The sequence below is a fragment of the Scyliorhinus canicula genome, chromosome 1 (assembly GCF_902713615.1).
Source record: "Scyliorhinus canicula chromosome 1, sScyCan1.1, whole genome shotgun sequence".
NCBI lineage: Eukaryota > Metazoa > Chordata > Chondrichthyes > Carcharhiniformes > Scyliorhinidae > Scyliorhinus > Scyliorhinus canicula.
The window spans coordinates 80,799,749-80,871,837 of record NC_052146.1 but is presented as its reverse complement, the minus strand read 5'-3'; the positions used below and the strand labels follow the sequence as shown (position 1 = coordinate 80,871,837).

At 50.5% G+C, this 72,089-nt stretch overlaps 1 protein-coding gene and 1 non-coding gene across 2 annotated transcripts; one reads left to right on the top strand and one right to left on the bottom strand.

Moving 5' to 3' along the window:
* Positions 1-30,628: 30,628 nt before the first annotated feature.
* Positions 30,629-30,701, bottom strand: trnar-ccu. Its single transcript has one exon. It is a non-coding gene; the product is annotated as a tRNA-Arg (tRNA).
* A 2,284-nt stretch (positions 30,702-32,985) lies between these two features.
* Positions 32,986-35,121, top strand: LOC119964466 (translation initiation factor IF-2-like). The gene is made up of 2 exons (XM_038794010.1): positions 32,986-34,960; positions 35,072-35,121. Exons 1-2 carry the CDS (start codon positions 33,889-33,891, stop codon positions 35,089-35,091), a joined length of 1,092 nt encoding a protein of 363 aa, XP_038649938.1. The 5' UTR covers positions 32,986-33,888; the 3' UTR covers positions 35,092-35,121.
* Positions 35,122-72,089: the final 36,968 nt, after the last annotated feature.

Below are 72,089 nucleotides of genomic sequence, written 5' to 3'. Positions count from 1 at the left end.
GTTTCCTCCGGGTGCTCCGGTTTCCTCCCACAGTCCAAAGATGTGCAATTTAGGTGGATTGGACATGATAAATTGCCCTTAGTATCCAAAATTGCCCTTAGTGTTGGGTGGGGTTACTGGGTTATGGGGATAGGGTGGAGGTGTTGACCTTGGGTAGGGTGCTCTTTCCAAGAGCCGGTGCAGACTCGATGGGCCGAATGGCCTCCTTCTGCACTGTAAATTCTATGTAAAAAAAAACTGTACCCCACTGTGCCACCACCTTGACTGGGTCTGTCCTGCCGGTGAGACAGGAAAAGCAGGAATGGTGATAATGGTGTCTGGGACATTGTCTGTGAGGTATGATTCTGTGAGTATGACTATGTCAGGCTAATGCTTGACTAGTCAGTGAGTCAGTTCTCCTAACTTTGGCACAAGTCCCCAGATGTTAGTAAGGAGGAATTTGCAGGGTTGGCAGGGCTGTGTTTGGCTTTGTTGTTTCCGGGGCCTGGGTTGCTGCCAGGTGGTTCGTCCTGTTTAATTTTTATTCAGCTCTTTTTGCCGACTTTATACAATGGAGTGAGTGACAGACATGAATCACAACCTTCACACGCAGTGAGCGAGATCACTGCCACACATGCAAGATTATTGAGAGGGGCTGAATACGGATGAGGTGATGTGGGTGGGTGATGGAGAGGTGAGGGGGACTGAGTAGATGAAGGGATGAAAATGATAGGGGTGACTGATGGAGAGGGGAGGGTGAAGGGCTGAGTGATGGAGGGGTGAGGGAATGGGATCAATTTTGGGAGATGGAGGATGGCAGTGGCAGGAGATCCCTTTCCAATTCCAATTCTCTTCCTGTACTAGTTATTCCTGGATCAGGTCGCTAGTGTGTCGCCAGAGGTTTGTAGCCTGAGGGGTGCCTCTCCACATCAAGCATGGTTTACCAGGAGGGTAAACCTGGGTTGTGAGGGGCTGGGTTGTGAGGGGCTGTGTTGTGAGGGGCTGGGTTGTGAGGGGCTGGGTTGTGAGGGGCTGTGTTGTGAGGGGCTGGATTGTGAGGGGCTGGGTCGCACGCTGACCCGACCTGTCAGATAGTGTCTACCTGGATAGCCCCTCGCCTCTCCCGGGCCACCCCCCACTAGTGCCCCCAGCCCTCGCCGAAGCCCCACCTGGCCAGTAGCATGGTTCCAGCCAGACTGTGGCAGCGCTGGACACAGTCCGCAGCCGCCATCCCGGTTTCCCGATCGCTGAGATGACACGTCCCCCCCCCCCCCCCCCCCCCCCCCCCCAGGCCATCGGGAACATGGCCCATCGGGGTCAGAACATCAGGAGAGGGATTTCAGGTAACGTCCTGAGGCTGAACCAATGGCGTGCGGCATGCTCCTCGATGATGCCACTTTGGAGGGGTGGAGCATCCGAAAACAGGCGCCGCCTGATTTGGTCGTAAACAGGGATTCTCCGATTACAAAATCGGCCTCCGGGAACAGAGAATTCAGCCCATGTTCTCTGGTCTCAGTGCTGAGGCTCTCATGGGCTTCGACAAGTCTCCAGGTCAGGTTAAACGGTAGTCGTGGTGATGACGGGGTCAAGGCCAGGATTGGGGGGAATGGGGTGAGGGTGGGAGGGCAGGAGGGGCTTGGAAGGGGTTTTGGAAGTGGGTGGGGTGGTAGTGAGGGTTGGGGGGGGGGGTGTGAGGGCAAGGGGGTTGTAGAAAGGGTAAGGGGTGTGGGACTGCTCTGGGTGCAATTTAGATTTGGCTACTCTGCAATATTCCCAGCCCCCCCCCCCCCCCCCCCCCCCGCCTTCTCCTCAACTCTTTCAGGAATCCTTGGCTATTTTCGGAAACACCATCTGTTACTCTCCTGTTCATCATTTAGGAATGGTTAACAGTTGTTCAATGAGACAACAAATGAAAATATTCAGCAGGATAATAGATTTATTGTGCAGTTTATGAGGCTGGTTTTATATTCATAAAATGTGAGTGTGATTTGAACAGCTTCAGGCCAACAGCCTGCAACATTCACCTCACTAGTCTCCACTTCCATTCCTTCCCATTCCCTCCCATTCCCCATTCTTATTCCATTCCCTTCCCCCATTCCCTCCCATTCCCATTCCCACCCATTTCCCATTCCCTCCTACCCCCCCATTCTCATTCCCTCCCACTCTATTCATTCCCATTCCCCCATTCCCATTCATTTCTATTACCTCCATTCCAATTCCCTTCCATTCCTCTATTCCCATTCTCTCCAATTCCCCCACTTCCATTCCCATTCCTCCCATTCCCCCCATTCTCCCATTCCATCCCAATCCCTTCCCCATTCCCAATCCCCATTCCCACCCATTCCCATTTCCTCCATCTCCTTTCTCCTGCCGAGCAGGTTTCTGGGAGTTGAGTGCCATCCTGTGTGGTTACCCCTCCCACTTGCCATTTACTGGTGCCAGGCTGGGTTGTGCTCTCTGTGTTTCAGTTTGCGTTTTGGGTTGAGATCGTCGGGTGGAGGGCAAGGAGGATTTGTTTGTTTCACTCACTGAAACGTGCGGAGTCAGTGGGTCAGCGCAACATGGGCGGCTCCGAGATTGTGTGATATTGTGCAGCAACTGACCAGAACTCCTTCCACAGCACTTTCCAAACCATTAACTCCATGACCCTGTTCCTCGGGGTGTAAATCTGCCCTGGTCCACCCACGTCGACGCTACCACCAAGAAAGTACAACAGCGTCTATACTTCGTCAGGAAACTAAGGAAATTCGGCATGTCCACATTAACCCTTACCAACTTTTAAAGATGCAACATAGAAAGCATCCTATCTGGCTGCATCACAGCCTGGTATGGCAACTGCTCGGCCCAAGACCGCAAGAAACTTCAGAGAGCCGTGAACACCGCCCAGTCCATCACACAAACCCGCCCCCCATCAATTGACTCCATCTACACCTCCCGCTGCCCAGGGAAAGCGGGCAGCATAATCAAAGATCCCTCCCACCCAGCTTACTCACTCTTCCAACTCCTTCCATCGGGCAGGAGATACAAAAATCTAAGAACACGCACAAACAGACTCAAAAACAGCTTCTTCCCCACTGTTACCAGACTTCTAAACAACCCTCTAAACGACTGACCTGATTAAAACTACACCCCTGTATGCTTCACCCGATGCTGGTGTTTATGTAGTGACATTGTATACCTTGAGTTGCCCTATTATGCATTTTCTTTTCTTTTATTTTCATGAACTTAATGAGTTGTTGAGCTGCTCGCAGAAAAATACTTTTCACTGAACTTCGGTACATGTGACAATAAGCAAATCCAAATCCAAGCCACCTCCAGAACGACCAGTTTCCTGTGACCCCTCATGATTTTGATCTCCTGAACCTTCATTATTCTATTACAGTGGCGTGCAGAGGGGGGGGGGGGGGGGGCGACGGTGCATTGGCCCCAGACATCCATTGGTTGGGGGCATTCAATTAGAGAAGGAAATAATTTTATTTAGTTTTTATTTTTTTTAAAAAAAATTTTTTTTTTTAATTTTGTTTTAAAAAATTTAGATTACCCAATTATTTTTTTCAATTAAGGGGCAATTTAGCGTGGCCAATCCACCTACTCTGCACATTTTTTGAGTTGTGGGGGCGAAACCCACGCAGACACAGGGAGAATGTGCAAACTCCACACGGACAGTGACCCAGAGCCGGGATCGAACCTGGGACCTCAGTTCCATGAGGCGGTTGTGCTAACCACTAGGCCACCGTGCTGCCCCAGAGAAGGAAATAAGATAGTAATTTTAAAATTTCAGCTGTGATAAATCAATTTTTGGAGGCTCACCGCACTGCAGAGGCAGTTGTTAGCCCTTTATTCCTTTAACATGGTGTACCCTTTCTGTCTAGAGAAAATGGTGCTTCTCCCCATCCCCCCCACACACATGCGTATGATATATGTGGCGCAACCATCAAAAGCAACAAGCAGACGTGGCTGTTCGTTCCTGCGTTTCCTCGAGTCATAACTCGTCTTTTCTTCAGCTTTTTGTGCACCTAGATTAGTTCTTTTACCTACTCAGGTCAGTGAATAGCTCTAGAACGGGTGCAACTACGTTTTTTATAGGTTTTTTGGTGATAATTAATGAAATATTTACGTGGGATGTAGTAAGAGTGAAGCCTGGATGATCAGAGGACTGCTATGGCATTTAATCTCGGAATAGGAGACATTTATTCCTTAACATGCTAATATTCGAATACAGATACCACTAATTTGCAAGTCTATGATATAAATTGCACAAAATTATCAGTGGAGAATCAGTGTGAAATAATTTGATACAAAGGAACAAAGAAATGAAATATGGTTTATCCGTCTGCAACTGACCGATTGTTTACCATTTTCTTCCCATTTTCTCATGCGTCATACGGTTTTTGAGATAGAAAATGAAATGTTACGAGTATTTTGTGTACAACCGAGTGGAGCACAGAACAGGAAAAAAAAGAGGGCCAGAGTCGAAGAAGAGTCCCATCAAAGAGGGGCATTAGATGCATGGATAAAAAGAAGTAAAGAAGAAGTAGGAGAACCTGGAGAAGTAAAAGATGATGTGGGTGCAGAGAAGGATTTTTCTGATACGGATTCAGCTCGGTCAGAACATAATACTCTCTCTCCTCAGTCTCGTTGTCAGGATGATGATCCATGTGAAGAAAATAAAGAAGATTTTAGCATATTTTTGCAAAGAAGCGATTTTGGCTGTTTGAAGAAACCGATTCCAGATCATTTGAAGTTGACAATATTACAACATGGCCCTGAAAGATATCAAAATAAAAGTGGTCCATTTGCTGAGAAGGATGGCAGATCATTTTCCAAACAGTGGTTTGATAAAGTTTCCACAAACGGAGAAATTGTAGAGAGAAAATGGTTGTTATACTCTCCATATCGGAAAGCATGCTACTGTTTTGTTTGCTTTTTGTTTTCAAAGGAGCATTTGTCGTCTGTGTCAAACTTTGGAAAGGAAGACGGTTTCTCCACTTGGAGAAAATTAAATCCAAGAATACCTGACCATGAGAAAAGCCCTTCTCATAGAGCTCACATGAGGGAATACCTGAACCTCGTAGTTCGACTCCATCATTCAACTACGATAGATGCTGAACTTCAACAGCAGATGTCTGCTGAAAAGAAAAGATGGAAAGCTATAACTGAACGGATTGTCGAGGTTATATCCTTTCTGGCAAAACAGAATCTGGCCTATCGTGGACATCGAGGAGAAGGAATATCTGGGTTATCAGAGCCAGGGGAGACAGTCAGTGAAAATACAGGAAACTTTCTAGCAACAATCAGACTTTTGGCCAAATATGATGACATCTTAGCAAAACACTTGCAGAGAGGGAAAGAGAAACCAAAAAGTGTCACCTACTTGTCCAACAGAATTCAAAACAAAATAATCAATCTTCTTGGTGAAACTGTCAAGAAAAATATAATTTCCGAAATTAAGGACGCAAAATATTTTAGCATAATGCTGGATTCAACTCCAGATATTGCCCATGAAGATCAGGTTTCTGAAATTCTGCGTTATGTTCATATTGATGAAAACAGAAAAGTAGAAATAAAGGAGACATTTCTGGGATTTTTTCAAGTCAACAAGAAAGATGCAGTCAGCCTGGTAAATAAAATTCAGGAAAAATTGGAAGAAGACAAAATTTCCATGAATGACTGTCGTGGTCAAGCATATGATAACGCAGCAGTTATGGCTGGAGTGAGAGGTGTTCAACAAAAAATTCTTGAAGTTAACCCAAAAGCTGTGTTTGTGAACTGCGAGAACCACAGCCTCAATTTGGCCTGTGTCCATGCAAGTGAGGTGCAACCTGTTGTTGTTACATTTTTTGGCATTCTAGAAAAACTCTTTATTTTTTTTCTTCATCTACTTCTCGTTGGGAAGTGTTAAAATCATTTGTCACTCGGACTGTGAAAAGACAGTGTGACACAAGATGGAGTTCCAGCCATGATGCTGTGAAAGTAATCCACAAAGAGTGTGACAACGTTATTGCAAGCCTTCAACACCTGCTGGAAGGAGAATTTTCAAGGGAAACTAAATCTGATGCAGGATCGCTACTGAACTCTATTCAACAGTTCCCGTTTATAGCTTTATTAAATTTTTGGTACTCAGTTTTATCATCAGTGGAGAAAGTCTCAAAACGTTTGCAGGATCCGAAAATGGGGTTCCATGAAGCTTCTTGTGATCTGAGAGGACTTATTCATATCTTGAATTTGAAGAATGACAAAATTATCCACAATGCAATAGATTTAGCCAATGAATATTGTGAAAATTGGGGAATACCAATTGCACGAACAAGGAGAAGAAGAATAATGCCTGGAGAGTCAGCAAGAGATAGTGGACTGACGGCACAAGAAGAAATGAATAGAGTAATGGTAGAAATTGTGAACAGATTAAAAACTGAAATTGAAGACCGCAGTGTCCGTCTTCAAAGACTCAGTGACCGATTTTCTTTTCTTCTGAACTTGAATTCAGTAGTGATTGAAGATGAACAAGAAAGAGAGAAATTAAAAAGGAATGTTCAGACTTTGCAAATTATTCTGACAATGATGTGGTTGCAATTCAGTTATATGACGAAATTATTGATTTTGTGATGCTCCTTCGAGCTGGAGGGAATAGAGTTCCCCCTGATCCTAAAGATGCTCTGGAGTCTTTACTGCAGTATGTGAGGGATGTCTTTCCGACGCTGTGTGTTTCATACAGATTACTGCTTACAATCGCATTTTCAGTCGCAAGCTGTGAAAGGTCATTTTCAAAACTGAAATTAATAAAAACATATCTGAGGTCTTCTATGTCACAGGAGCGACTGACCAACCTGGCTTTAATAAGCATTGAAAAATAATTTCTCACAGCTGATGTAAAAATGGAAGTAGTTCAGGTGTTTTGTAACAGGAGGTATCATTTGGGGAAAAGAACTTAATAAATTTGATTGATTTATATTAAAATCGAATAAAGCGTTTATTTCATGTTTCATCTGTGTTTATATATTCAAAATGTTTTCCTTTCTGATAATATTTCTCAGTATATTAGGCCTTAAACTTGAGTCTTTGGGGCATACAATCAAGATTTTCCCCGGGCATCACCAGACCTCTGCACGCCACTGATTCTATAATCCCAGTTTCACCACATTCGCTGAAATCCCTCAACTCTGACACCACTTGAGTAAATCTCCTCCAACTTTCCCGAAGGTTTTGCTCCTTAATAATTGAATAGTGAGGCAGTGAAGCAACTTCATTAGCAATGAGGATGGTGAAACAACAAACTTTGGAAACAGCTGGTTCCGAAACTGCAAAGTTCTGGAAAACTGTCTGCGCAGAGAGATTGAGTGATGTTACAGCAGCTTCATTTGTTTCAGGAATATCTGTGACTATGGATAATTTTTGTGAGTCACTCGCTGAAGATCTGCCTCTATCAGTGAATGTTGATTAAACACAGACTGTAACATTCCTCTCTAAGAACTCTCCCAAGTAGTTATTAAGCTTTAGGCTGCCAGTAGATGCTAGGAAGCTTCAGGTTCCTGGGTCAGACCAGATCACTATCTACAACTGCCACAATTACAGAGACCAGTCACAGATCCACTTAGTTTATCCTGAGGCACAGACTCACACGGGGCACAGACATACACTGGGCACTGAGACAAAATGGGCACAAGACTGACACTGGGCACAGACTCACCCTGGGCAGAGACTCACACTGGGCACAGACTCACCCTGGGCAGAGACTCACACTGGGCACAGACTCACACGGGGCACAGACATACACTGGGCACTGAGACAAAATGGGCACAAGACTGACACTGGGCACAGACTCACACTGGGCACAGACTCACACTGGGCACAGACTCACCCTGGGCAGAGACTCACACTGGGCACAGACTCACCCTGGGCAGAGACTCACACTGGGCACAGACTCACACTGAGCACAGACTGACACTGGGCACAGACTCACCCTGGGCAGAGACTCACACTGGGCACAGACTCACCCTGGGCAGAGACTCACACTGGGCACAGACTCACACTGGGCACAGACTCACACGGGGCACAGACTCACACTGGGCACAGACTCACACTGGGCACAGACTCACACTGGGCACAGACTCACACTGGGCACAGACTCACACTGGGCAGAGACTCACACTGGGCACAGACTCACACTGGGCAGAGACTCACACTGGGCACAGATTCACACTGAGCACAGACTCACACTGGGCACAGACTGACACTGGGCACAGACTGACACTGAGCACAGACTCACACTGGGCACAGACTCACACTGGGCACAGACTCACACTGGGCACAGACTGACACTGGGCACAGACTGACACTGAGCACAGACTCACACTGGGCACAGACTGACACTGGGCACAGACTCACACTGGGCACAGACTGACACTGGGCACAGACTGACACTGAGCACAGATTCACACTGGGCACAGACTCACACTGGGCACAGACTGACACTGGGCACAGACTGACACTGAGCACAGATTCACACTGGGCACAGACTGACACTGGGCACAGACTGACACTGGGCACAGACTGACACTGGGCACAGATTCACACTGGGCACAGACTCACACTGGGCACAGACTGACACTGGGCACAGACTCACACTGGGCACAGACTGACACTGGGCACAGACTCACACTGGGCACAGACTCACACTGGGCACAGACTGACACTGGGCACAGACTGACACTGGGCACAGACTGACACTGGGCACAGACTCACACTGGGCACAGACTCACACTGGGCACAGACTGACACTGGGCACAGACTGACACTGGGCACAGACTCACACTGGGCACAGGCTGACACTGGGCACAGACTGACACTGGGCACAGACTCACACTGGGCACAGACTGACACTGGGCACAGACTGACACTGGGCACAGACTGACACTGAGCACAGATTCACACTGGGCACAGACTGACACTGAGCACAGACTCACACTGGGCACAGACTGACACTGAGCACAGACTCACACTGGGCACAGACTGACACTGGGCACAGACTCACACTGGGCACAGACTCACACTGGGCACAGACTCACACTGGGCACAGACTGACACTGGGCACAGACTCACACTGGGCACAGACTGACACTGGGCACAGACTCACACTGGGCACAGACTCACACTGGGCACAGACTGACACTGGGCACAGACTCACACTGGGCACAGACTCACACTGGGCACAGACTGACACTGGGCACAGACTGACACTGGGCACAGACTCACACTGGGCACAGACTCACACTGGGCACAGACTCACACTGGGCACAGACTGACACTGGGCACAGACTCACACTGGGCACAGACTGACACTGGGCACAGACTGACACTGGGCACAGACTCACACTGGGCACAGACTGACACTGGGCACAGACTGACACTGGGCACAGACTCACACTGGGCACAGACTCACACTGGGCACAGACTGACACTGGGCACAGACTCACACTGGGCACAGACTGACACTGGGCACAGACTCACACTGGGCAGAGACTCACACTGGGCACAGACTGACACTGAGCACAGACTCACACTGGGCACAGACTCACACTGGGCACAGACTCACACTGGGCACAGACTGACACTGGGCACAGACTCACACTGGGCAGAGACTCACACTGGGCACAGACTGACACTGAGCACAGACTCACACTGGGCACAGACTCACACTGGGCACAGACTGACACTGAGCACAGACTCACACTGGGCACAGACTCACACTGGGCACAGACTCACACTGGGCACAGACTGACACTGGGCACAGACTCACACTGGGCACAGACTGACACTGGGCACAGACTGACACTGGGCACAGACTCACACTGGGCACAGACTGACACTGGGCACAGACTGACACTGGGCACAGACTGACACTGGGCACAGACTCACACTGGGCACAGACTGACACTGGGCACAGACTGACACTGGGCACAGACTGACACTGGGCACAGACTCACACTGGGCACAGACTGACACTGGGCACAGACTGACACTGGGCACAGACTCACACTGGGCACAGACTGACACTGGGCACAGACACACTGGGCACAGACTCACACTGGGCACAGACTGACACTGGGCACAGACACACTGGGCACAGACTGACACTGGGCACAGACTGACACTGGGCACAGACTCACACTGGGCACAGACTGACACTGGGCACAGACTGACACTGGGCACAGACTCACACTGGGCACAGACTGACACTGGGCACAGACTCACACTGGGCACAGACTCACACTGGGCACAGACTGACACTGGGCACAGACTCACACTGGGCACAGACTGACACTGGGCACAGACTGACACTGGGCACAGACTGACACTGGGCACAGACTGACACTGGGCACAGACTCACACTGGGCACAGACTGACACTGGGCACAGACTGACACTGGGCACAGACTGACACTGAGCACAGACTCACCCTGGGCACAGACTGACACTGGGCACAGACTGACACTGGGCACAGACTGACACTGGGCACAGACTCTCACTGGGCACAGACTGACACTGGGCACAGACTCACACTGGGCACAGACTCACACTGGGCACAGACTCACACTGGGCACAGACTGACACTAGGCACAGACTGACACTGGGCACAGACTCACACTGGGCACAGACTCACACTGGGCACAGACTCACACTGAGCACAGACTGACACTGGGCACAGACTCACACTGGGCACAGACTGACACTGGGCACAGATTCACACTGGGCACAGACTCACACTGGGCACAGACTCACACTGGGCACAGACTCACACTGGGCACAGACTCACACTGGGCACAGACTCACACTGGGCACAGACTCACACTGGGCACAGACTCACCCTGGGCACAGACTGACACTGGGCACAGACTCACACTGGGCACAGACTCACACTGGGCACAGACTCACACTGGGCACAGACTCACACTGGGCACAGACTCACACTGGGCACAGACTCACACTGGGCACAGACTCACACTGGGCACAGACTCACACTGGGCACAGACTGACACTGGGCACAGACTGACACTGAGCACAGACTGACACTGGGCAGAGGCTCACACTGGGCACAGACTCACACTGGGCACAGACTCACACTGGGCACAGACTCACACTGGGCACAGACTCACACTGGGCACAGACTCACACTGGGCACAGACTGACACTGAGCACAGACTGACACTGGGCACAGACTCACACTGGGCACAGACTGACACTGGGCACAGACTGACACTGGGCACAGACTGACACTGAGCACAGACTGACACTGAGCACAGACTGACACTGGGCACAGACTGACACTGGGCACAGACTGACACTGAGCACAGACTGACACTGGGCACAGACTGACACTGGGCACAGACTGACACTGGGCACAGACTGACACTGGGCACAGACTCACACTGGGCACAGACTCACACTGGGCACAGACTCACACTGGGCACAGACTCACACTGGGCACAGACTGACACTGGGCACAGACTGACACTGGGCACAGACTCACACTGGGCACAGACTGACACTGGGCACAGACTGACACTGGGCACAGACTGACACTGAGCACAGACTGAAACTGGGCACAGACTGACACTGGGCACAGACTGACACTGGGCACAGACTCACACTGGGCACAGACTGACACTGGGCACAGACTCACACTGGGCACAGACTGAAACTGGGCACAGACTGACACTGGGCACAGACTGACACTGGGCACAGACTCACACTGGGCACAGACTGACACTGGGCACAGACTGACACTGGGCACAGACTCACACTGGGCACAGACTGACACTGGGCACAGACTCACACTGGGCACAGACTCACACTGGGCACAGACTGACACTGGGCACAGACTCACACTGGGCACAGACTCACACTGGGCACAGACTGACACTGGGCACAGACTCACACTGAGCACAGACTCACACTGGGCACAGACTCACACTGGGCACAGACTCACACTGGGCACAGACTGACACTGGGCACAGACTCACACTGGGCACAGACTGACACTGGGCACAGACTGACACTGGGCACAGACTCACACTGGGCGCAGACTCACACTGGGCACAGACTGACACTGAGCACAGACTGACACTGGGCACAGACTGACACTGGGCACAGACTCACACTGGGCACAGACTCACACTGGGCACAGACTGACACTGGGCACAGACTCACACTGAGCACAGACTCACACTGGGCACAGACTCACACTGGGCACAGACTCACACTGGGCACAGACTGACACTGGGCACAGACTCACACTGGGCACAGACTGACACTGGGCACAGACTGACACTGGGCACAGACTCACACTGGGCGCAGACTCACACTGGGCACAGACTCACACTGGGCACAGACTGACACTGGGCACAGACTCACACTGGGCACAGACTCACACTGGGCACAGACTCACACTGGGCACAGACTCACACTGAGCACAGACTCACACTGGGCACAGACTCACACTGGGCACAGACTGACACTGGGCACAGACTGACACTGGGCACAGACTGACACTGGGCACAGACTCACACTGGGCACAGACTCACACTGGGCACAGACTCACACTGGGCACAGACTGACACTGGGCACAGACTCACACTGGGCACAGATTCACACAGCGTGTACGAAACATGCGTTAAACAGGTGCCGCCCCTGACTTCGGTGTGAAAAGGGATTCTCTGCCCAATCGCCGATTGCCGTCAGGGAACGGAGAAACCCGCCGAAAGTGTTGTTGCGACACAGTATTCGTGGACTCTCACCTTAGCAAATCTGGCGTGGAGCTGGAGCGATTCAGTGACTGGGGAGGTCCTAGTACTGGTGCCATGTGGAACACAATCGATTCCAATGAAAAACAGCACGGGATTCAATGGGCTCATGATTGCAACTCGGGAGCCTGACAAGCTGACACCGCACATACACATTATATTCCCCACACACACTCATCCCAGCCAACAAGTTGGCACTGGTTGTGCTTGAGCACCCCCAAACAGCTGATGGGTCGGCTGGAGTCAGAGGGCACCGAGAGCGGTGACCTGGGGGATATCTATACCAGTCATGGCCCTAAGTTCAGAGTGGGCAGTCAGCGGTGTGCACAGCTGCATGGCTGCCTTTCCGGCTGTGGCAATTGTGTTCAATGTCCGTCCACCCCGACCCGACAGCCCACCTCGTGCCAACCCCCCGCTACTCCCGCCGGCCCTGGCAGAAGCCCTCTCCCAGATGCACAACTGTCAGCAAACTATGGACACCTTCCGCACGCCCCCTCTCCCTCAGCAGCTTCAACACTGGTGTCACGATTTTTAGAAGCACAAGTGAACCGCGTCGTCAGGAACTCGACCCATTGGGGACGGAACATTGAGGAGGCCCCAGAGAATTCCGGCTCAGCCCACTAATGATTTGCAAACAATGTCTACTGTACGTGTGTTCTGGACTGCATTGACACCGCTGTCGAGGTAATCCGTTAGAATAGAGATTTGGTGGCAAATCGCCGCAAGCATCGGAACCTATTCTCGAGCTGGCGGACCGCCGAGAGGAAGAAAAATGGAAAAAGTGAAGTCGTATGGGGTTCAGGGAGTACTAGCTAGATGGATAAAGAACTGGCTGGGCAACAGGAGACAGAGAGTAGTGGTGGAAGGGTGTGTCTCAAAATGGAGAAGGGTGACTAGTGGTGTTCCACAGGGATCCGTTTTCGGACCACTGATGTTTGTGATCTACATAAATGACCTGGAGGAAGGTATAGGTGGTCTGATTAGCAAGTTTGCAGATGATACTAAGATTGGTGGAGTTGCAGATAGTGAGGCGGACTGTCAGAGAATACAGCAAAATATAGATAGATTGGAGAGTTGGGCAGAGAAATGGAGTTCAATCCAGGCAAATGCGAGGTGATGCATTTTGGAAGATCTAACTCAAGAGCAGACTATATGGTCAATGGAAGAGTCCTGGGGTAAATTGATGTACAGAGAGATCTGGGAGTTCAGGTCCATTGTACCCTGAAGGTGGCAACGCAGGTTGATAGAGTGGTCAAGAAGGCATACAGCATGCTTGCCTTCATCGGATAGGGTATTGAGTACAAGAGTCGGCAGGTCATGTTACAGTTGTATAGGACTTTGGTTAGGCCACATTTGGAATACTGCGTGCAGTTCTGGTCACCACATTACCAGAAGGATGTGGATGCCTTGGAGAGGGTGCAGAGGAGGTTCACCAGGATGTTGCCTGGTATGAAGGGTGCTAGCTATGAAGAAAGGTTGAGTAGATTAGGATTGTTTTCATTGGAAAGACGGAGGTTGAGGGGAGACCTGATTGAGGTCTACAAAATTATGAGAGGTATGGACAGGGTGGATAGCAACAAGCTTTTTCCAAAAGTGGGGGTGTCAATTACAAGGGGTCACGATTTCAAGGTGAGAGGGCAAAAGTTTAAGGGAGATGTGCGTGGAAAGTTTTTTACGCAGAGGGTGAGGCTTGGAACGCTTTGCCAGCGGAGGTGGTAGAGGCGGGCACGATAACATCATTTAAGATGCATCTGGACAGATATATGAACGGGTGGGGAACACAGAGAGAAGTAGACCTGGAAAATTGGGCAACAGGTTTAGATAAAGGATCTGGATCGGCGCAGTCTGGGAGTGCCGAAGGGCCTGTTCCTGTGCTGTAATTTTCTTTGTTCATTGACTTTGTTCTGCCCAATTGCATTTCGCCATTCTGGCATCAGCCGTTGGAGAATCCCGCCCAAAATCTTAAAAACTATCTGGGGCAGGATTCTCTGTTTCTGAGAGTGTTTAGTGCCGCGCAGAATTCGTGGAGTTCCACTACAGCAAAACTGGTGCCGCACCTGGACCAATTCTGCTACTATTAAGGGGCTAGCACAGGTGCCACGTGGAACACAGTCAATTCTGATGAGAAACATTGCAGGATTCGCCCGTTTCACGATTGACACTCAGGAGGCTGACAAGCGGCAGCCACATATACACACTGCACTTCCCACACAGACCATCCCAGCCAGCAAGATGGCAGCTAGACACATGGCCCCACGCTTCACGGGTGTCAAGCTGGAGACCCTCCTTGATGCAGTGGAGGAGTGGCGGGTCCCTGCCCTGTCCTGGGAAGGAGGCTGCCAGCCTCCACCATTCACCTTGCCTGGGCGGGTGGTAGAGGCGGTGAGCGTCGTGGGCAACACTGTCCATGTAATGACATCATGGTTGTGTTGTAATTCACCGACTGACCACTAGGAGTCTCATTAGTATACAAGTGAATGTTAGAGTCAGGTGACCTCAGACTGACTAGGGAGTTGGGAGAGAGGTAGTTTGTGCATGTTCATACTGTTATTCATCTGTTGTTTTCCATATATTTGACCCACAGTTAATGTTAATAAATCATTCATAGCTTTAGTTACAAGTGTTCTTATAATATAAATCATGCCATCTGACAAGAACTGGGTGTGTTTATGGAACAGATGGGGCAGTGGATCTGTGGAGGTTCATGCGCCCAGAAGAGAAGAAATTCTTATTCTTCTCACAGGTCCACAGTGTCTACACCCATATTGACTTCATTGTAGTCATGATGTGGAGATGCTGCCGTTGGACTGGGGTGAGCATGGTAAGAAGTCTTACAACACCAGGTTAAAGTCCAACAAGTTTGTTTCAAACACTAGCTTTCGGAGCACTGCTCCTTCCTCAGGTGAATGAAGAGGTATGTTCCAGAAACATATATATAGACAAATTCAAAGATGCCAGACAATGCTTTGAATGCAAGCATTTGCAGGTGATCAAGTCTTTACAGATCCAGACATAGTGGTAACCCCAGGTTGAAGAGGTGTGAATTGTCTCAAACCAAAACAGTTGGTAGGATTTCGCAAGCCCCAGATGGTGGGGGATGAATGTAATGCGATATGAATCCCAGGTCCCGGTTGAGGCCATATACATTTGTGCGGAACTTGGCTATAAGTTTCTGCTCGGCAATTCTGCGTGGTCGCGCGTCCTGAAGGCCGCCTTGGAGAATGCTTACCCGGAGATCAGAGGCTGAATGCCCTTAACTGCTGAAGTGTTCCCCGACTGGAAGGGAACATTCCTGCCTGGTGATTGACGTGTGATGTCCATTCATTTGTTGTCGCGGTGTCTGCATGGTCTCGCCAATGTACCACGCTTCGGGACATCCTTTCCTGCAGCGTATGAGGTAGACAACATTGGCCAAGTCGCACGAGTATGTACCGCGTACCTGGTGGGTGATGTTCTCACGTGTAATGGTGGTACCCATGTCAATGATCTGGCACGTCTTGCAGAGATTCCCATGGCAGGGTTGTGTGGTGTCGTGATCGCTGCTCTGAAGGCTGGGTAATTTGCTGCAAACAATGGTTTGTTTGAGGTTGCGCGGTTGTTTGAAGGCAAGTAGTGGGGGTGTGGGGATGACCTTGGCAAGATGTTCATCTTCATCGATGATGTGTTGAAGGCTGCGAAGAAGATGTCGTAGTTGAGACTTCCGGTGGCGGCCATGTCCGAATAGGTCGCGCACACGGCAGCTCCCGCCGGGATCGGAGGTTCGGGCCTTGAAACGGGGTGGCAACGGCACTTGGACGGTGATTACCGGCATGGGAAAGGACGCTGGAGAGGTTCCCCCCACTGCTGTATGGCGGAAACCAGGAGCGGGGCTGTTAAAAGAGCAATTGCGGGGAAGAGAGCGGTGCAGGTCCGGGAGGACAAGATGGCAGCCGGCGCAGACCAAGCAGCGTGGGCCCAGTGGTTGAGAGAGCAGCAAGACTTTCTGAGGAGCTGCTTTGCAGAGCTGAAGACGGAGATGCTGCCCCTGCGAAGGTCTCCATGGAAAAGATGGTGGAGACTCAGAAGGTACAGGAGAAGGCGATAAAAGAGGTGAAAAGGAAGGTATCTGATAATGAGGATGAGATCCTGGGCCTCGCGGTTAGAGTGGAGGCGCACGAGGCCTTACACAAGAGATAGCAGGAGAGACTGGATGACCTTGAATATATGTCTAGGAGTCACATCCTGCGGATCCTGGGCCTCCCTGAAGGTGTGGAGGGGGCGGACGCGAGCACGTATGTGACCACAATGCTGGGGACGCTGATGGGCGCGGGGGCCTTCCCGCGGCCCTTGGAACTGGACGGGGAGCACAGAGTCCTCGCGAGGAAACCGAGGGTCAACGAACCACCGAAGGTGATGGTGATAAGGTTCCACCGCTTTACAGACAAGGAGCGTATCCTGCTTTGGGCAAAGAAGTAGCGGAGCAGTAAGTGGGAGAACGGCGAGATCCGCATATATCAGGACTTGGGAGCTGAATTGGCTAAGGGGCGAGCCGGATTCAACCGAGCTAAGGCGGTCCTCCACAGCAAAGGGGTGAAGTTCGGGCTCCTGCATCCGGCGAGGCTTTGGGTAACGTATCAGGACAGGCACTATTACTTTGATACACCGGACGAGGCGCGGACATTTATTAAGCACGAAAAGCTGGTCTTCAACTAAGGGGTAGCTGCACGTGGGTGAAATGCGCTGGCGGAGATGCGTAACCGGGTGTTCGCCTGGTGTAAGACTGTTAGTAGAATTTAAGTTGGTTGCTTTTCTTTTCTGTTTTTGTTTCAGGTGTCGGGGTAACACCCGGGTTGTGTTGTCCGTTGCACGAGAAGGATCCGGATGGCACTTGCCCTCTTACCCTGTGGGGGAGGGGGGGTTGGGGGCCGAGGAGGAGACAATAGTAAAGTTGGAGATAGAGGCAGGAGCGGCCGGGGTCAGCATGGGTCAGCTGACTTACGGAAGCGTAATGGGGGGGAAATCAGTGCTAAACGGGTGCTTGGAATGGGGATTTGGGGTTGGGAGGTTGCATGGGAGGATGGGGGTGCTGCTTTGCTGACTGAAGGGGAGCCAACTGTTTGGGACGGATGGAGAGTCGGGATGGGGGGCTTCCGGCTGGAGGGCTGGAGCGAGCGGGGGGCGCGGGTACGTGGCTGGCCGAAAAAGGGAGATGGCTAGTCGGCGGGGGGGGGGGGGGGGTGCTGCTGCCAGGCTGATCACGTGGAATGTGAGGTGCCTGAACGGGCCGGTCAAGAGGGTCCGCGTGTTCGCGCATTTAAAGGGATGAAAGGCGGATGTGGTCATGCTGAGGAGACGCACTTAAAACTCGCTGACCAAACGAGGTTAAGGAGGGGATAGGTGGGCCAGGTGTTCCACTCGGGGGCCCGGGTGGTGTTGGTGAACGTGCATGCCCCGAACTGGGATGATGCAGAATTCATGAGGTGCATGTTTGGTTAAATCCCGGACTTGTCAAGTAACTTGATCATTGGCGGGGGGTGGGGGGACGGGACCGGCGGCGGCCAGGGCCCTGTGGGAGTTAATGGATCAGGTGGGGGGTGTGGACCCATGGAGATTCGTGCGGCCAAGGGCAAAGGAGTTCTCCTTTTTCTCCCACGTCCATGAAGTCTACTCGCGGATTGACTTTTTTGTTGAGCAGAGCGTTAATCCCGAGGGTGGAGGGGGTCGGGTATTCGGCCATTGCGGTCTCGGACAATGCCCCGCACTGGGTGGACTTGCGACTGGGGGCAGAGCGGAGGCAGCGCCCTCTCTGGAGACTGGATGTGGGGCTGCTGGCGGATGAAGGGGTGTGTGGGCGGATAAGGACGAGCGTTCAGAATTATGTGACAACAAATGACACAGGGGAGGTAACAGCAACAACGGTCTGGGAGGCTATGAAGGCCGTTATCAGAGGGGAGTTAATCTCTATCAGGTCCCACAGAGAGAAGAGGGAGAGGCTGGTGGGAGAGGTACTTAGAGTAGACAGGAAATATGCGGAGACTGATGGAACCATCAATTCAGCGAACACGTGTAGTTGGATCTGAACAGAGGCTTTAATACACTTACAATAGAGCCAGCCTATTCATCGTTGAACTTCAGATGAACTGGCAGGCTGGCTCTAAGGTACTGATTTTTATACATCGGTCCCAGGGGGAGGAGTCCTGGGCGGAGCCAAGGGAGGAGCCCAGTACAAACTCTCGCGTACTCCCAGAGCGACTCCCCTGGTGGTCGGATAGTGCAACTGCACTTACAATGGGTAGATAACGAACATATATACGTGGTGTGATATTGGCAACTATATATAGTGTGAATCACATTCACCACAGAGACCCCCGAGGAAGGGCTGCTAAAGGAGCGCCGGAGATTGCAGGCGGAGTTCGATCTGCTGACCACGGGGAAGGCGGAGGCGCAGTTGAGGAAAGTGAAAGGGGTAGTCTACGAGTATGGGGAGAAAGCAAGTAGGATGCTGGCGGACCAACTTCGCAGGAGAGAGGCGGCCAGGGAGATCGGGGAGTGAGGGATATGGAGGGTGATACGGTGTTGAGCCCAGAGAGGATCAATGAAGTCTTCAAGGAGTTTTAGGGGAAGCTGTATGAGTCAGAACCCCCGAGGGGAAGTGAAGAGATGAAGCAATTTATGGATCGATTGAGGGTCCCAAGGGTCGACGAGGTTTGGGTGGAGGGACTGGGGGCCCCGATTGAGTTGGAGGAGATAGTTAAGGGCCAAGCAAGTATGCAGTCGGGCAAGGCCCCGGGTCCGGACGGCTTCCCTGTAGAATTTTATAAGTTCTCGGAGCTACTGAGCCCATTCCTGCTAAGAACCATTAACGAGGCAAAGAGGAGGGAAACCCTCCACCCGACGATGTCGCTGGCATTGATCTCACTCATTTTGAAGACAGAGAAGGATCCGCTTCACTGTGGGTCCTACAGGCCGATATCCCCGTTACTATTTGCCCTGGCATTCGAGCCGTTGGCTGTAGTGCTGAGGACTTCAAGGAACTGAAGGGGGCTGGTCCGTGGGTGGGGGGGTGGGAGGAGCACCGGGCACCGGGTTTCCCTCTACGCGGATGACCTGCTACTGTATATTTCTGGACCCACTAGAGGGGATGGGGGAGGTCATGTGGATCCTAAGGGACTTTGGGAGCTTCTCGGGGTGCAAGTTGAACGTGGGGAAAAGTGAGCTATTTGTAATCCACGCGAGGGGTTATGAGGAGAGACTGGGGGAGCTCCCGCTCAAGATAGTGGAGAGGAGCTTTCGTTACTTAGGTATACAGGCGGCTAGGAACTGGGATGCCCTACACAGGCTTAATCTATCACGGCTTGTAGAGCAGATGGAGGGAGATTTTAAAAGGTGGGACATGCTCCCGTTTTCCCTGGCGGGAAGGGTGCAGACTGTGAAGATGACGGTTCTCTCCAGATTCCTGTTCATTTTTCAGTGCCTTCCCATCATCACCCCAAATCCTTCTTTCAAGCGGGTGAACAGGATTATTACAGGATTTGTGTGGGAAAACAAGACCCCGCGAGTTAAAAGGCTTTTTTTGGAGCGTAGTCCAGGGGGTGGGGGGGGGGGGGGGGGGGGGGGGGGGGGGGGGGGGGGGGGGGGGGGGGGGGGGGGGGGGGGGGGGGGGGGAGGGGGTGGGGGGGGGGGGGGGGGGGGGGGGAGAGGAGAAGGCACAGGAAGGAGGAGGGGGCTTCAGTTTGGACCCCAATATGGAACAAACATAGATTTGCTCCGGGCAGGATAGATGCTGGCATAGGGCAGGCATTAGAAGGATGGGAGACCTGTTTATAGATGGGACTTTCCCTAGCTTGAAGGCGCTGGAGGAGAAGTTCAGCCGACCCCGGGAAATGCCTTCAGATACCTCCAAGTCCGTGACTTTCTCAAAAAACAGGTGGGGACATTTTCGTTGCTACCCCCTCAAAGGATACAGGACAGGGTGTTGTCTGGCATCTGGGTAGGAGAGGGAAAGGTGTTGGACATCTACCAAAAGCTGAAGGAGGCGGAGGAAGCCTCAGTGGAGGAACTGAAGGGCAAGTGGGAGGAGGAGCTAAGTGAGGAGCTAGATGAGGGCCTGTGGGCTGATGCCCTGGGCAGGGTGAATTCTTCCTCATCATGTGCCAGGCTCAGCTTAATTCAGTTTAAGGTGGTACACCGGGCTCACATGACGACGGTGAGAATGAGCAAGTTCTTTGGGGTGGAGGATAGCTGTGCGAGATGTGCGGGGAGTCCGACGAACCATGTCCATATGTTCTGGGCATACCCGGTGCTCAAAGAATTCTGGCAGGGCTTTGCGAGGGCTATGTCCAAGATCTTGGACACGCGGGTGAAGCAGCGATCATTGGGGTGTCAGAGGATCCGGGAGTGCAGGAAGCGAAAGAGGCCGAGGTTCTGGCCTTTGCCTGCCTGGTAGCCCGGAGACGGATCTTGTTAATGTGGAGAGACTCGAAATCCCCGAGAGTGGAGACCTGGATTAGTGACATGGCTGGGTTCCTCAGCATGGAGTGAATAAAGTTTGCCTTGAGAGGGTCCTTGATGGGGTTCTCCAGGTGGTGGCAACCTTTCCTTGACTTTCATGGGGAGCGGTAAAATGTCAGCAGCAGCAGCAAGTCGGGGGGGGGGTGGTCGGGGGTTCAGGTGGGGGAACTGTCTATTTAATGTATATTTTCTTTTTGTACAATGACAACAGCCACCTAGTTTTTACGTTTATTTTTCTGTTATTAGTTATGTAAAAATTCTTTTTGAAAAGGTTTTAATAAAAACATTTTTAAAAAAAACTGTATTGGGCTGATGCAACCAGGTCCTCCCCGTGTCTGCGTGGGTTTCCTCCGGGTGCTCCGGTTTCCTCCCACAGTCCAAAGACGCGCAGATTAGGTGGATTGGCCATGTTAAATTGCCCTTCGTGACCAAAAAGGTTAGGAGGGGTTATTGGGTTTCGGGGATAGGGTGGAGGTGAGGGCTTAAGTGGGTCGGTGCAGACTCGATGGGCCGAATGGCTTCCTTCTGCACTGTATGTTCTAAAAAAAAACCTTTTGACTTTGTACTCTTTTATCTTCCTTGGTTGATTGTTCGTTTTACTGTTACTGTATAAAACGTCAATACAGATACTTTAAAAATAAAATAAATTAAGGGAATTACTAATTCCCCCGTTTTGCTTTAACTGGCAGAATACTGACAGGGCAAATAATAGTGACAGTGATGATGAAGTGCTTCAAGAATGCACAATGCTATACAATTCTTACAGCACAGAAGGAGGATTACATGCTGCTGCTGTTGCTCCATGCTGCTGTATGTGCTCAACAGGAACGTTTTCCCATCTGAATTAACCCTATCAGCTTACCCTTCTGTCCCTTCTTCCATCCATGTACTTATCGAGCTTCCCTTTCAACATATCTGTGCTAATGATCTCAACTACTCCATATTCTGCACTGTCCGGATAAAGAACTATGCCCTGTGTTCCTTAACTGAGAAACTAGGCCAAAGGCCATAATGTAGGACAACAGCAGGGTTGGAAAGTGTAAAAGAGAAAACAAAGTAAACGCTGAGAGATTGTTTCCCCTGGCCGGGGAATGTAAAACACACGGGCCAAGTCTCAGAAAAAGGGGCGGTTTGTTTAAGACTGTGAGAAGGAGAACTTTCTTTGTTTGAAGGGTCGCGAATCTTTGGAATTCTCCACCCCAGAGGGTTGTGGAAGCTCCATTGTTTTTTTAAAAAAATATTTTGATTCAAAGCATTTTCATATATACAAACAGAATCAGAAGAACAACCAAACAATTCAATGAACAACCAACAACCACTCCCCCTTGCTCCCCTGACGCCAACCCCTCCTCGCATCCCGCCTTCCTTGTTTTAACTCCCCCCAACCCCGCTCCCTTGCTGACCCCTCAAACATCCTGTTGCTCGTCGTGCTCTCCTTAATTTGCCCTGTTTTAATTACCTTTGCTCAAGAGTCGCCAGGTATCTTTTCGATACCGCCGCAAGGTTCAAAACCGAATACTGATCAAAGACTCGATACACCAGTTAGTAAATTTGAAATCAATGCACATTTATTTACACACACAGTCAATTATTACTCATGCACAAACTCTACTCACTAAACTACCACCACTACTAAAAGCCTATACTTAGCTTCGGGTGCCCACTCAGTCAGAGGAACAATGGCCGTTGTCCGATCTGAGGCTGCTGGCATTGAACTGGTATGGAATAGTAGCTAGGAGCGCCAATCTCGTAGCGTGCGTTGACTTTAGACTTACTTGGCTGGTGCTTGGCGGGTCTCTCATCGCTGAGAGCCAAGGCCAAGATGAAGGTGAAGAAGAAGAGAGCGATCTGTCTTTGGGGACTCCTCTTTATACCCCAAAGGGGCTTCGTGCTCTTTTGGGCGCTTCCTGAACTTGGCCCCAATTAATTGGACCATGTCCTAATCATTTGTATTTTCTCCAATAAAGGGGTCGTTGCTTGATCACTGGGCAGGTCCTAGGTGACCGTTGGCCTGCCTTTGTTTTAGTCTCCACTGGCGCCGGGGAGTCTGCCCTGGTACCGATTGCTTAAATGTTTCTCTTTTGTCCCCGGAGATAGCTCATTACTATGCTAATGGCTTGTAGTATCGGTTTTGTCTGGGAGCTGCAAACTCCAATCCACAGGCAAACCTTGCACCTGCTTGTTTCCTTAGCACTGTCCAATTTTCCCTGTACTCTTTGCAAGTGTCCATTTTGAAATCGGGACGTGGCCACCCCAGGTGGCTACGATCCTTAAACAAATCAACAAACGCCTTCAATCTACGGGTGAACCCCTCTGCCGACCCCTTCAAAACAATATTGACTTTCTTCAACCTCAGGAATTCTGCTAGGTCACTCACCCACACACCCGCTTTCAGCGGCTCTGACCCCCTCCACCCAAGCAAAATCCGTCTCCGGACTATCAGGGAGGCAAAGGCCAAAGCATCAGCCTCTCTCGCCCCCTGGACTCCCGGGTCTTCCGACACCCCAAATATCGCCACCTCTGGACTCAGGACCACCTCCACACCCAGCACCTCGGACATCATGTCCGAGGACCCCTGCCAGAACCCCTTCAGTCTTGCACACGCCCAGAACATGTGGACATGATTCATGCCCCCCCTCCACCCCGTGCACCACCACACCTACCCACTAGCCCCACAAAGAACCTGCTCATCCTCAACAAAGTCACATGAGCCCTATATACCATCTGAAACTGGATGAGGCTTAACTTCACACACGACAAGGACGCATTCATCCTCCGCAAGGCCTTCGCCCACACCTCAGCCCCCACCTTCCCTCCCAGCTCCTCCTATTTCCTCTTAATATCCCCCACCAGGGCTCCCTCCCACTCCATCAACTCCTTATAAACATCCAACACCCTCCCCTCCCCTATATTGTCCTTCGACAATACCTGATCCTGCAAACCCAGGGGTAGCAGCCCAGGAAAGGGCGGCACCTCTGTCATTACCATGTGCCGAACATGCAGGTACCTAAAGCCCTGGAAATTCATACACTTCCTCCAGGTCCTATAGCCCGAGAATCTCCCCCGTGAACAAGTTGCCAAAGTATTCAATCCCTGCTTGCTTAAATCCCTTCTCAAAACTGCTTCCACCCGCCCATCACCGACCTCTCCCCCATAGCCTATTTCCTTATCATATCAATGTTCGCCCCCCCAATAATAGTTCATCATGTTCGGCTATGCCAACAGCCCTTGCCCCCACTCCAAGAAAACCCGCCGCACCCGCAGGGTCTCCCCTGCCCAAACAAACCTGGAGATCAAACCATTGACATTCCTAAAAAATGACTTGGGAACAAAGATTGGGAGGTTCTGAAATACAAACAGAAATCGAGGCTGCACTGTCATTTTCATTGTCTGCACCCACTCTGCCAGCGACAGCGGCAATCCATCCCATCTCTTAAAGTCCACCCTCATCTGCTCCACCAGCCAAGCCAAGTTCAGTTAATACAACTGCACCCAACTCCGTGCCATCTGGATACCCAAATCATAGAATTTACAATGTAGAAGGATGCCATTCGGCCCATCAAGTCTGCACCAGCCCTTGGAAAGAACACCTTACTTAAGCTTAAGCCCACGCCTCCACCCTATCCCCATAACCCAGTAACCCACCTAACCTTTGGACACTAAGGGACAGTTTATCAAGGTCAATCCACCTAAATTCCACATCTTTGAACTGTGGGAGGAAACCAGAGCACCCAGAGGAAACCCACGCAGACACGGGGAGAAAATGTAAACTCCACGCAGTCACCCGAGGCTGGAATTGAACCCAGGACCCTGGAACTGTCAGGCAGCAGTGTTAACCACTGTGCTATCGTGCTGAATACATGAAACATGCTCCCACCACCCTAAACGGCAACGCCCCTAATCTCCTTTCTGTCCGTCTGGCTTCAATCAGGAACACCTCGCTCTTTCCCATATTCCATTTGTATCCCAAAAACCGGCCAAATTCACCCAGAATCTTCAAGATGCCTCTGATGCTGCCAATCAGGTCCGAACTATACAGTAACAGCTCGTCCACATACAAGGAGTCCCTGTGCTTCACGCCTCCCCACTCAATCCCTCTCCAGCCCTATGCGCCATTGCCAGCGGCCAGCATTGCCAGATGTGTTGCCGCTGTCGCTGGCAGGGCGGGTGCAGTCAGCAAAAAGCAACGGGGAGAGCGGGCACCCTTGCCTGGCCCACAATGCAGCCCAAAGTACCCTAAACTCACTCCGTTCACCCGCACACTCGCAACCAGCTCCTTATATAACAGCTGGGCCCAATCCACAAACCCCTGCCCGATCCTGAACCGCCCCAGCACCTCCAACAAATACGCCCATTCCACCCAACCAAATGCCTTCTCTGCATCCATCGCCACCATTACCTCCACCTCCTGCCCCTCCGAATGCATCATAATTACATTGAGTAGCCTTCTCACATTCGGCGACAACTTCCTCCCCTTCACAAAACCCATCTAATCTTTGCCTATCACCTCTGGCCCACAGTCCTCAATTTGCGATGACTGCACCTTCACCAATAACGTATCATTCACATCCATTAATGATATTTGGTGGTATGACCAACTGTGCTCCGAATCGTTATCCTTCTTTAAAATCAGAGAGATGGAAGTCTGTGATAATATAGGGGAGGAGCCCCCCCACTCTCCCTCGCCTCATTATAGGCCCTCACCAGCAGCGAACTCAGGTTCCCCCAAAACTTTATATAAAACTCCACCGGGAACCCGTCCAGCCCCGGGGCCATCCCTGCCTGCATCGTCACCATATTATCTATCACCCTCCCTCAGCTCAATTGTGGCTCCCTGTGCCTGAACCAGCCCCTTGTGGTGATAACCACTGTTATCAGCCCCTTGTGGTGATAACCACTGTAGATATGCATACTTGCAGTAGGGGGATGTATGGCTGTATCTGTAATACAGGTTCCTCCGGTAAGCCCCTGCCGGCTAGCTCCACCCACAGGGAGCTTGTGTATAAATATGCGTGTGAGTCACTCAGACTCAGTTGCAGCCGGAGGAATAGCATCACACAGCAATAAAGCCTCGATTGAACTTGTCTCTCGTCTTTGACTGTAATTGTTAGCGCCACAATTTATTGCTGTGTGATGCTATTCCTCCGGCTGCAACTGAAGACTAGGGTCTGAGTGACTCACACGCATATTTATACACAAGCTCCCTGTGGGCGAAGCTAGCCGGCAGGGGCTTACCGGAGGAACCTGTATTACAGGTACAGGTATACATCCCCCTACTGCAAGTATGCATATCTACAGTGGTTATCACCACACCCCTCCTCCATTTTGGGGAACTTGAACCCATCCAGATACCGTCGCATCCCCTCCTGCCCGGCTGGGATCTCCGTCTCGTAGTGCCTCCTATAAAATGCCTCGAACACCCCATTCACCCCTTCTGGGTCCATCACCACATTGCTCTTATCATCCCTAACTCTGACGTTCTCTCACGTCACCTCTTGCTTTCTCAACTGATGGGCCAACATCCTTTTTTTTAAATTTCCAACTAAGGGGCAATTTAGCATGGCCAATCCACATACCATACACATTTGTGGGTTGTGGGGGTGAGACGCATGCAGACATTCCTCAGGGTGCTCCGGTTTCCTCCCACAGTCCAAAGATGTGCAGGTTAGGTGGATTGGCCATGCTAAATTGCCCTTAGTGTCCAAAATTGCCCTTAGTGTTGGGGGGGTTACTGGGTTATGGGGATAGGGTGGAGGTGTTGACCTTGGGTAGGGTGCTCTTTCCAAGAGCCGGTGCAGACTCGATGGGCTGAATGGCCTCCTTCTGCACTGTAAATTCTATGAATCTATGACACGGGGAGAATGTGCAAACTCCACATGGAGAGTGACCTGGGGCCGAGATTCTCAGCGCCGTGAGGCAGCAGTGCTAACCAGAGTGCCACCGTGCCACCCCAATGTGGCAGAGCTAACATCCTGCTCACCTTTTCCCCATACTCATACACTGTCTGACCGCAGCTGCCCCACCGCCTTCCCCGCAGAAACTAACCCAAACTCCACCTGGAGCCTCTGCCTCTTCTTCAACAGCCCTGCCTCCAGCACCTCCGAATATCTCCTTTCCTCCGTCAAAATCTCATCCACCAATCTGGCCCTCTTCTCCCTGTGCACCTGGATCAATATGAACTTTCCTCTGACTACACCCTTGAGCGCCTCCCACAGCGTGGAGGCCGTGTCCTCCCCCTGTATTTCCACCTCCACATGGCCCTGAATGGCAGCCCACACCCACTCAAACGCCTCCTTCCCTGCTAGAAACTCCACATCCAGCCTCCACTGCGGGTGCTGGACTGCATCCCCCTCCCCCCCACCCCCCGCCAACCCAGGCCATCCACAAATCCACCCAGTGCAGCACGTGGTTGGAAACCATAATCACCGAATCCTCCGAGTCGGCCACCCCGCCAACGACGTCTTGAATAAAACAATAAAATCAAACCGGAAATACACCCAGGAGTACACATGGGAGAAGTATGAAAACTTCTTCACCCTCATGTGCTCCATAAACCCCGTCAGCTCCATAGCCACCGCCGACAACCTCAACGACTTGGAACTCGACCGGTCCAAACTCGGAACTATGCCCGTCTTAAAATGCCCCCCCCCCCTCAATAATCAACTGATCGAAGTCCAGGTCAGCAATCTTCCCTAACACTCCCCTTATAAAGTCCACATCATTCCAATTTTGGGCATAAACCCACTGGCATCCCCTCCAACTTCCCACTCGCCATCACATATCTCCCCACCCGGATCGGCCACAATACTCCCCACCTCGAAGGCAACCCTTCCTCCCTCCAGTTCCCCTCCCCCTACGACCAAACTAACCATCAACACCTAAAGAATACCAAAAGGCACACACCATCGTTGCTTTACAAAACGCCTCCGAAGTTCAAAGTCCTCACCCCCCCCCCCCCCCCCCCCCTTCACCCCCAGGTCTTGCCCCTCATATATTCCATCGCCTCCTCTGACATTTTGAAATAGAGCCCTCACTTTTGTAAAGGCACCCACAGGCAGGCCGGGTACAATACCCCAAACTTCACCCTCATTTTAAAACCGGTTGCCTTAATGCGATTAAACCCTGTCCTCCTCTTCGCCAATTCCGCACCCAGGTCCTGATACACCCGCAGTTCGCTCCCTTCCCAGGTACATTTTCTGGTCTGCCAAGTCCATCAAAGAATCTTCTCCTTGTCCAGAAAATGGTTCATTTGCACCACCATCCCCACCGTCTCCTTCACTTCCTGGGACTCCAGCCTCTGCTCCACTTGCCCAATCCCAGTTCTCAGCTGTTCCACCACCTTGACTAGGTCTTCCAGAGCCTCTTTCGTCTGTTGCCGAAATTTATTGTTCAGTAACTCTACCAACTGCTCCATTGACCACTGGGCAGGCAGCGCATCCCCTTGTCCGCCGCCATCTTTTTCTGTGGCGCACCACGATGACTCTCCTGCTTCTGCCTCGCTTTCTCTCTTGCACCACTCCTTGTCCGTAAATCATCCACCAGCCACACCAGAGGAGTAATACCTTCCCAGGCACTTCTGTACCATTTGTCCTCAAATACTTTGCCCTTTGGGCGGGGAAAAGAACAAAAAAAATTCGAATTGAGCGAGAGCCACCAAATGTGCTGCCGCTCACTCCATAGTTGCCACCGGAAGCAGATGTCCCATTGTTGAACATATTTCAGGCTGGGGTAGACAGATTTCTGGTTTCTCAGGGGATTAAGAGATATGGGGAGTAGGCAGAAAAACGTTGTTGAAGCCCAAAATCAGCCAGGATCGTTTAGAATGACAGAACAGGCTTGATGGGCCGAGTGGCCTATTCGTGCTCCTATTATGTTCTGAGTTTATAAATGATTGACTCCAACAACATTTTACAATAACAATTTATATTTATAGGGCCTTCAACATAATAAAATGACCCAAGATGATTCCCTGCAGTATCAAAAAGGGAAATATGAGCCATACTATTTGGTGAGATGGCCAAAGGTTTGGTCAAAAAGGTGGATTTTAAGATGTATCTTAAAGGAGTAAAGTTAGGTAGCGAGCTGCAGGGAGGGGTCAATTTAATGCTTGGGGCCTAGGCAACGGAAGGTCCAGCCACCAATAATGGCGTGATTAAAATTAGGGATGCTCAACAGGCCAGAATTAGAGGAGCGCCGATATCTCGGAGAATTGTGGGACCGGAGGAGATTAAAGAGATAGGGAGGGGCAAGGAAATGGAGGGTTTGAAAATGTGGATCAGAATCTTTGCACCCCACTTTTGTCTGAGCCTTCAGCAATCTAAGTGCCATGATCGTGACTAAACATCTCCTCCTCTGACCTCTTTCACCTCCTTTAAGATGCTCCTTGATGCACCATCAATTGGACTCGAGTCGTGAAGAAGTTCCAAATATCAGGCTTTAATGAACTAGTTGTGTGCCCGGCAGTCAACTTACAGGGAAAGGCCGACTGCCGGCTGCTACGGGTTCTTATACCCCGCCTCATAGGAGGGGCTACTGGCCTCTCGGCCAATCGGCGAGCAGTCACATGACTGACCTCAGCCAATTGGTAGAGAGACACATGACCTGCCTGAGCCAATGGGCAGCGAGTCCTCTGCACCAATGGCAGCACTACTCTGAGGTACCGTAAACCTCCTAGTCATACCACCACACTCTTTAACCAGCTCTTTGACCTTGTCTTCAAATATTGCTCCTTTAGTCCTTTTTTGGGGGAGTATTTATCTGGAGAAATATGTTTTATTGCTGCTGGAGTTGGAGTTAGGAAGGCCAGGAGACTTCATCCCTCCAGCACAGAACAAAGCCATTCGGCCTTATGAGTCTTCATCGACCCTCTGAAAGAGCACCCTACCTGGGCCTAATCCGCCTCACAATCGCTGTAACCGCACCTAACCTTTGGGCACTAAGGGGCAACTTTTAGCATGGCCAATCCACCTAACTGGCGCATTTTCTGAAGATTGAGGACCTGGAATTTAGACAAAATTAGAAAGCCGATTACACAATGTATTAGGCTTCAAACATGGTGCGGAGAAAGGCGATTAGAATTCGTTGTCGACAGGAAGACATTGCTTCCTTAGCATTTCCTGTCACTAATCGGCTTTCCACAGATTCCATGGGTTAGTGAATGATGGTGAATTGAGAATTGTGCAAATCTAATATTTTCCATATGGAGCAGCCAGAGACTCAGACATCTTAACTCCAATCAATCATATAACTTGTATTTGTCAATTAATTAAAAACAATAACTAAAATGGATGATTCTTTAGTGAAAGAGCAGTAAAGTTTAAACTGAAAAAGAACAGTTATTTAAAAAAGGAAAATATGTTTCACCCCAGATGGGACTCGAACCCACAATCCCTGGCTTAGGAGGCCAGTGCCTTATCCATTAGGCCACTGGGGCGGCCCGGACTCTGAGGCGGCCGGGAGCTCACTTAACCATTCAATCCAGCAGAGGGCGCAGCGACTGACGAGAAACCCCGGAACTGTAAACAAGGGAACTGAAAATGGGGGAAGAAAGGGGAATAGGAGCGAGGGGTAGAATGGGGGATGGAGAGAGAGGGGGATGGGGAGAGAGGGGATGTGGAGGATAAGGAGGGAGAGTGGGGGATGAGGAGGGAGAGTGGGGGATGAGGGGGGAGAGTGGGGGATGAGGGGGGAGAGTGGGGGTGAGGAGGGAGAGTGGGGATGAGGAGGGAGAGTGGGGGATGAGGAGGGAGAGTGGGGGATGAGGGGGGGAGAGTGGGGGATGAGGGGGGAGAGTGGGGGATGAGGGGGGAGAGTGGGGGATGAGGAGGGAGAGGGAGGGAGAGTGGGGGATGAGGGGAGATGAGGGGGGGATGAGGAGGGAGAGTGGGGGATGAGGGGGAGAGTGGGGGATGAGGAGGGAGAGTGGGGGATGAGGAAAATGGGGATGGGGAGTGGTGGAATGGAGAGGGGTGTGGGGAGGGAGAGTGGGGGGTGGAGGATGAATGGGGGTGGGAGAGTGAGGGTGGGGATGGGGGAGGGTGGGGGAAGGTGGATGTTTAGATAGATAAGAATGGGATCAGATGAGTGTTGTCCCACCCAGCTGGAAGCCAGTGGAGACAGGTTGCAGGAGAATGGTTTAGTTAACTGTGTCAGAGGCTACAGACAGGTCAGGGAGTTACATATAATGTCGTTTGTGACCTTTCTAAGATCTGTTTTGGTACTGTGGCAGGCACACCTGATTGAAGGGACTGAAACATGGAATTATGGGAATGATGTGAATGGATTTAGAAACAACAACACATTCAATGACTTGAGGGGAACGAGAGTTTGAAAATGGGACGGTAGTTAAAGGTGGAATGATAATAGCAGATCTAAAGATGAGGAGAAACCTGAAGGGAAAGAGAATCATTGATAATATCAGCTAACATGAGGACCAGGAGAGGAGAAGGGGTGGTGTGCAGTTTAATGGGAACAGGGTCAAGGGAGAAGGAGGTGAGTGTTCTGGGCAAAATTAGATCACAGAGAATGTGACAGGGAGGGAAGTAAGAAAAATGAAAGAAAGACACATGTTCAGTGCTCGGGCAGGAGGAACTTTAAAGGAGATGTGTCCTGATGGGCACACTGGGATGAAGGGAGGCAGCTGTTTGGATAATCTTGATCTTAATGACAAGTCCATGAGCTACTCGCACTTGCTGGTAGTTAGGGTGGAGGGGAGAGGGGTTTAAGGAGATGGTTGGAATGATCCTGGAATATTGAACTATTTTTAGGACACAAGCGCAGGAACCAATATTATGTGATCCATCTGGATTTGGCAGTTGAGCGCTAAACCATATGCTTTCAAATCTGCATCGCTTGGATTTAAGGGAGCAGAGATCAGGTCTGTACAAGGGGAACAGCCAGGGTGAGAGAGAGCAATGGTTTCACTGGGGAGTAAGATACCAAATGTGATGATGAGGATGTGGTTGAGTAAATCGGTAGCTGGTGCTGAATCAGTGATAAAAAAAGAGACTAGATAGTTGGGATTTTGAAAGTGCCACTGTAAGTGAATTGGGGAATAGTTTTCCCCAGGGATGAACACAAGGAGCTGGGAGCATGCAAAGGGAATGCATGTGGGTGATGAGTAATACACGGAAGTGATCAGAGATGATTTTATCAATCATTGATGCAATTGGACTGGTAAGATCATGTGGGATAGCAAGGCCAAGGGGTGGCTGTGAATATGGGTTGGGGGATTTACATAGAGGAGAGATTTAGGGAGGATAAGAGGGCCGTGAGAGAGGGAGCACGATGAGCTGAGAAAGATTGGAACCACTGCGGGTGAGCAATTATTTGGTGCAGAGGCGGAGGGAGGAAAATAATTTAGATATCTGAGAATTGTTATCATGTGTGGCTGGTAGAGAATGGGGGTTTTAAATGGTGTGGTGGGATGAGACAAGATCAGATGCTCTAAAGATGAGAAAGTACCAGAGAGGTCAGGTCAAAGTGCCATACTGCCACCGGGTTGGTGATGACAAGGCAAGTAGTGGAAGATATCGTTACATGGAGAGGCTCAATTTAGAGGGAAGATGTCATCATCAATCAGCCAGTTTCATCAAGGTCATAAGTTCAAGTCATTAATATATATCAGAGAGAACAGGGCCGAGTAGTTGCTGAATCTATTTTTACCCTCCCATTATGAAGGAGATTGCTGAAGAGATGATAATATTCTTCCCTTTGCTTTCTGTAAGTGTTGTTTTCCTTCTGCCTCCTGTGTGAAGCTGCTGTGATTGTTGGCCTGTTGCTGACCACATCCCTGTGGCCGATGCTATCAGTTCAATGCAATGCTTGTACTGAGTCACTGGGGAAAAGCTGCAACAACCCAGACATCCTGACCTCAAAACATCTTCAAGGTGAAACCCATTGTGGTAAACGGAGCTCTGGGAAGCGAGCAAAGAGCGCGAGCTTCCCTGTGTTGAATCTTCCCATTGTTCCCAGTGGTTTCAATGGGCACAGTGGATTCCGCCCATTTATTAACCACAATACTGTTGACACTGAAATCTGGGATTGTCTGCCAAATTGAGCTAAATTACCCAACGCCAGTTGTCTTGGAGTCCTTCATAAAGGTCTGTCACGATAACTCAATATGGTGTTGGTTGGTCAGGAATAAACACTGACCCTGGTGCTGATTATCGGCAGTTGTGTATCCATCTGTCAAGTTGTCACTTGGGAATTCTCTCTCTAAATCGCACTATGTCCGTCAGGACTCTTCTCATCACCTATTTCTTTCACCCGGGATTTGCTCAGCCTCACTGCCATGAATATCTTCTTTTGCTCATTGACCACCTTTAATTGCACCTCTAAAGCTCCTAATGAGCTTAAAGGCACTGCATCTATCCAGGTTGTTGTGAATATTCTTCAGTCAGGTGGACTGAGGTTCATTGTTGAGCGAGTTATCGTCAGGAAGCATTCCCTGGTCCAACTGAGCTCCATCCGGATGCTGCAATAATATTCTATCCCCTGTCTTACGTAATTTCAACAATGTCAACAAGGTAAAAAGACAACAACTGATATCAGAGGACACAGCTGCAGTATTTTATCCACAAGGCCCAGTCAAGTGATGGCAACAGCTGCATTTTCTTTTCATGTATTATTTCAGGGTTATTCTCTGGACTTTGTTTTTCCCTTTAGTCTTACTGCCCGAGGTCCGAGTGCCCAGGTCCGAGATCCGTGTCCGAGTGCCCAGGTCCGCGACCCGTGTCCGAGTGCCCAGGTCCGAGACCTCGGGTCCGAGTGCCCAGGTCCGAGACCCCGGGTCCGAGTGCCCAGGTCCGAGACCTCGGGTCCGAGTGCCCAGGTCCGAGACCCGGGTCCGAGTGCCCATGTCCGAGACCCCGGGTCCGAGTGCCCAGGTCCGAGGGACCAGGTCCGAGACCCGTTTCCAAGTGCCCAGGTCCGAGGGACCAGGTTCGAGACCCCGTGTCCGAGGGACCAGGTCCGAGACCCCGTGTCCGAGTGCCCAGGTCCGAGACCCGGGTCCGAGTGCCCAGGTCCGAGACCTCGGGTCCAAGTGCCCAGGTCCGAGACCCGGGTCCGAGTGCCCAGGTCCGAGACCCGGGTCCAAAGGACAAGGTCCGAGATTCTGGATCCGAAACTCTGGGTCCGAGGGATCAGATCCAAAACCCAGGTCCGAGTGCCCAGGTTCGAGACCCCGGGTCCGAGTGCCCAGGTTCGAGACCCCGGGTCCGTGGGAACAGGTCCGAGACCCCGGGTTCGAGGGACCAGATCCAAAACCCGGGTCCGAGTGCCCAGGTTCGAGACCCCGGGTCCGAGGGACCAGGTCCGAGACCCGGGTCCGAGGGACCAGGTCCGAGACCCTGGATCCGTGGGAACAGGTCCGAGACCCCGGGTTCGAGGGACCAGGACCGAGTCACCGTGTCCAAGGGACCAGGTCCGAGACCCCGTGTCCGAGGGACCAAGTCCGAGACCCCGGGTACGAGGGGCAAGGTCTGAGACCTAGGGTCCGTGGGACAAGGTCTGAGACCCCGGATCCAAGGGACAAGGTCCGAGTTCCAGGGTCCGAAGGACCTCGTCCGAGACCCAAGATCCGAGGGACAAGGTCTGAGACCCAGGATCCGAGGGACCTCGTCCAAGACCCAGCGTCTGAGGGACCAGGTCCGAGACCCAGGGTCCGAGGGACAAGGTCTGAGACTCCGGGTCCGAGACCCAGGGTCTGAGGGACCAGGTCCGAGAACCCGGGTCCGAGGGACAAGGTCTGTGACGCCGGGTCCGAGAAACAACGTCTGAGACCCAGGTCTGAGACTCCAGGTCCGAGACCCTGGGTCTGAGGGACCAGGTCCGAGAACCCGGGTCCGAGGGACAAGGTCTGTGACGCCGGGTCCGAGAAACAACGTCTGAGACCCAGGTCTGAGACTCCAGGTCCGAGACCCCGGGTCTGAGGGACCAGGTCCGAGACCCCGGGTCTGAGGGACCAGGTCCGAGAACCCGGGTCTGAGGGACAAGGTCTGAGACCCCGGGTCTGAGGGACAAGCTCTGAGACCCCGGGTCCGAGTGCCCCTGTCAGAAGGACCTGGGGTTGATTCCCGGCTTGGGTCATAGAATATAGAATTTACAGTGCAGAAGGAGGCCATTCAGTCCATCGAGTCTGCACCAGCCCTTGGAAACTGCACCCTACTTGAGCCCCACACCTCCACCTTATCCCCGTAACCCAGTCTAACCTTTTGTGGACACTAAGGGCAATTTAGCATGACCAATCCAGCTAACCTGCACATCTTTGGACTGTGGGAGGAAACCGGAGCATCCGGAGGAAACTCACACAGACATGGGGAGAACATGCAGACTCCGCACAGACAGTGACTCAAGCCAGTAATCGAACCTTGGACCCTGGCGCTGTAAAGCAACCGTCCGAGACCCCAGATCCGAAGGAAGCAATCATGCTAACCACTGTGATACATTTTATTTTTTTTAAACTTTGGATTGTCATGAGGCTGTTTATTCCATGAAAAAGGATACTCTACCGTATAAAATGAGTTTGAAGTCACAGAAAGTGAAAGAATTTTTTAAAAACTTTGATTTGTCATGAGGATGTTATTCCATTCAAGAAACTATAATGGATAGAATGCAGTGATCACGCACTAATGAGTATGATTGTCCACTTAAGACATGTTACTGGTCACAGGTTCTGTGGATTCTTGTGTGGCTGATGAGCCCGGTCCTAGAGTTGCATCATCAATCACTCACTTGGCAGGAGTATGTCAAAAATGGGATTGGTCCTTGGATACTATATCTCGGGTATTCCTTTCTCAGGCTTTTTTTCCAGGCCTTCTCTTGTAGTTGGGTATTGTTGAAGAATTGTGCCCCTTTATTCAGGAGGTTCCTCCATGTAGGTCTGTTCTGAGCAAGGGTCTTCCAGGCATTGACGTATACATTCCATTTCTTGAGGTAAACCTTCAAGGTGTTTTTGAAGAACTTCCTTTGTCCTCATCTTGTTCAGAATCCCTCCATGAGCTGGGTAAAGAAGATTTGCGTTGGCAGTCATGACTCTGGCATCCTAAGAATATGGGCGGCCCAGCTGAGTTGGTTTCGGATGATCATGGCCTCGGTGCTGGTGTGATTGGCTCCTTCAAGGACACTAATGTTAATATGCCTGTCCTCCCAGTTGATTGAGAGCTAAAGTACATTTGGATTTTGCAATGTATTTTAAGTTGTGTTGTTTAGAAGTCACCCTGATGTAATGTTCATCCTTACAATCTCAGTGATTACTTCAAATGCTTTAACAAAATGTAATGCCTTAGTTGACGTATGCAAGCCTCCTATAAGCTAATGTGAACTATCTCTCTGTCAGGTATTGCAGAATCCAGTGCAGATTCAAAATCTGTAGTCATGCTTCACCTCCGCTGGGTCATCACACTAATAGCTTGGCTTCTTAAAACCCTTGAATTCTTTTGAGGTGCAGGAATCTTTTGAGAAGAGTCAGGCTACATATCCACCTGGTGAGAAAGTGAATCAATTACCCACCCCTAAGAGAATACAGGCAAAGGACATCCCAAAATGATGTCAGAGGACATGTGAGCCAGTACACTGCTTCAGCAGCTGCTGCTTTCGGACTTTGAACTTGTAAAATTAACAATCGATGTCTGAACCCTCTCTGTCTCCTCATCTTACTCCTGTCCTCTCTCCTCTTTCCCCCTCTCTCCCCTTCCCCCTTCTTCCCCCCCTCTTCCCTCCCCTTCTTCCCTCTCACTCCTTTCCCCTCTTCCCTCCCTACCCTTTGAAAATAGGCAGGACCTTTATGTTTATGTGGAAAAATATATTTTATTCACCATTGTGTTTAAGTGAGAAAATAGATTTATTGCAAGAAATTTGTCAAATTTGTACCATTGGAGGTATGATGCAAAATGTCATTGTTCAGCTGACAAAGTGTTAAGTTACATATTAACTGGTTTCAAAGTTTGGTATTTTTAAAATTCTTTTTTGTTAATAAATGCTTTCCATTAAACTTTACAAACTTCTATAAATGTTTTATTGAAACATCAAAACACAACATTTAATTATGAGATAATTAAAAATGAATAAGAAAGTAAAAAAGCTCGCCTATAGCTCCCAGTCTCTGCTCTTTTAAAAAAATCAAATCCCCATTTATCTTTCTTGGGTCCAAAGTGAATGATTTCACACATTGAACTTCACCTGACACTCTATCCCATCCATTTAATCTATCAATGCCCTTTGTAATGTTTTGCTCTCATCTATTTTACTTCCTAACTTAAGTGTCGTCAGTAACCTTGAATATGCAACTCTCTATTCAATCTGATTTTTAAATGTGGCTCCCACACTCTAACCAATTATCAGTTCATTTTTTAATGACCCGTTGAGTGGAATCATAGCCAATGCCTTCTGGAAGTTAACAGGTCCTGTTCATCGTGTTAGCAAACTTCTCACAATATCAAACAAAATGAATCAGATATGTCCTACCCATCACAGACCCCGACTCTGATCAGCTCATATGTGATTTGGTGCTCAATTGCTCTGTCACTGATGATAAATTCTAGTCCCACACCAAACATTGAACTCATGGGTCTGTAGTTACCTGGGGCTAAACTTTGCTTCTGCAGTCAGGAACCTGATATCAGGGGAACCTCTTGGTGCCGACTGCCGCCACCCCGATCTCCAATCCCCACATACGATTTTCGGTGTCAGGTCAATTAATGGCTAAATGCATTGCTCTCCTTCCAGATAAGACTGCAGAGCGGTGGCGGTGGGGGAAACTCCTGTTGTTGGAGGGCCAAAAGGAGGCCATCCAATCCAGAAGGAGGTACAGCCTCCAGTTCAGGTAAGAAAGGGAGGAAGGCCCCTGACATTAGGCATTGATATACCCTAATTGGCTATCTGCCGATTGAGGGAGGGTAACTCATCTGACCTTGAACCTGCCTCCAGGAACATTGTTCTGGGACAGAATGGCACTGGGTGGCACTGCTGCCTCAACGCCAGGGACCCGGGTTCAATTCCAGCCTTGGGTGACTGTGTAGAGTTTGCACGTTCCCTGTGTCTGCGTGGGTTTCCTCCGGGTGCTCTGGTTTCCTCCCACAGTCCAGACATGTGCAGGTTAGGTGGATTGGCTAGGCTAAATTGTCTCCTCCGATAACAGAATGACATTTGCTCTTTTCCGATCCAAAGGCACACATCCTAAATCTAGAGAGTATTGCAAAAATGTGACTAACACATCTTCAATTTCTTAACCTATTTTGTTTAATACTTTGAGAGGAAACCATCAGGTCCTGGAGATTATTCTTTTCTGAATTACCAATTTAAACTACATTAATCTAATGAATTTGTCTTCTTGATTTATTTTTATGTTCTCTCATATAACTGATATTTTGTTCTCTTCCTCTATTGTGAAATCTAAGTATTGAGTTAACGACTCAATCATTGATTTATTGTCATTATTGTGCCATCTGAATCTGTCCTTAATAGACCCACATTCCCCTTTACCTTTCTCTGATATTCAGAAAAATGTTTTAACATTAACTCTGACTTTATCATGGTCTTTGCAGCACCTGTCATCATGTGTTTTTAATCTCCCACGTTCACGTGACCTGTAAAACTTGCATATATTCTGTGCCCGCCTTTTCTTTTACTTTGATACCCTCTCTTACCTCATTTGATGACCACGGTTGCTTCAATGCACAAGTATAATTTTAACCATTTAGGGGTATGTGTTGCTTTTATATAAATACTTCTCTGAATATTTCCCACTATCTGCAGCTATACACCCAGTTTGTTTCATTCTCATCCTTTCAAACTTTGCATTCCTCATAGACGGCTACCACTTTGCCCCCGACAGATTTCTGAAGTCATCTCATGTGAGATGTCAGTCACCCTCCTGAACCTCCAGCCATTCTGAACTCCCTATCGTTAAAACCTTTCGTCCATTTTCCTTATTTCTCACCTCTGAGGCACCAGCCAATGTTTTGCCACGTTGAAGTCACTATAATGATTCCAAATGCCTATGAAGTCAGATTTGTCAATAATCCTCGATTAACAATGCAATGGTAGCTGACATTGTGGGGGTAATTCTCCAATATGGAGCCCAAATGTTTGCGCCGTCGTGAACGCCGTTGCGTTTCACGACGGCGCGAACCGGCACGACAGATTCTGGCCCCCACAGGGGGCCAGCACAACGCTGGAGCGGTTCATGCCGCTCCAGCCTCCTTGCCTGGCGCCAAATGGGCGCCGTGCCAACCCGCGCATGCGCAGTTGGACTGCGCCAACCTGCGCATGCGCTGGGTCTTTAACGCGCCGGCCCCGACTCAACATGGCATCGGTGTTCAGGGGCCGGCCGCACCAGAAAGTAGGCCCGGGGGGGGGGGGGGGGGGGGGGGTAGAGGCCGGCCTGATGATCGGTGGGCCCCAATCCCCAATTGCGGGCCAGACCCCATCGGAGGCCCCCCCGGTAAAAGGGCCCCCCTCTCCCCACGGCCACCCCCTGACTGTTCGCGCAGAGTTCCCGCCGGCTGTGACTAGGGGTGAACGGCGCCGGCAGGACTCTGTCGGATCCGTGCGGCCGCTCGGCCCATCCGGGCTGGAGAATCGATTCAAGCGGCCCGCGGCCGGCGCCGAGCCACACGCGCCGGTGCAAATGGCACCAATTCTCTGCACCTCAGAGAATCGGGGTGTCATGGCACAGTTGCAGCGATTCTCCGGCCCGCGCGGGGCTCGGAGAATTGCCCCCTGTGTATTATGCATAAGGCAGACAGTGACTACAGCTGTATGATTAACACATTGTGCCCACATAAAGATTTACTCCCCTAAATGACCACTTCAGGTCGGTATCATAGTTTTGTTGTGAATTTAGTGAGGGTGTGCTTTGCCAATACTGCAGGAATTCCACCATGTGCACTTTTGGATGATGAAGAATTAATCAGACAGCCTTTCTGTGTGTAAATCAAAGAATGAGATTGACCCCAGTTCCCGAATTTAAAACAAGGTAAATCATGATTCTCGTTCGTACTTCACACACATTCCCTGAACCCACGCACACACAAGCTAATACAGATGATTGAATACGAGGATAGACTTTATGCAGTTTTTTTTTACAGCTTTGAAGAAATAAACAATGAAAAAAAATGCTTTGTTAACTGTCCTTTGACTGGTCTCGATGCGATGATTCCATGTTGTGGCTGTTTTGTTTAGTGGTCATCCTGGGAGTAACTGTGTCACACCACACTGCTATGTGGTGGAGGGCGCAGGGGTACCAGTTGATGGGATAGATGGGGAGGTAGAAGGAAGCGGTGAGGTGATGGTGGGTGCAAGGCTACCCGAGGGGGCCAGGTCCCTGAGGGAGACTGTGTCCTGCCGCCCGGTCGCGGTGTGTCACAAATGCGGACTGAGGGTTCGCATGGAGGAGGTGAACCCTCTCGACCAAGGGGTCGGCCTCATGGCTCCTCGCGTGTTTCCCGAGGAGTACCGACCCAGGAGTCATGAGCCAGGTAGGAAGCGAGACGTCCTGGGAAAAACAAATTGACGGTCGTGAGGGGTCTCGTTAGTGGCAGTACACAACCGTGACCAGATGGAGTGGAGCGCGTTAGGGAGGACCTCCTGCCAGCGGGCGATTGGGAGACTTCTAGACCGTAGGGCCAGAAGGACGGCCTTCCAGACCGTAGCATTCTCCCTCTCCACCTGCCCGTTTCCCCTGGAGTTGTAGCTCGTAGTCCTGCTCGAGGCGATGCCCTTACTGAGCAGGTACTGACGCAGTTCATCGCTCATGAATGAGGATCCCCGATCGCTGTGAATACAAGTGGGGAAACAGAACAGGGTGAAGATGCTGCACAGCGGTGACAGAGGTCATTGTGGATAACCTGTAACCGGTTAGCCTGTGCGTTGGCGCAAGTGCCACAGGACAGGGCATCTGGGGGCTCATTGAGCTTCCCAGGATGATACAAGATGTCGTAGTTATAGGTGGAGAGCTCGATCTCCACCGCAAAATCTTGTTGTTCTTAATTTTGCCCCGCTGTGTGGTAAGGCAACCGACTGTTGGTCTGTGAGGAGAGTGAACCTCCTGCCGGCCAGATAATGCCACCAGTGCCGCACAGCTTCCACAATGGCTTCGGCCTCCTTTTCAACAGAGGAGAGTCGAATTTCGGAGGCATGGAGTGTACGGGAAAAAAAGGCGACAGGCCTCCCTGCCAGGGCAAGGTCAGACGCACCGCTTTCCATCTGGAACAGGATGGATTCATCCACGGCGTGCATCGTGGCCTTGGCAATGTCGGTTCTGATACGGTTGAAGGCCAGGCGGGCCTCAGCCGTCAAAGGAAAAGTGGTGGACTTAATGAGTGGGCGGTCCTTGTCCGGGTAGTTGGGGACCCACTGGGCATAGTAGGAGAAGAACCCCAAGCACCTTTTCAGGGCCTTGGGGCAGTGGGGAAGGGGGAGCTGCAGGAGGGGACACATGCGTTCGGGGTCAGGCCCTAGGACTCCGTTTTCCACGACATAGCCGAGAATGGCTAGCCGGGTTGTGCCAAAAACGCATTTCTCCTTATATGTCAAATTAAGGAGTCGGGCGGTGCAGAGGCATTTTTGAAGATTGGCGTTGTGGTCCTGCACGTCATTGCCGCAGATGGTGACATTATCCAAGTAAGGGAATGTGGCCCGCAGCCCGTACTGGTTAACCATTTGGTCCATCGTTCGTTGGAAGACCGAAACCAGTTGGTGACGCCGAAGGAGACCCTGAGGAAATGGAAGAGACGGCCATCTGCCTCAAAGGCAGTGTTTGGCAGTCCTCCGGCCGGATAGGGAGCTGGTGGTACACGGACTTCAAGTCTACCGTAGAGAAGCCTTGATACTGCGCAATCTGATTGACCATCTCAGGTATGCGCGGGAGAGGGTACGCATCGAGCTGCGTGTACCGGTTGATCGTCTGACTGTAGTCGACTACCATCTGGTTCTTCTCCCCGGTCCTGACGACCACCACTTATGCTCTCCAGGGGCTGTTACTGGCCTCAATGATCCCTTCCCTCAGGAGTCGCTGGACCTCTGGCCGGATGAAGGCCTTGCCATGAGCACTGTACCGTTTGCTCTGGGTGGGGACGGGCTTCAGTCTGGGGTGAGGTGCGCGAAGAGCGAGGGAGGGGCGACCTTCAGGGTTGCGAGGCTGCAGATGGTGAGAGGGGCAGGGATCCCCCGAACTTCAGGGTTAGACTACGGAGGTTGCACTGAAATGCAAACCCAGTAGGAGAGGGGCGCAGAGATGGGGGAGGACGTAGAGTTTGAAATTGGCATATTTGACGCCCTGTATTGACAGGTTGGCGTGCAGTACCCCCAGATCTGCACAGAGTGTGATCTGGAAGCTAGGGATATGACTTGTGAGATGGGGAGGAGCCAGAGGGAATAGCGCCTTACCATGTCCAGGTGGACGTAGCTATCCATGCTCCTGGATTCGAAGAGGCAGGACGTCTCCTGCCCGTTGAGGCCGATGGCAAGTCCGGGACTGGTCAAGTTAAATGAGCTGAGTTGATGGCGATGAGTGGCGTGCTTGTCGCAAAATGGCGGTGTCGACGAAGTCGGTCAAAATGGCGGCCCAAATGGCGGCCCCCATGGATCGCACGTGGCATTCGGCTTTGATGACGTCAGACAAGATGGCGGCCCCCCTGGATCACACGCGGCGGGCGGAGTCAACGACATCGGCCAAGATAGTGGCCCCCATGGATCGCACGTGGCGAGTGACGCATCAGCAGTGGGCGCTCCGGGCAGGCACAATGCCACTCTGCGGGGTCTGTGAATCTCAGACTAGGCTTGAAAGCTTTTTGGTTTTTGATTTTGATTTTTAGGCTTAGCTAGGCATATTTTAGCGTAGTGCCCCTTCTTGCCACACTGTTTACACGTGGAGTTGCGAGCCGGGCAATGCTGCCGGGGGTGCTGGCCCTGACCGCAGAAGTAACAGCATGGTCCTCCGGAGCTGGACGGCTGCCGCGCGGTGCAGGAATAAGGCACGCCTGGGTCAGGTGATGGCTGCACCTCCGATGTCCCAGAGGATGCCGCGTGGTCGGATGGGAAGGCATTCAGGCTCTGGAAGGCCACTTCCAGCGAGGTAGCCAGCTTCACAGTCTCCTCGAGGTCGAGGGCCCCCTTTTCTTTTTTTTTTTCTTTTTTTTTTAAATTTAGATTACCCAATTATTTTTTCCAATTAAGGGGCAATTTAGCATGGCCAATCCACCTACTCTGCACATTTTTGGGTTGTGGGGGCGAAACCCACGCAGACACGGGGAGAATATGCAAACTCCACACAGACAGTGACCCAGAGCCGGGATCGAACCTGGGACCTCAGCGCCGTGAGGCGGTTGTGCTAACCACTAGGCCACCGTGCTGCCTAGGGCCCCCTTTTCTAGAAGCCGCTGCCGGATGTAGCTGGACCTGCCACATAGGTGTCCCGGACCATCAGCTCCGCATGCTCGACCGCTGTGACAGTCCTGCAGTTACAACTGCGGGCAAGTACTCTCAGCTCACGCAGATATTCAGCCCGTGACTCACCGTGGCGCTGACGCCGAGCGGTCAGGAGGTGTCGAGCAAGTACCTCGTTCACCGGCCTCACGAACTGTCGTTTGAGCAGCTCCACTGCCTCCATGTATGAGGCCGCGTCTATGATGAGCTGGAAAATCCTGTGGCTCACCCGGGCGTTGAGGAGACTCTGTTTAATTTCCGGGGAGACCTCGGCGTCGAAGGAGCTGAGGTAGGACTCAAAGCAATTGAGCCAATGCTCAAATATTGCCGTAGCCTCCGGCGCCTGCAGGTCAAGTTCGAGGCGTTCTGGCTTTAAAATGGCTTCCATTGTAAAAAAAATCTAGCTGATTAAATCAATACCAATCAATCCAGTCGAAACGGTAGTTAACAAGAACTGTGGTTTCACTCAGCTAGAATGTGCCCACCAGTAGCTCCTCCCACACTGAAAGGCTGTCCCGGATCGATGGGTTATATACCTTCTCAGAGGGGCGGAGCCACAGGCGGAGCCAACAACAACATCAACACAACAACAGTAACAGTGAGTAAATACAATAATATATACAACAGCCATACGTGGCTCACCACAGTCTCATATCAGAAACTTTTGAACAGTATAGGTGCAAAGGTCAACAGGAGATGAGACCTTTCACACTCCCAGGAACTGGGGGGAGGTGATGGGGGGGGGGGGGGGGGGGGGGGGGGGACAGAAAAGTTTCAGAGTCTGATCCTTTTCTTCCCAATTGGGAGTGGAATACATATTTGATTGTCTGGCAATCTCTCCATTGCCTTATTTGGATTATAGTCTATTCAGAATTGTTGCTCTCTTTTGTGGCTACAAATATAGCGGTTGATAAGGTCGCCTTTCTTAATCTTAATTATTAATATGCTTTCAGAGTCATCAGGTATCTCTTGATACCGCCACAAGGTTCAACCGAATATCCATCAAAGAGCCAATACACCAGTTAGTTAGCTCAAAGTCAACACTACTTTATTTACACACAGTATGATTTACTCATGCACAATAACACTACAGGCTAAACTATGTCTATCACTAACACCTATACTTAACTTCGGGTGCCCACTTAAGTCAGAGGAACAGTGGCCGTTGTTCGGATCTGAGGCTGTTGGGTTCAAAGAAGTAGCAGCAGTACAGCTAAGGTCATCCGTCTGGTAGCGAGTGTTGAACTTGAACTTACTTGCTTCTGGTGGTGCAGGTGGAAGGGTCTGAGAGCTGATTCCAAGAGAGAGAACACATGGCAAGGGTTCCTTCTTATACTCGGGGGGGCTTCGCGCGCTTTTAGGTGGGCCTTAAACTTGGTCCCAATCAATTGGGCAGCTTCTCGATCACCATCGATCTGAGCCAATAAAGGGGCGGGTGCCTTGATGGCTGGGCGTGTCCTAAGTGGCCGTTGGCCTTGCTTTGTTTGTATCTTCTTGCTGAAATAGTGGCACCAGAATGTCTGGGAAGGTATCGGCTACCTGAGCACCAGTCTTTGTTCATCGGAGATGGGCCATCAATGTGCAAATCGGCCAAGAGTTTCGGTTCTGTCTGCAGTCTGACTTCTAAATACACATTCAGGCTCTGTGCCTGCTTGTTACTTTGCATTGTCCATTTTTCCCTGTATGCTCTGCGAGTGTCCATTTTATATGCTGGAAGTGGCCATCTCAGCTGGCTACACTCCTTCCTTATGATCCTCAACGCCAAGCGTGAAGGATCACATTACTGAATCTTCTTTATTCTCTGCCTAAGTCGAGTATCCGCAATCAAGGACAGGTTCTATCCTACTCTGTCCTATGGATTCGAACCTTCACCTAAATTGTTTTTAATTACATCAGATCATTATGAAATCCTAAGAGGCACTACAACATTCAAGCATGCATTACATTTCTTTTTCTTTAAACACGGGAACCTCTAACCATCTGCCTCTAAACTACATTCAGGCTGTCTAGCCAATAAAAATAATTTACAAACAGTAGCAAACTATACAATAACAGCGTTACATTTCTCTATATCTTGGCAGTCAAGCACAGAAAATTCACATCCTTTTTTTATTAGAACAAAACAAAAAATAATCGATGCACTTTATTTGCTTAGAGAGAGTGGGGGTTTGCTGGAGTCCGAAAATAGGGGGTCTGAGTGTGTATACTGGAGTGCGGGAGGCTTTCCTTCACCATTTCCAAAGTCTCAGTGTCTGGATGCCACAGCAGAGTATTGCTATGACTAACAGGGCTTCTACGATGTATGAAAGGGAACACCGTTTTATGAGGTTGTCGCACCAGGTTGGTGTGTCAGTGGCTGTTTCTGGGTGTGGTGTATGGCAGCGATGGGATACATTCACGGCCCGTGTGGTGGGGGTCAGGGGGGGGTCGCTTCTGCGCGCAACTGTAATGTTCCCACGATGATCCAAATGTAGGTCAATATGTCCGTCTTCATTTTTCTCTTGGTCTTCCTCTGTCTTCTGGTGTTTTGGATTTCCTGTAGGCACGAGCATAATATCGGTTATTACCTTGTTTAATATCTCGTATGTCTGTCTGTCTGTCCTTTTATCATCAATTGCCCATTAGAATTGTCACCATATGTGACTCCCTCATTTAAAAAAATTTTTTTAAACCAAATATTTTTGGGGACAAGACATCCGAAAAAGAAAATACAGTCGCAGTGCGAGCAGTCTCACAGCATGTGTGGTCGATGCACTGAGTGGGCAGACAATTTCTCCGTCCAGCAGCCGATTATTTCACCCAAATGGTTGAGGATGTAAATAGCATGTGGGGGTAGCGACCTAAGGGTCAGCGGTAAGCAAAAAAAAACATGTGGCAAAGAGCATTGTTTAAACCACATCCTAAGGAACAGTAAAAGAGTTTCAAACCAAAGGCGAATGGGGTGCGTATGGGCCACGGCGGGGCAAGAATGGGTGGAATCCCTGGGTAAGGCGGTGACCAGTGCCGTAGGTGCACTACCCGAGCTTAGCTGACCAGATGGGGATCCTCAGGCAGGGTGGGGATCAGTGCCGTACTCCACTGCCTGGGTGACCGGACAAGAACGGAAAGAATTTGTGTTCATCGTGGATAAACTGGCTCTTATGATTGCCGTCGAATCAGAAGAGTAGTTATGATTGTATAAACTGGTGTCTGCCGACAAACTTGTTCCTCTAACTGCCATGTGGCGTCAAAAGAGTAGTTGTGAGTGCATCAAAATTTGGTGTGGGGGCCATGGATAAACTGTATCAAGGGTGGTACACAGTACGAACATTCAATATGCAACATATCAAACTAAAATAACAAACCGGGCACGCTCCATCAGAAAGAAGGACATTGTACATCGCAATCGGTCCCTTTTTTCCATCATCTGGACACCTCACTGTTCTACTGCAAAAAGAGTCTCAAAGGGGCTAGCCTGGTGGGTGTCAGACTCTGAGTCATCATCTTCTCCTGTTTGCCAAACTCGTGACTGGAGTAGGTGTGCCAAAGCGGCCTGGGCCGACGTGGGGTCCATCTCATCGTTACGGATGAGTCTGTAGGATTGTCGCGATGCCAATGCTTAGTGTCTAGGATGGAAGCGGTAGGGGGCAATCCATCGTCATCGGGCGGTGGGTCCGGTTCAGGGGCTTTTACATAAGTGGTCAAGTATGGGTCAAACATATCGTGTTCGGAGTCGCTGGGAGTGGGGCCTGGTGCAGAATTTAAATCGTGTGGCGGTTCCATGAGGTCTAACGTATCAGTGCTGTCGCTGTCAGTGCTGGTCGAATGTAGGGTTGGGGCGGAGTCGTGCGGTTGGGGATGGAGTTGAAGTGGTCTCCGTGGACGGGCTGGACTGGTTGGGGGAGGGTAGGAATAGGTCGTCCATGGGTGGGGCATGTTCGTCTGCTGCTGCCAGTGAGGCTTAGGCTGGTTTATGTGAAACCATTCTGACTTGCCATTAGGATAAGTGATCTTATAAACAGAGGGGCTGACTTTGTCTGAAATTGAGTAGGGTCCTGCGAATTTGGGGAAAGGAAATGAACTGGGGTTGTACAGGGAGAGCATGACTTGCTGTCCTACTGAAAATTCTGTCGGGTGTACCGTCTCATCAAAACATGCTTTACTCTGTTTTCTCTGTGTGCCAAGCCTAACAGCTGCGGCGAGCTGGGCTGCTTTAACGTTTTCCAGGAGTTGTTGTACTGCTTTCCCATGGGTGAAGGCGGTGACTGTGGGGCTGGCCAAATCAAGCCCTACTAAGTATTATGTTCCCTTCATGGGTTGTCCGGTCATGAGGGTGTGGGTGGTGTATCCTATCGAAGTCGATATCGTGTTCCTAATGAACATGAGTGCAAATGGGAGAACTGTGTCCCATGTTGTATTATGTTGCGATACCATTTTCCTAAGGGTTGCTTTGAGGGTTTGATTCATGCGTTCTACAATTCCACTTGATTGGGGGTGATAGGCTATATGAAATTTTTGTCGTATACCAAAAATTGTGAGGGCATTTTTCATGACGCGTCCTGTGAAGTGTGAGCCTTGGTCAGACTCGATACTACGGGAAAGGCCCCATCTTGTGAAAATTTGTTGTGTTAGAATCTTGGCTGTCGTTTTAGCCGTGTTACTCCTAGATGGAAAATCTTCCACCCATTTCGTGAAGGTGTCGATCACTACCAACGTGTATTTAAAACCATTTTTGCAGGGTGGGGGGGGGGGGGGGGGGGTGGGGGGGTAGGGACCTATATAATCAATCTGTAAATTAGTCCAGTGGCCATTAACAGGGTAGCTGTGACTGAGTTGACCTTTCTTCGCATACCTGTCTGGATTGTTCTGGGCACAAATCAAACAGTTCTCAATGTAATGAGTCACATTGGATTTTAAATCGGGCCACCAGCAAAGAGGTCTGAGGTGGGAAAGAGTTGTATCTATCCCTTGGTGTCCATGGTTGACGTGGAATTGGCAGATAATCTGGTTTCTGTCTTGGGTGGGAACCACATAAATACCATCTTTTAAAATTATGCCATCGTGCTGTTAAAGCGTTTCTGTACTTATCATAGGGGGCTGGGAAGTTACCTTTTAAAAGTTCCCTGAGCTTTCGTCTTCCTTCTGTGCCTGAGCTAAATCTTGAATATTGGTCTGTGAGACCTGGACCTCGTGTACCGGGGAACTCGCGGGGAATTCCGAAAGTGACCATGTCTGGAACCTGCTTTTGCTGGGGCGTCTGCCTTAATATAATCAATCTCCCATAAACCACCCTTTGTACCCTCCTTACATCCTTCTGGCAAACGTATCATCAGCGAATTTGTCTGCAATGCAGTCAGTTCCTCCATCTGAGTCATTAATATGGATTGTAAATAGTTGAGACCCCAAGCACTGATACCTGAGACACTCCACTAGTTACACTTTACCAACCTGGAATTACCCGTTTATCCTGACTCCGTCTTCTGTTAGTTAGCCAATCACCTATCCAAGCTAATCTATCACCCTCCACCATAAGCTCTAGTCTAGTGTAGTAACATTTTGTTTGGCAACTTATCAAATGTGTTTTGGAAATCGAAATACATCAACTGGCTCCCCTTTATCCAATCTGCTTGTTACACTCTTAAATAAATTTGTCAAAGATGATTTTCCTTTCACAAATCCAAGTTATTCCTAACCTTTAGTAAGGGCTCTTCCTGGTGATTCCCTGATTTTCCATTTATTTTACTTTGTCATCATCATTTTTGATCCAGAAATATTTCATGGATAATAGACCTTGAATCTTTAAGTCGAGCAGAGAAAGTGAGGAGCTCAAAAGTTGCAAAATGGTACATTTTGCTATGAAGGTTTTGAATTTTAACAGGTGAACTCAGGCTTTCTGGCACCTGAGAGATCAGAGGGATTTGGTTTGTTTGGTTGGTTGGGTGGCCAAGGGATTGACCAAAGACTGTTGACTGCTCGGGACAGACAGTGATTGGGTCCTGCCAGGAGGGGGCTTTCAGAGGACACAGGACGAGGGCAGAACTCTTCTGGATACCAAGAGAAGAAGCTTTGAGTTCCTATTTGTCCCTTTCTCCAAAAAGGTTTCTTGCCTACTGTTTCTGCAGAGAAGTCTTGAGATGCTGATGAATTTACAATGAAAATTATGATACACTGAAAGAACAGACCTCATCCAACTCGAAGACATACATCTTTTTATTTTACATTTTATTTTCCTTTACACCCCTCTTCCCCTCTGTGTTTGTTTGTCTTGTGTGTGTGTAGAGAGTGGGGCGAGTTAAAGAAAGGGGGTAAAGAATTAGATAAAAGTTAACCAGTTGTATTTGCTGCCTCTTTAATTATAGTTACTGTTATTAATAAAAGTTAATTGTGTTTAAATTTATAAATCTGGTGACTGTAGTTGTTGGACAGCCATTGACCAAAGACATTGGATATTTTCTAAGAATTAATAGTTAATTTCAATTGTGTTGTGACTCTGAGTCAAGTGTGGCTGGAATTGCTCGCGCACTATCCCAGGGTGCTGTAACATAATTTGGGGGCTCGGTTACATGGTCTTTGGAACCGTAGACAGCGACGTTTGGATTACAGTATAAATTAAAGAGGCACCAGGTTTGTAATCGTACAACAGGATGGCTTGCAAGTTGCTTAGCTTTTTCTTCAGGTGGAGGATCTGCCTTCTGTTTATTTACAAGGGCTTCGAAAAGACAAACTAATTGAATTGGAAAGTGGATTAAAAATAGAGGTGTTGGCTAAAGCTAGGAAGGCAGAGATAATTGAAGCGATTGCTCAGCATTTAAATTTGATAGAAATGCCAAAAACACAGCCTGGGTCATGGCAACAATCAGTAGAATTAGCAAAAAATCCGGTTACAAATGAACCAATTGGAGATGCCGCAAAAAAAAAAATTGAGATGCAGCAAAAAGAAAAGGATAGAGCTTTTCAAATGGAAATTGAAATGAGGAGGTTGGAAGTAGAGAGAGAGAGAGGAGAAAGCAAAAGAGACAGAGTTCCAGCTTAAACCACTGGAAATTCAAAGGGAACTGCCAGGGGCTATAGGGGAGCTAAATCCTAGAATGGAACCCAGTGGCAATATGTTTACATTTATACAGGCCCTCCCAAATTTTAAAGAAAAGAATGCAGAGTCATTTTTAAGGCATTTGAGAAAATAGCAAACCAAATGGAGTGGGCAAAAGAAAAATGGACATTACCCATGCAAAGTCAATTGATGGGGCGGGCACAGGAAGCTTATGCTTCTCTGTTGAGTGGGGGGGGGGGGGGGGGGGGGGTGATGGTAGCTAAGGATTATGACAAGGTGAATTAGCTCCCAAGTAATTTATGCGAAACTTTCAGAATTTAAGGTAACAGCCAGGACAGACTTATGTTGAATTTGAAAGGGTTAAGCAGAACAATTTTAACAGGCGGCGATGAGCATTGGGAGTTGAAACTACCTATGAGGCTCTGAGGGAGGTCATTCTCTTCGAAGAATTTAAGAATTCACCACCACCTGTGATAAGAACCCATGTTGAAGACCAGAGAGTGAAGACTGCTAGACAAGCAGCAATAATGGCTGACGATTATCAGCTGATCCATAAATTTAAACTTTTGTTCCGTCTCCCCCTAATTTTGAAAAGGATAAGAAGTGGGAGAGTGAACTGAAAGGAGGTAGCAAAGATAAGGAATGGATAGCTAAGAATACTCCGTGATCTCCTCCTCAAATCAGGAAAGAAGGTACTGAGCGTGGAGGTGAGACTCGCAGGCCCTGGTGTTACCATTGCAATCAAATGGGACACGTTCGTTCAGCATGTTGGAAGTTGTGAGGAAAGCCCTTGGGACTTTTTGAGATTCATAAGGAGGATTCTGAAAAGGGAATGCAAGTGGAGAATACTACTGGGCAGACTGTAGCTCTAACTGGCCTTAGGAGGCCTGAGATAAACAGTGCTGTGGCAGCAGGTGTGAGGAATGAGGTAGATGAGAGATGTGCAGGTTTTTGTCTAAGGGGAAGACCACCCAATTTTCATTAAATGATGTTGCCAAACCCATACCTATTTTAAGGGATCCAGGTGCTATGTGAACTCTTTTTTTTAATAAACAATTTTATTGAGGTAGTTTTTGGCTTTATAAACAGTTACAGACATCATCAGAAAGAAATCAAAAAAGGCTAAAATGTGCAAACATCCACGTACTTTCAATACTTCCATCGTAACATATTGCACAAGCCCGCTCCCCTCCCACCGGTACTACCCGCCATATTTTCCCTCCTACTCTACTCTATCCCCCCTCCCTCCCCCCCACCCACCCCCCTGCTGACGCTCACTCTCCCGCAAAGAAGTCAATAAATGGTTGCCACCTCCGGGTGAACCCCTGCACATATCCCCTCAAGGCGAACTTAATTTTTTCCATCCCCAGGAAACTCGACATGTCCGCAAGCCACCACTCAGTCTTCGGGGGCTTTGAGTCCCTCCATGCCAATAATATTCATCGCCGGGCTATCAGGGAAGCAAAGGCCAACACATCGGCCTCTTTCTCCCCCTGGACGCCCGGGTCTTCCGAAACCCCAAAAATTGCCACCCCTGGACTCATCACCACCCTTGTTTTAGCACCTGGGACATGACCCCCGCAAATCCCTCCCAGTACCCCCTCAGCTTAGGGCATGCCCAAAACATGTGAACATGGTTCGCTGGTCCTCCCGCGCACCTAGCGCATTTGTCCTCTATCCCGAAAAATTTGCTCATCCGAGCCACCGTCATATGGGCCCGGTGAATGACCTTAAATTGGATCAGCCCGAGCCTAGCACATGTCGTGGTCGAATTTACCCTACTCAGGGCCTCTGCCCACAGCCCATCCTCCATTTCCCCGCCTAGCTCCTCCTCCCATTTAAGTTTCAGTTCCTCTGTCTGGGACCCTTCCTCCCTCATGAGCACCTTATATATACCCGAGACTCTGCCCTCCCCTTCTTCCCTCCTAGAGACTATCCTGTCGAGGATCCCCATTGGCGGGAGGCGCTGGAAAGATGGGACCTGTCTACGAACAAAGTCCCGCAACTGTAGGTATCTAAAATCATTTCCCCTTACCAACCCAAATTTCTCCTCCAAGTTCCTCAAACTCGCGAAGCTCCCTTCCAGGAACATATCACCCACCCTTCCCGCCCCTGCTCGCAGCCATACTCGGAACCCCCCATCCATACTGCCGGGGGCAAACCGATGGTTGTCGCAGATTGGCGCCCAGACAGACGCCCCCATCTCCCCCACATGCCTCCTCCACTGGCCCCATATCCGCAGGGTCGCCACCACTACCGGGCTGGTGGTGTACTTGGCCGGCGGCAGCGGTAGAGGAGCCGTGACCAGGGCTTCCAAGCTGGAGCCCCTGCACGAAGCCGCCTCCACCCGCTCCCAAATAGACCCCGTACCCACCATCCACTTCCTTATCATAGCGATGTTGGCCGCCCAGTAATAATTGACCAGACTCGGCAAAGCCAGCCCTCCCTCGCTGCGGTTCCTCTCCAACATCGCCTTCTTCACCCGCGGGGATTTTCCCGCTCAGACAAAGTTCAGGATCAGCCCGTTAACTCTTTTGAAGAAGGACTGTGGGATAAAGATCGGGAGGCACTGAAAAATAAACAAAAATCGAGGGAGGATTGTCATCTTTACAGTCTGCACCCTCCCTGCCAGCGACAGCGGGAGTGCATCCCATCTCCGAAACTCTCCCTTCATTTGCTCCACCACCCTGGCCAAATTTAACTTATGCAGTCTGCCCCAGTCTCGTGCCACCTGGATTCCCAAATACCGGAAATTTTCCTCAACCAGCCTAAACGGTAGCCCTCTCAATCTGTTCTCCTGGCCCCTTGCCTGGACCACAAACATTTCACTCTTGACCGTATTTAATTTGTATCCTGAGAACTGGCCGAACTTCCTCAGCATTCCCAGTATAGTTCCCATCCCGGCCACTGGGTCCGACACGTACAGGAGCAGGTCGTCTGCATAAAGAGAAACCCTGTGTTCAACCCCGCCCCTCACCATCCCCTTCCAACCCTCTGCGGCTCTCAGCGCAATCGCCAGCGGCTCTATGGCCAGCACAAACAGCAGCGGGGAGAGCGGGCAGCCCTGTCTGGTCCCTCGGTCCAACCTAAAGTACTCCGACACTTCTCTGTTGGTCCTGACGCTGGCCCTCGGGGCCTGATATAATAATTTGATCCAATCCACCAATCCCTCCCCGAACCCAAACCGTCCGAGCACCTCCCATAGATAGTCCCACTCCACCCGGTCAAAGGCCTTCTCGGCGTCCATTGCCACCACTACCTCCACCTCTCTACCGGCCGGGGGCATCATTATCACATTGAGCAATCTTCTCAGATTGGCCGCCAGCTGCCTACCTTTCACGAACCCCGTTTGATCCTCCCCAATCACCTCCCGTACACAGTCCTCCATTCTACCCGCCAGTACCTTTGCCAGGAGCTTGGCGTCTACATTAATCAGGGAGATTGGCCTGTAGGACCCGCACGCCTCCGGGTCTTTACCCCGCTTCAATATCAGAGATATGGTGGCTTGTGACATTGTCGGCGGCAGGGTCCCTCTGTCTCTTGCCTCATTGAAAACCCTCGCCAAGACCGGGCCCACCAGCTCAGAGAACTTCCTATAAAACTCTACTGGGTATCCATCCGGCCCCGGGGACTTCCCCGACTGCATAGCCTTAAGGCCCCCCAATACCTCCTCTACTCTAATCGGGGCCCCCAGCTCTTCCACTCGCCCCCCACCAACTGTTGGGAATGTTAACCCGTCCAGAAACCTTTTCATCCCCTTCGGTTCTTCCGGCGGCTCCGAAGTGTACAGCTTACGATAGAAGTCCTGGAATACCCTATTCAATTCTTCCGGGTCCTCCACTTTGCGCCCCCCCTCGTCCCTCACTCTACCTATTTCCCTGGCCGCCTCCCTCCTCCTGAGTTGCTGCGCTAACAGTCTGCTAGCCTTTTCCCCATGTTCGTACACCACTACCCTCGCCTTCCTAAGCTGTTCCACGGCCCTACTCGTGGATAGTGCCCCCAGTTCCGCCTGTAGTCTCTGCCTCTCCCTGAGTAAAACCTCCCCGGGGACTCCGCGTGCTCTTCATCTATCCGACCCATTTCCCTGACCAATCTATCCATCTCTGCCCGGTCTGCCTTGGCTCTATGGGCCCCAATTGAAATCAGCTCCCCCCGCACTACTGCCTTTAGCGCCTCCCACACGGTCGCCGCTGAGACCTCCCCCGTGTCATTCACCTGCAGGTCATTTTTTATACATTTCCGAAGCCTCTCGCAGATCCCCTCCTCCGATAGCAGTCCCACATCGAGCCTCCATTGCGGGCGTTGATAGCTTGCTCCCCCGAACTGCAGGTTCACCCAATGCGGGGCATGGTCTGAGATAGTAATTGCTGAGTATTCCGTGTTCTTTACCTCCCCCATACAGTCCCTGCTTAGTACAAAGAAATCTATCCTGGAATATACTTTATGGACGTGCGAGTAAAACGAGTAGCCCCTTCCTGTTGGCTGTCCCTCTCTCCAGGGGTCCACTGCCCCCATTTGCTCCATAAACCCTTTCAGCTCCCTTGCCATTGCTGAGAGTCTACCCGTTCTGGGACACGACCGATCCAAAGTCGGGTCAAGGACCATGTTAAAGTCCCCTCCCATTATTAGCCTGCGAGAATCCAAGTCCGGGATCTTCCCCAGCACTCTTTTAATGAAGTCCACGTCATCCCAGTTTGGGGCATATATATTCACCAGCACCACTCTTCTCCCCTCCAGTCTGCCCCGTACCATCAGGTATCTGCCCCCCCTGTCTGCGGATATGCCCTCTGCCTCAAATTGCACGCGCTTGTTGATCATGATTGCCACCCCTCTGGACTTCGAGTCCAAGTTCGAGTGGAAGACCTGGCTAATCCAGCCCTTCCTTAGCCTGGTCTGGTCCGACACTTTCAGATGTGTCTCCTACAACATAATTACGTCCGCCCTCAGGGCCCGCAAGTGCGTGAACACCCGCGCCCTCTTAACCGGCCCATTCAGTCCCTTGACATTCCAAGTGATCAGCCTGGTCGGGGGGCACATCCCCCCCCCCCCCCCCCCCCCCCCCCCCCCCCACCCCGCCGGTCAGCCATAGCCTTTCTCGGGCTGGCCCCTGGCCCGTGCGTCGCGCCATTCCTGGCCCGCCCTTTGGCTGCCTCCACCCTCGACCTCCTTTCCAGTGCCTATTTCAAGTCCCTCCCCCGTCAGCAGAACAACCCCCCCCCTCCCCTAACCCCATCCCCCGATACCCCCACCCCTGCCATCTACTCGCTGTAACTTCCCCCCCCATCTGACTCCCTTGACTAGCCAATCTGCTAGCCCGGTGACTCAACACTCCGGCGCCTTCCTGTCTCATTCCCATTGTTTCCCAGTCCTCCTCCCCACCCACTGGGGCAAGCCGGCTCCAGTGTCTTCCGCGAGCTGCACAAAAAGCACAAACCAGCCCAAACAGGAAAAAAAAAGACAGAAAAAAGAGAAAAAGCACATAAATGTCCATGAACAAAGGAAAGAGTCTCAAATGTTCCGCTTGGCCCCTTTGGCCCAGCAAACCGTTGAGCAGCAGTCCAGGCACATTCGGCGTTCCTTCCCACAGAAATCCTCGGGCCCTAACTCGCGTCCTTGGGGCCTCCCTTCGGGACCAGCCCCAGGTCCCTCACAAAATCCATCGCTTCTTCGGACTCGGAGAAGTAGTGGTGTTGACCCTGGTGCGTGACCCATAGCCGAGCTGGGAACAGCAGACCAAACTTCACGTGCTTCTTGAACAGCACCTCCATGACATTCTTAAAGGCTGCTCGCCGCCGAGCCACCTCCTGGCTTAGGTCCTGATAGATGCGGAGAACACTGTTATTCCACGTGCTGCTCCTGGCGCTCTTTGCCCACTGCAGCACCCGCTCCTTGTCCACGAACCTGTGCAACCTAATCACCATCGGGTGGGGGGGGTCCGCCCGGCCGCCCCTGCCTTGCCTGCACTCTGTGTGCCCCCTCCAGCTCCAGCGGTCACGGAAAGGCTTCGGCCCCCATCAGCTGCTTCAGCAGGTCTGCTACAAATGCTGCAGCATCAGCTCCCTCAGCCCCCTCCGGGAGTCCGACCATCCTCAGATTGTTCCTGCGCACTCTATCCTCCAGCTCCTCCACTCTGTCCAGCAGTCTTCTCTGCCGCTCTTTCAGGCCGTCAACTTCTAGCGCTGCAACCGTTTGCGCATCCGCCTGCTCCTCCACCGCCTCTCCCAGCTCCTTAACTTTAACATCCTGGGCGTCCAGCCTCTGGTTCAGCTGATCCACCGCTTTCTGGATTGGGTCCAAGCTGTCCCGCTTCAGCGCTTCAAAACTGGACTTCATTACCTGGAGCATGTTATCCAGCACCTGCTGGATTGCTGAGTCCGGGGTCCGTGTGTCCGCCATCTTAGGTCCCAGGTAATTTTCTTCAGGTCCTTGTCTCTGTCCCTTTTTCTCCTTCTTCTTCTGCCTTCTGGAATCCCGCTGTTCCATGTGCCGCAGCCCGCTCCTCAGCACCTTCGCTGCCGCCTTCCTTCGCCCAGCTCCTTAAATTTTACCTCCTGGGCATCTGAAGTGGGTCCAAGCTGTCCCTCCTCAGCAACTCCAAACTTTTTTCCTTGTCCTGGAGGAAGGAAGGTCTGTGGGTCCGCCATCTTACCCTTCAGGTCAGTTTCCTCCTTGCCTCCGTCTCTCTCTCTCTTTCTTCCTCTACCTGCTGGCCTCCCACGATTCCATCCGCTGCAGCCCGCTCTCCTCTTCCTTCCACGGCAGCCTTTTTGCCGCCCCCGTGGTCCTGCTATCGCGGGGAATCAGCTGCTAAGCCCCGCCGGAGTGAGAGCCCGCCGAATGTGCGGCTCACTCGAACATCGCCGCCACCGGAAGTCCTATGTGAACTCTTACTGGACAGGGATTTGATTTCCCCTCTGAAGAGTTCAATGAAAGCTAAGATATTCGTAAATGGCATAAATTGAGAATATATCCCAGTTCCATCGTATACAATTGGAATGTGATTATTGTCAGGTACAGTAGTGGTCGGAGTGGTGAAGAAGTTACAAGTGGATGGAGTAAACTTACTTTTGGGCAATGATTTGACAGGAGCAAAGGTTGTAGCTTCATCCATGATTACAGAGAGTCTGAGGAAAGTTAAGGTATATCCCATCAGTCCCAGAATACTGTGAGAGGCAAGGGAGGAAATTGCTGTGACTGTGAGAGAAATCTTTGTATTCTCACTGGCTACAGGGGAGGTCGCAGAGGATTGGAGAGTAGCCAATGTTGTTCCTTTGTTTAAAAAGGGTAGCAAGGATAATTCAGGTAATTATAGGCCGGTGAGCCTGACGTCACTGTTAGAGACATTATTGGAGAGGATTCTACGAGACAGGGTTTACTTCCTTGGAAATAAATGGACGTATTAGCAAGAGGCAACATGATTTTGTGAAGGGAAGGTCGCGTCTCACTAACTTGATTGAGTTTTTCAAGGAAATGACAAAGATGATTGATGAGGGTAGGGCAGTGGATGCTGTCTACATAGACTTCAGTAAGGCCTTTGACAAGGACTCTCATGGCAGACTGGTACAGAAGATGAAATTGCATGGGATCATGGGTGAGCTGGCAAGGTGGACACAGAACTGACTCGGTCATAGAAGACAGAGGGTAGCAGTGGAAGAGTGCGTTTCTGAATGGAGGGCTGTGATTAGTGACGTTCCTCAGGGATCAGTGCTGGGACCTTTGCTGTTTGTAATATATGTAAATAATTTGGAGGAAAATGTAACTGGTCTGATTAGAAAGTTTGCGGACGACACATAGGTTGGTGGAATTGCGGATGGCGATGAGGACTGTCAGAGGATACAGCAGGTTATAGATCGGTTGGAAACTTGGACGGAGAGATGGCAGATGGAGTTTAATGTGGACAAATGTGTTTGTTCTCACAATGGAGTTTGAGGGGAAACCTGATAGAAGTCTACATGATTGTGAGGGGCATGGGGGAAGGTGGATAGTCAGAAGCTTTTTGCCAGAGTGGAAGAGTCAATTGCTTGGGGGCATTGGTCTAAGGTGCGAGGGGCAAGGTTTAAAGGAGATGTACGAGGCAATTATTTTACACAGCGGGTGGAACTCGTTGCCGTGGGAGGTAGAGGAAGCAGATACAACAGCGACATTTAAGGGGCGTCTTGACAAATACATGAGAAAGATGGCAATAGAGGGATATGGTCCCCGGATGGGTAGGGAGTTTTAGTTCAGATGGTCGGTGCAGGTTTGGAGGGTTGAAGAGCCTGTTCCTGTGCTGTAATTTTCTTTGTTTTTTGTTCTAGAACAGGTATAGGAAGTTTCCGGATATTTCTCCATCGTGTGTGTTGACCAATGGCTAAACAAAGTCCACCACCAGAGATTAAAGTCACGCCACAATCATTTGGGAGAGTAGCTGAAACCACCCTTGAGACTGAGGAAGTGTTTGGTAGGACTGCCTTAATTGAAGTCTAGGATGCAGATCCAGAGATAGGCACTGTCAGCTCTTATAACAGTTGAGACTGGGGTGGTGGGGGTAGTATTTCAGAGTGCTATTACATTAAGTACGGAGTTCTGATGAGGAAATGAAGACATCCTCATAGACCAGAGGATGGGGAATGGACAGCTGTTCATCAGATAGTAGTACCATTCAAATATCTTGGGGAAATATTCTGGCTAGCACATGAGATACCAATGGCGGGATAGATGGGAATTCGGGAAACTGGATAAGGATGTAGTGCAATTATGTAGACCCTGTCATACCCGTCAAGCTAATAAGTAAACCACAGCATATGATTAAACCCACACTGTTAATACCTATACCAGTCTTTGAAGAACCATTTAGTTGAGTATTGGTAGATGGTGTAGGGCCGTTGCATAAAATGAAGGCAGGGCATCAGTACATTCTTACAATCATGGATAAGACTATCTCATTTTCCAGAAGCTATACTTTTGAGAACAATTAAAGCTAAGGGAGTAATGGGAAAACGAATGCAGTGTTTCACACACTATGGCCTACCATTAGAAGTACAATCTGATCAGGTTCTAACTTTATGTTTTAAATTTTCCAGGACATAATTTGCAGTTTGGGTATCAAACAATTAAAATCAACCGCCTATCACACACAAACTCAGGGAGCATTTGGAGAGATATCATGAGACTCTCAAAACCATGTTTAGGGCCGATTGCCGTGAATATCCAAGAGACTGGGACAAGGGTTTGGATTTTTTACTCTTTGCCTCCAGAGATTCTCCAAACGAATCTACTGGGTTTAGCCCATTTGAATTAGTTTATGGCCATGAGATACGTGGTCCACTAAAATTTAACGGCAGAGAAGTTTCTAAAACAAAAGGATGAATCCTCAATATTGGATTTTACGTGTCCACATTTCTGGAAAGGTTTCAGGAGCTCGAATGAAAATGTGGGTGGACAAGCATGTAGGTCCAGTGCATTCCAGTCTGGGGATGAGGTATTAGTATTGTTGCCATTGCAGGGTGAACCGCTGAAAGCAAAATTCAATGACCCCCTATAAGGTAGTTAGGAGGGTTAGTAAGGTGACTTACCTAATAGATACACCAGACCGTAGGAAGAAAGACTGATTATGTCACATAAATGTGTTAAAGAAATACCATTGTGGGGAAGAAGATAGAAAGGGACAGAGATGGGAAGAGTGAGGTAGGAAAAGAGATCAATAGTTCACAGAATGACTCTCCTATGGTACGACTAACAAATGTGGACAAATAGAGACCGAGTTTACTTATTTAGAAGAACAGCAAAAATACCTAACAAAGATACAGAAAAACTGTCGGCAGATTTGTAGGGATACACCAGGGTGCACTACGTTAACTAATCATGATGTGGACATAGGAAATTCCGAACTAATAAAGTAACATCCGTCCTGACTGACCCCACAGAGATAGACTAAGTTAGAGACAGAAATCCAGTGTATGTTGGATATGTTACGGAATAGACAAAACGGTGTGGTCTGCAGAATGCCAAGTAGAGGTTGGGAGATTGAGAACCATGTTGGTGAGTGAACCAGTGCTGGTCACCCCGGAGTTTTCCTTTAAAAATGGCCTCGGATGCCGGAGACCTGGGGGTGAGGGCAGTGTTTCATTCCTTTTAGGGAGGGAGGTATGTAAGGACCCGTCCTGTTCATTCACTTATTTTCTATTTCTTTTACTTTATTGTTGTCATTTTTGACCCATGGATATTTAATGGACATATACCTTCAAGTCAAGCAGAGGAAGTGGGGAACTTAAAAATTGCAAAATAGTACACTGCGCTACCACGATTTAGATTTTGAACAGAAGAACTCAGACTTTCTGGCACCCGAGAGACAGGAGGAATTCAATTTGATTGGTTGGCTGGTGGCCAATGGATTGACCAAAGACTGTTTTCTGCTCAGCAACAGACAGTGATTGGCTTCAGTCAGATGTGAGGGTTTCAGAGGCCAGAACTTTCATGGACGCTGAGAGAAGAAGCTGCGATTTCCTCTTTCTTCAAAAAGGTTTCTTGCCTACAGTTTCTAAACTTGCAGAGATCCTCATGAGTCCACAGTGAAAACCATTATAGACTGAAAGCAACTGGAAGACATCCATCTGAAACAGAGACTTTTATCCTTTATATTTTTTATTTTATTTTCCTTCACATCCCTCTTTCAGTTCTGTGTTTGTCTGTCTTGTGTGTGTGTAGAGGGTGGGCAAGTTAAATAAGGAGGGTTAGGAATTCGATGATAGTTCACCAATTGTATTTGATGGCTATTAAATAATAGTCATTGTTATTAACAAAAATTAATTGGTAGCACAGTGGTTAGCACTGTTGTTTCAAAGCCCCAGGGACCCAGGTTTGATTCCTGGCTTGAATCACTGTCTGTGTGGAGTCTGCAAGTTCTCCCATGTCTGCGTGGGTTTCCTCCGGGTGCTCCGGTTTCCTCCCATAAGTCACGAAAGACGTGCTGTTAGGTAATTTGGACATTTTGAATTCTCCCTCTGTGTACCCGACCAAGCGTTGGAATGAGGCGACTGGGGGCTTTACACAGTAACTTCATTGCACTGTTGATGTAAGCCTACTTGTGACACTAATAAAGATTATTGTTATTATTAATTTACAAACTTGGTGACTGTAGTTATTGGGCAGCCAAAGACCGAATACTTCAGTATTTTCTAATAATTCATTAATTAAGGAGAGGAGGAGCATTGGTAGGGAATGGCAGAGGGAGTCAATGGAAGGGCAGAGGGCCTCAGGCGGGAAGGGCAGAGGGACTCAGTGGGCAGAGGGAGTCAGGAGAAGGGCCAAAGGAGTTGGGGGAAGGGCCGAAGGAGTTGGGGGGAAAGGGCTGAGTGAGTCGGCGAATGGAATCAAACGGTCTTCAGGACCCTGATAATAATCTGTTGCTCTGAATTATTCAGATCCACAGGAATAGCCTCAGTGAAAAATTGCGTGACTGTATTTAAATGTTTTTATTCAGACTGGGGAAGTTTGCATTGAGTTGTCCCTTCAAAATGGATTTACAGATGTTTTTTGAAATTTACCAAACAACTTTGAACTCTGGCAGACATCAAAATGATCCACAGAGTAGTAATCTTATCAGTTCTGAAAGGAGACAGCCTCCCACTCCAAGAAGCTTGGAATTCCTGTCCACATTTCAGCATCATGTTGGCCGATTGGGAGGAGGTGGCTGGACATTTCTGTAGTGAATTAAGTGCTGTGCTATATCCTCAAATAATTGCTGACCTGAACCTGTCTTTCCAGATCCCACATCATTCAGCACAGTCACATATTCACACACACGCACATGCACACGCAAGGACTAGAGGTTCCCAGGGTAATTGCCCTCCACTTGAATTGTCTGAATCTGGTTTTATTCAGAAGGTTAGGGGGTGGATGGGGAGGAGGGGGTGGGGAGCAGGCTGCTGCTGAGGGAGATTAGGAGATAAGGACAACCTAATTACTCACAGATCCTAAGGAGAAAGATTTCTTATTTGACAAGCAATAAGGCAAGGTCTGATCCTCCAGCTCCACCAGCAACAACAATATAGTACCTTTAACGTAGCGAAATATCACAAGATGTTTCACAGGAGCTTTATTAAACAAAACACAGCACCAAGTCATATTTGGAGATGTTAGGTCGGATGAGTATATACTTGGTCAAAGCAGTTTAGGGGAATGCATTAATGCCGGATACTGAGAGGTAGAGAAGCTTAAGGAGGGAATTCCAGATGTTGGGATCGAGATAACTGAAAGCTGAACATCAGTGGTGGAGGATCAGTGAAGTTCAAGAGGGTAGAATTAGAGGAGCACAGATATCTGGGAGGGTTGTGGGCTGGATGGGGATTACAGAGATCGGGATTGTTACTGAGGCATTGAGATCGATTCGGGGAAGGTGGGGACCTGTACAAGCTGGACGGATTGCACCCCAGCAGGACCGGAACCAATATTCTCAAAAGGGCAGGTGCCCATTTTAATAAAGGCGTGCGGGGAGTCCAAGGCGAGTTGTAGAGACATTTGTTTTTTAAGTCCAGGAAAGGCTGCCACCGCCTAAAGAACCCTTGTACTGATCCCCTCAGGTCAAATTTCACCTTCTCCAATTTAATAAACCCCGCCATATCATTGATCCAGGACTCCATGCTTGGGGGCCTCGCATCCTTCCATTGGAGCAAGATCCTCCGCCGGGCTACTAGGGACGCAAAGGCCAGAACATCGGCCTCTTTCACCTTCTGCACTCCCGGCTCCACTGCAACCCCAAAAATTGCGAGTCCCCAGCCTGGCTTGACCCTGGATCCCACCACCCTCGACACCGTCCTTGCTACCCCCTTCCAAAACTCCCCCAGCGCTGGGCACGCCCAAAACATATGGGCATGGTTCGCTGGGCTCCCCGAGCCCTAGCATACCTGTCTTCACCCCCAAAGAACCTACTCATCCTCGTCCCAGTCATGTGGGCCCTATGCAGCACCTTGAACTGTATGAGGCTAAGCCTCGCACAGGAAGAGGAGGAATTCACTTTCTCCAGGGCATCCGCCCACGTCCCCTCCTCAATCTCCTCAGCCAGCTCCTCTTCCCATTTCCCCTTCAGTTCCTCCACCGAGGCCTCGTCTACCTCCTGCATTACCCGGTATATGTCCGAAATCCTCCCTCCTCCGACCCACACCCCCGAGAGCACCCTGTCCCGTACCCCCCCATGGGGGCAACAAGGGGAACCCCTCCATCTGCCACCTGGCAAACGCCCTAACCTGCATGTACCTAAACATGTTCCCCGGGGGGAGCCCAAACTTCCCCTCTAACTCCCCCAAGCTCGCAAACCTCCCCTCCACAAACAGGTCCCTCAACCTCCTAACCCCTACCCTGTGCCAGCCCAGAAATCCGCCATCAATGCTCCCTGGGACAACCCGCCGGTTCCCCCGTATCAGGGCCTCCATCGAGCCCCCACCTCCCCGCTATGCCGTCTCCATTGCCCCCAAACTTTGAGGGTAGCTGCCACCACCGGGCTCGTGGTATACCTCGTTGGAAGGAGCGGCAACGGTGCCGTTACCAGCGCCTTCAGGCTCGTGCCCACTCCATCCTCTTCCATGCTCCCCTTCCCCGTCCATTACCCACTTATGCACCATCGCTGCGTTGGGAGCCCAATAGTACCCACAGAGGTTTGGGCAACGCCAGCCCCCCCCCTATCCCTGCCCCGTTCCAGGAACACTCTTCTCACCCTCGGAGTCCCATGCGCCCACACAAATCCCGTAATACTCCTGTTGACCGTCCTAAAAAAGGCCTTCGGGATAAGGATGGGGAGGCACTGGAACAGGAACAAAAACCTCGGGAGCACCGTCATCTTAACGGACTGCACCCTCCCCGCCAGTGACAGCGGTAACATATCCCACCTTTTGAACTCCTCCTCCATCTGCTCCACCAACCTTGTGAGGTTGAGCTTGTGCAGGGCCCCCCAGATCCCAGCCACCTGGGCTCCTAGGTACCTGAAGCTCTTCCCTGCCTGCTTCAGTGTGAGCCTACCAATCCCCTCCTCCTGATCCCCCGGGTGCATCACGAACAACTCGCTCTTGCCCAGGTTCAGCTCATACCCAGAGAAGCCCCCGAATTCACTAAGAATCCTCATCACCTCCAGCATCCCCCCCACCGGGTCCGCCACATATAGTAACAGGTCATCCGCGTACAGCGACACTCGATGCTCCTCCCCACCCCGCACCAGGCCCCTCCAGTTCCCTGACTCCCTCAACGCCATGGCCAGGGGCTCAATTGCCAACGCAAAGAGCAAGGGATTAGGGGACACCCCTGTCTCGTCCCCCGGTACAGCCGAAAGTACTCCGACCTCCTCCTATTCGTGGCTACACTCACCATCGGGGCCTCATAGAGCAACCTCACCCAACGGACAACACCCCCTCCCTTGCCTCGTTAAAGGTCCGGACCAACAGGGGGCCCAACAGGTCCGCATACCTTTTATAGAATTCCGCCGGAAACCCATCCACCCCGGCGCCTTCCCCGACTGCATGCTCCCTATCCCTTTCACCACCTCCTCCAGCTCGATCGGCGCCCCAAGTCCCTCCACCTGCCCCTCCTCCACCCTCGGAAATCGCAGCTTGTCCGAGAAGCGCCCCATTCCACCCCCCTCCACCGAGGGTTCAGACCGGTACAGTTCCCCATAGAAGTCCCTGAAGACAGGGCAGCATGGTGGCCTAGTGGTTAGCACAGCCGCCTCACGGCGCTGAGGTCCCAGGTTCGATTCTGACTCTGGGTCACTGTCCGTGTGGAGTTTGCACGTTCTCCCCGTGTCTGCGTGGGTTTCGCCCCCACAACCCAAAAATGTGCAGAGTAGGTGGATTGGCCATGCTAAATTGCCCCTTAATTGGAAAAAATTATTGGGTAATCTAAATTTTAAAAAAAAAGAAGTCCCTGAAGACGCCATTAACATCTACCCCCCTCCGCACCACCTTCCCAGCTCTATCCGTCATTCCCCCAATCTCCCTGGCCGCGTCCCGCTTTCGGAGCTGGTGTGCCAGCAACCTGCTCGCCTTCTCCCCATATTCATACACCGCCCCCTGTGCTTTCCTCCATTGAGCCTCCGCCTTTCTGGTAGTCAATAGATCGAACCTGGCCTGAAGGCTACACCTCTTCCCCAGCAATCCCTCCTCCGGAGCCTCCGCATATCTCCTATCCACCCTCACCATCTCCCCTATCAGTCTCTCCCTCTCCCTCTGCTCCCCCCTCTCCCTATGGGTTCGGATGGAAATCAACTCCCCTCTAGTCACCGCCTTCAAAGCCTCCCAGACCATCCCCACTCGGACCTCCCCGTTGTCGTTGGCCTCAAGGTACCTCTCAATACACCCCCGAACCCTCTCGGCCACCTCCTTATCTGCCAGCAGCCCCACCTCCAAGCGCCAGAGCGGACGTTGGTCCCTCTCCTCCCCCAGCCCGAGGTCCATCCAGTGCGGGGCATGTTCTGAAATGACAATGGCAGAGTATTCAACATCTTCCACCCTCGAAACCAGCCCCCTGCTCAGGACAAAAAAAAAATCAATCCTCGAGTAGGCCTTATGCACGTGGGAGAAAAACGAGTACTGCCTGGCCCTTGGCCTCGCAAACCTCCAGGGATCCACCCCTCCCATCTGGTCCATGAAGCCCCTCAGCACCTTAGCCGCCGCTGGCCTCCTAACCGTCTGGGACTTGGATCGATCCAATGGGGGATCCAGCACTGTGTTGAAGTCCCCTCCCATGATCAGGCCCCCCACCTCCAGATCCGGAATGCGGCCCAACATACACCGCATAAACCCCGCATCATCCCAATTTGGGGCATAGACATTCACCAACACCACCCGCTCCCCCTGCAGCTTACCACTCACCATCACATACCTCCCGCCACTGTCAGCCACCACATTTAACACCTCAAACGTCACCTTCTCCCCCACCAGGATCGCCACCCCCGACTCTTCTCATCCAGCCCTGAGTGAAATACTTGGCCCACCCATCCCTTCCTCAGCCGAACCTGGTCCACCACTCTCAGGTGTGTCTCCTGGAGCATGGCCACATCCGCCTTCAGCCCCTTCAGGTGCGCAAATACTCGGACCCTTTTGACCGGCCCATTCAGCCTCCTCACATTCCAGGTTATCAGCCGGATCAGAGGGCTCCCTGCCCCCCTCCCCTGCCGATTAGCCATAACCCATCCCTTGCCCACCACCGGCCAGCGTCCCCCGCTCTGCCAGTTCCACACGGCGACAACTCCCCCCCTCCAGCACCCCCTGTGTCCTCCAGCTCCTTCCTGACCGTTTCAGCAGCAACCTGGTACCCCCCCCCCTCCAGGGTAGGACCCCTCCTAGCCGTGCCGCTCCCTCCATAGCACTCCCGTGAGCCAGCTAACTTCTGCTGACCCCGAAGACTCCCGCCCTACCTCCAACTCCTCCCCAGGTGGGACTACCCCTCCTCCTTCGTGCCCATCAGCAGGTCCTCCCCCCCCCCCCCCCCCGCTCTTGCGCGGGAAAAGAAAACAGCCAGCAACGACCCGAGCTTCCCAGCCCCGACTCCGCCCCCACCATGTCACAGCGCGGGAAACCCGAGAAAAGCCCGCGCTTTCGCCCTGCCCAGCCCCGCCTCCTCTAGGGCAACTCCCATTGCCAGTCCCCCCCACCAGCTCCCCGAACTCCCCGTTTATCCCCCTGCCCGAACCCATACAAAAAACCCATACAAAAAAAACATAGGGACATCACCCCACCCACCCTAAAGCCAACTCACATCTTGCATTAAACAGAGCAAACACAAGTACATTATTATACAACATCTCCCATCTTAGACCCTCAGTTTGAGTCCAGTTTCTCGGCCTGCACAACGGCCCACACCTCATCTGGGGACTCAAAATAATGGTGCCGATCCTTATAGGTGACCCACAGACTCGCCGGCTGCAACATTCCAAACTTCACCCTCCGTCTGTGTAGCACCGCCTTCGTCCGGTTAAACCCGGCCCTCCGCCTCGCCACTTCCGCACTCCAGTCCTGGAAGATCCGCACCTCCGTATTCTCCCACTCGCTGCTCCGCTCCTTCTTGGCCCACCGGAGCACACACTCACGATCCACGAACCGGTGAAACCGCACCAACACCGCCCGCGGCAGCTCATTCTGCTTGGGCCTCCTAGCCAGAATTCTATGGGCCCCCTCCAACTCCAGGGACCCTGGAAGGATCCAGCCCCCATCAGCGAGTTCAACATAACAACCACATAGGGCGCCAGGTCCGACCCCTCCGTGAGGCCCAGGATCCGCAAATTCTTCCGCCTCGACCAGTTGTCCAGCTCCTCGAACCGCTCCTGCCACCTTTTATGGAGCCCCTCGTGCATCTCCACTTTCCCCACGATGGCCACGGCCTCATCCTCCCTTTCGGAGGCCAGCTGCTGCAGCTCCCGGATCGCGGCCCCTGGGCTGTCTGAGCCTCCATCAGCTCTCTGGTGGTAACCTTCAACAACTCCAGCAGCTCCACCTTAAGCTCCTGGAAGCAGCACAGCAGAATCTCCTGCTGCTCCTGCGCCCACTGCCTCCACTCCTCCGGGCCTCCGCCGGCCGCCATTTTGTTTTTCTTCCCCCGCTTTTCCAGGGGTGCTTCCACCGTTTCTCTTCTTACCCCACTCCTGGTCCGGACCATAGGACCGTAGGGATCGACTCCAGTCCTCTTCCCACGTCGGGATTCGCCAATGAAGTTCCGTTGGGGGCTCTGAAAAGAGCCCCAAAGTCCGTTATTCGCGGGAGCTGCCGAACGTGCGGCTTAGCTCCGCATTGCCGCCACTGGAAGTCGTAGAGACATTTATTAACACAATGTTATATACATGAGGCCTGGCTACAATTACCAGGTTCTCTCTCCTTTCTAGTCATCCTCACACTGGCTGACCTTTTATCCCAGTGCTAGTAAATTACCCCACCCCCGCTTGCACTCGCAATTATCTCAGGGAAACAATCATCCTCAATTGGACGTGTCATGTACAGGTTATTACACTCATGCTGTGTGGAGAGTAACAGGGGGATGGGAACCTGAGACACAGAGAGGTAAACAAAGATAGAAATGAAAGACAGAAAAGTAGAAAGCAATAGTGGTAGTTAGAGGAAACCAGCGGTAGCAGCAAAGGGGTGAGCCTGAACACTCTTTTCATGCACCTCTTTCAATCCGGTCTGTTGCATCGCTGCTCCCAGTGCGGTCTACTCTACATTGGAGAGACTAAATTCCCTGGGCTATAGTACAAAATAAACCATGTGTATAAATGGTTAGGGTTGTTTAGCACAGGGCTAAATCGCTGGCTTTAAAAGCAGACCCAGGCAGGCCCGCAGCACGGTTCAATTCCCGCACCAGCCTCCCCGGACAGGCGCTGGAATGTGGTGACTAGGGGCTTTTCACAGAAACTTCATTTGAAGCCTACTTGTGACAATAAGCCATTTTTATTTCATTTCATAAATGTTAAAAAGACAAGTCTAAAGGCACTGTATCTGAATACACGGAGCATTCACAATGAGGTTGACAAATTAACAGTGAACATTGGTAAATAGGGGTACAATATGATTGTGATTATGGGACGTGTCTGCTGGGTAACATGGCTGCAGGCTGACCAAGACTGGGAACTGAATGTCCAAGGATATGCCACTTTCCAAAACGGCACTGCTGGCATGTCTTCATTCTTCCTTAATTGCGGTTTCCCACCCACTGTGGTCGACAGGGCACCTCAACCGTGTGCGACCCATCTCCCACACCTCTGCCCTCACCCCTTCTACTTCCCCCCGAGAACCAGGGGAGGTTGTCCTAATTTTTCACCCCACCAGCCTCCGCAATCAAAGAATCATCCTCCGCCAGTTCCACCAATGCGAGCATGATTCCACCAAACACATCTTCCTCTCACTCCCCCTGCCAGCATTTTTCAGGGACCGTTCCCTCCGGGATATCCTGGCCCATTCCTCCATCACCCCCAATACCTCACCCTCTTCCCACAACACCTTCCCATGCAATCGCAGAAGGTGTAAAATCTGCCCCTTCACCTCCTCCAACTCACTATCCAAGAGCCTGAACACTCTTTTCAAGTGAGGCAGTGCTTTACGTGCACCTCCTTCAATCCGGTGTGTTGCATCCGCTGCTTCCAGTGCGGTCTACCTCTACATTGGACAGACTAAATGCAGACTGGGTTATCGATTTGCAGAACACCTCCAGTCCGTCCGTAAGCAGGTTCCAGACCTTCCTGTCACTTACCATTTTAACTCACTGTCCTGCTCTCATGTCCACATGTCTGTCCTTGCCCTGCTGCAATGTTCCAGTGAAGCCCAGTGCACACTGGAGGAACAGCAGCTCATCTTGCAATTAGGCATGTAACACCCTTCCGGACTAAACATTTAGTTCAAACACTTCAGCCATGAGGCAGCACGGTAGCACAGTGGCTAGCACTGTTAATTCACAGTGGCGGGGACCTGGGTTCGATTCTCGGCTTGGATCACTGTCTGTGCGGAGTTCGCACGTTCTCCCCGTGTGTGCGTGGGTTTCCTCCGAGTGCTCTGTTTCCTACCACAGTCCAAAGATGTGCAGGTTAGGTGGATTGGCTATGCTATATTGCCCTTGGTGTCCAAAATGGTTAGGTGTGGTTACTGGGTTACGGAGATGGGGGTGGAGGTGTGGGCTTAAGTAGGGTGCTCTTTCCAAGGGCCAGTGCAGATTTGATGGGCTGAATGGCCTCCTTCTGCACGGTAAATTCTATGATTCTATGAACTCTCTCCTCCATCTCCACCCCATTTGTATTTATATCAATTTATTTTCATTTCTGCCATTGATCAGTTTTTCCCTCACCATTGTTCCCCCTCCCCCCCACCCCACTTGAGCTAACTGTTCCTAGTTGTCCTTTAACACACTGCTCTCCTTTGTTTTGCCATTCGCACATTCTGATTTCTTCATGTCCTACTATCAGCACCCTTCTTAGCCTCGATCACCCCCATTTACATTCCTTTTGTCTTTCTGTCCCCGACATCTTTGCCAGTCTCCACCTATCATTGGCCCCCTATCCAGCCCCACCACTTCACATCCCCCACTACAGTATAAATCTGATCCTATTTCCAGTTCGCTCCAGCTTTGACAAAGAGTCATCCAGACTCGAAACGTTAGCTCCCTTCTCTCTCCACAGATGCTGTCAGACCTGCTGAGGTTGTCCAGTATTTTCTGTTTTTGTGTCAAGGATATCCAATATTTAGGAAGGACAGGCAAAAAGGAAAAGGGGGTGGGGTGGCACTGAAGGTTAAGGATGAAATCAGTGCAATAGTGAGAGAGGATATTGGCTCAGAAAATCTAGATGTAGATTGAGTCTAGGTGGAGCTCAGCAGTATTAAGAGGTGGAAAACTTTAGTGGGAGTTGTCCATAGGCCTCCAAACAGTTGTGGTAAGATTCGGGGATGACATTAAACAGGAAATTAGAGTTGCATGTAACAAAGGTGCTGCAGTAACGATGAGCACATTTAATTTACATATAGATTGGGAAAACCAAGATGAATTTCTGGAGTTCAAATGAGATGATGTGGACAAGTCTGTTGAGGAACCAACCAGAGAACTGGCTATCCTAGATTTGATATTATGAGAATGGGTTAATTAATAATCTTGTTGTGCTGGGTCCTTCAGGGAACAGTGGCCAAAACATCATAGAATTCTTCATTAGGATGGAAAGTGAAGTCAGATTTGAAATGAGGGTCCAAAATCTAAACAAAGAAAATTATGAAGGTATGGGAGGATGAATTGGCGAAGATCGATCGGGGAACTTCATTTTGGAGAACTTAAAAGGAATGCTGGTGGATAGGCAAGGCTAATATTTAAGGAACAAACATATGCATTGCAACAGTTATACATTCCTTTCTGGTGCAAAAACACAACAAGAAAAGCGGCTCTATCTATGGCTAACAAAATAAAATTAGGGATATATTAGATCTAAAAAAGAGTCATATAACGTTGCTAGATAAAACAGCAAGCCTGAGGATTGGAATTCAACAAAGGACAAAAAGATTGATTAAAAAGGGGAAAAATAGCGTACGAGAAAAAAATTACAAGTAACATAAAAGTGGACTGTAAAAGCTTCTATAGGGATGTAAAATGAAAGATTCGTGAAGACAAATGTAGGTCCCTGACAGTCTGAAACAGAAGAATTTATAGTAGAGAATAAGGAAATGGCAGAGCAATTAAACAACTACTTTATTTCTGTCTTCACGGAGGAAGACACAAATAACTTTTGGGAATACTAGGGAACAAAGTGTTGAGTGAGGAGGAATTGAAGGAAATTAGTGTTAGTAAAAAAATAGTGCTCGAGAAATTAATGGGACTGAAAGCTGATGAACCCCAGAGCCTGATAATCTTCATCCCAGGGTATTAAAGGAGGTGGCC

Bases quoted from the DNA above. Each gene is read 5' to 3' on its own strand.
- LOC119964466 (XM_038794010.1), top strand. From the start codon at position 33,889: ATGTATTATTTCAGGGTTATTCTCTGGACTTTGTTTTTCCCTTTAGTC. The intron at 34,961-35,071 runs GTCCGAGACCCA...CTGAGACTCCAG, and splicing joins GACAAGGTCTGAGACTCCGG to GTCCGAGACCCTGGGTCTGA.